Source organism: Alexandromys fortis, unplaced genomic scaffold (assembly GCF_014885135.2).
Source record: "Alexandromys fortis isolate MF-2015 unplaced genomic scaffold, M_Fortis_MF-2015_v1.1 scaffold_8_1_9099942, whole genome shotgun sequence".
NCBI classification, from domain to species: domain Eukaryota; kingdom Metazoa; phylum Chordata; class Mammalia; order Rodentia; family Cricetidae; genus Alexandromys; species Alexandromys fortis.
The window spans coordinates 1,229,332-1,301,420 of record NW_026067898.1 but is presented as its reverse complement, the minus strand read 5'-3'; the positions used below and the strand labels follow the sequence as shown (position 1 = coordinate 1,301,420).

The 72,089-nt window shown below is 40.9% G+C and overlaps 2 protein-coding genes and 1 long non-coding RNA gene across 6 annotated transcripts in view; 2 read left to right on the top strand and 1 right to left on the bottom strand.

Moving 5' to 3' along the window:
* Fam171b (family with sequence similarity 171 member B) overlaps positions 1-12,806 on the top strand; it is a 47,953-nt gene extending 35,147 nt beyond the window's left edge. For all 4 annotated transcript variants that reach the window (XM_050120715.1, XM_050120737.1, XM_050120721.1 and 1 more), the window contains 5 exons: positions 109-267; positions 1,486-1,656; positions 4,920-5,036; positions 7,558-7,681; positions 8,481-12,806. In XM_050120715.1, coding sequence (XP_049976672.1) covers positions 109-267; positions 1,486-1,656; positions 4,920-5,036; positions 7,558-7,681; positions 8,481-9,828 — 1,919 coding nt within the window. In that variant the 3' untranslated portion in view covers positions 9,829-12,806. The remainder of the gene's footprint in view (positions 1-108; positions 268-1,485; positions 1,657-4,919; positions 5,037-7,557; positions 7,682-8,480) is intronic.
* A 5,254-nt stretch (positions 12,807-18,060) lies between these two features.
* Zswim2 (zinc finger SWIM-type containing 2) lies at positions 18,061-33,198 on the bottom strand. The gene is made up of 9 exons (XM_050120780.1): positions 33,034-33,198; positions 31,835-31,911; positions 30,195-30,235; positions 26,642-26,852; positions 24,940-25,191; positions 23,256-23,340; positions 21,392-21,498; positions 20,159-20,312; positions 18,061-19,288 (listed from the first exon to the last, which is right to left on the bottom strand). Exons 1-9 carry the CDS (start codon positions 33,196-33,198, stop codon positions 18,491-18,493), a joined length of 1,890 nt encoding a protein of 629 aa, XP_049976737.1. The 3' UTR covers positions 18,061-18,490.
* A 124-nt stretch (positions 33,199-33,322) lies between these two features.
* Positions 33,323-42,097, top strand: LOC126487782 (uncharacterized). The gene is made up of 3 exons (XR_007588494.1): positions 33,323-33,613; positions 39,605-39,868; positions 40,442-42,097. It is a non-coding gene; the product is annotated as an uncharacterized lncRNA (long non-coding RNA).
* Positions 42,098-72,089: the final 29,992 nt, after the last annotated feature.

Sequence of the window (72,089 nt, the reverse complement as noted above, 5' to 3'; positions counted from 1 at the left end):
CAGAAATCATTACAACCACACCCTGTAGGAGAAAGTATCTGACCGGTGACGCTGTTTTTAACATGCATGTGTTTCTGTCCATTTGCTAATGGGATTTCCTTTGTCCAGATGCCAAATCTCAACCAAGTGTTCAGTTCTCAAAAGCCTTCATCAAACTTCCTGACAACCATCACATCAGCAACGTGACTGGCTATCTGACAGCTCTGCAACAGTTCTTAATGGTGGACAATTTTCTTTACATGACGGGAATCACTATTAACAAACCAGGTATTTTCTAGTTTTTAAATATGTGATCATATTTCTAAAACACATCAGCACAAAAATTTTCCATCAGATACCAGTTATGTACACAATATTACCCATTTGATTTTCATCAAAGCTTTTCAGGATATGTGTTGCTTTCAAAATATGTATTATTAAATTTTCTATAAGCAATTTCTTTTTATCCAAAATGGAATCATTAAGTGGGGTGTGGTGGCCCACATGTTTAATCCCAGCCCGTGGGAGGCACATGTTTAACCCCACATGTTTAATCCCAGCCCGTGGGAGGCACATGTTTAATCCCAGCCCGTGGGAGGCACATGTTTAACCCCACATGTTTAATCCCAGCCCATGGGAGGTGGAGGCAGGTGTATCTCTGTGAGTCTGAATCCAGTCTGGTCTACAAAGAGAGTTCTGGGGCAGTCAGGGCTGTTACACAGAGAAACTCTGTATCTAAAAAGAAACAAAACAAAAAAGAATAATTATACCGAGACTTGGGCAGCATCCTCTCAAAATCTTGCTTTCAAACTGTTGAGTCTGGTAAGGGGACTTCTCTGCTCTGTCCAGCCTGGTGCCGCTATGTGTTTACTGACTCAGACATGTCATCAGTGCACCAAAAGCCTAGGTTTTATATAAAAGTACCATGCCTCTGGCAGCCCCTCTGTTGGGTTACACAGTTCTAGAGCCCTGGAGTATACAGGTGTTTTGTTTTGTAAAGATGAAAGTTAAGGCTAGCGCTTAGGGCATGGAGTGTTTGCTGAAGGAAGCGTGCCTGTGGAGGCCAGAAGACACCATTTGGGAGCCAGTGCTCTCCTTCCAACTTCCCCTGAGTTGCAGAACTCAAACTCCGATTATCAGGTTTGTACAGCAAGTACCTTTACCCACTGAGCCATCTCACTGGCCTGGGATTACGTCTTCAGAAATATTTGGTTGGATCCCGGTGTCCTTAAATCAGACGATGCTGAGAGAATTAGATTAACAGAAACTTACACTAATTTGTCAATGTTACATTATTAGTCCGTACTATTAAATATTTTGAAATTATGTTTAAAAAAATTACATTTTAAAAAATCTTTAATGTACAGCCAATAGATTATATATTCAAATGAGTAGCAAATGATGAAATAATAGAGTAAAATGAATTTTAGTTAGAGTCATAACAATCTATTATGTATATGCAACCTCTGTTTGAATATAATCTTAATAAATTATACTCTCTTTTAGGTCTGGAAAACATTGAGCTGACTCCTCTTGCTGCGATATGTGTGAAGATATATTCTGGAGGGAAAGAGTTGAAGGTGGATGGTGCTATTCATGTGTCTCTTCCTCTTGTACATACAAACACTGTAAGCATGGGAGATCGCATACCCGCGTGGACATTTGATATGAACACAGGTATGGTAGCTAAGGGAAAACAGACCATTTTTCTTTTGGATATTTGGGTATTTCTTCATAGAGTTGTATACACAGCTGGTCTGTCCCTAATATTACCATTTTGTACACTTTGTTAAGGATCACGTGGGCCTCACTGGTACGGGTGTTTGTGAGGGGAAGAGAGCCTAATTCCTTGTCTTGGACCCAGACAAAAGCAACTTAAGAGCGGTTTAACTTCTAACCATGATGGTTATAGTCCATCGCGGTGGGGAAGCTGCAGGCGGGGCGGTGGGAAGACAGCTGGTCACCAGTAATGCAGCATCCACAGTCAAGAAGCAGACTTTGTCTGGATCATAGCCAGGTGACCGGTGTCACTCACAGTGGGTGTGTCTTCCTTCTTCAGCTGACCCTCTCCAGATGATTCTCCACAGGCGGCCAGAGGAGGCCCATTTCCCCAGGTGACTGCAGAGCTCATCAAGCTGACAATCGAGGCTAAGCATCATACACATTATGTAAAAGCAAACAAACAGACAAACATTTGAACACTATTCACCCGCCATTGTCTTGTTGTCCTCTAACATTCTGAGGAAGAAATATTTTAAGGTTAGAAAATATTTCCTCAGGAAATTTTAATCGGCAGTATGAGATTATCTAAAATCTTGGTGAAGACCGTCTAAAATGTATGCTACTATCTTGACAATGAATTGCACACGAGATTGAGGGAGTGGCGATCCCTCGTTAGGTATCAATTTTACTAATTGCATTTTGCTTCCTTGAAGGCACCTGGGAAGCACTTTCTCCTCTGCAGATTCTTAATTTTGTCTGTGTTCCCATGTACATGAAGTAGTAGTCTAGGTTTCTAAAAGTGAATGAAGAGGGTGAGGAGTCCAGTCTCAAGTCCTTGCAGGACCTGCTCTGTCTCCCTTCGCACCCATTTCCTGTGTTCGCACCTTCCCAGCAGGAGGTTGCTGGTGGTGGAGCTTCTAACTGCACACTTCGCCAGGTTGCAGATCAGTGGGAAGACAGCTATGCTTGGTGTGTTAGCTGCAGCACAATCCCTGCTATGCACCGTGTTGTAGAATAGAGTCGGTGCCGGAAGAATGCATGCATGCATAGGATGAGCTGACACGCTGGTGCAGCATGGAATCCCAAACTCATCATCTCATCTGAGAACCGAGGATGGAAAGAAGCCCAGGGGAGATGTGTGATGGGCTGGGATGCTGCTGAGAAGGAAGGGGGATTGCAGAGCCAACCCCACACAAATGCCCGCGGTGGGAGATAAACTGCATATATTGTGTTCTTCTGATTAGTGGAAGCACTGCAGTCAATAGCGGTGATCCACGGCTTAGTGTTTGGGGTTTTTTTCCAATGAGATTTGGAATCTAGTTCCCCAATCAGCAACGCCATGTGGGACAATTCATTTGTGTGATTTAAAGTAATAAGTGACTTCTTATTACTCTAAAGAATGTGCTATTTGAGTTTTTGATCATTATTCTTGGCAAAGGACTTTTTTGGAATATTCCTTTAAGCGAAAGCTTTTAAACTGAGGGTTGCAGAGATTTCTAATTGGGTAAAGGGGTTTACATAAGCCTACCAACCTGAGTTTGCCTCCCAGAACACATTCAGGAATGAAAGTAAAGAATCTATTCTACAAAATTGTTCTTTGACCTCCATGTGGGCATCATGGCACATGTACCCACATGCCACAGTCCCCACACATTCACACACAAATAATATTAGTGTTTTAAAACTTTAATTGATTTATCATATATGCTTGGTTAAATTTAACTTAACTAAAAGTGATAGATTGGGCCGTTCTCTCATATCAAGTTTCTCTACTTTATTATCAACTTTTTTCATCAATATTGCTGAAAATTGTTGGATTTATTTTCTTTTGTATGACTGACCAAACTAATATTGCACAGATACATTCTATTTACCCATTTATCTGCTGGCAGGCATCTTCCTTGATTCCATATCTTGGCTATTGTAAACATTGCTCTAGCAAACATGGGGCTGAAGGGTCCGAAAATGGTCAAAAGGGATTAGTTTAGTGTCCCATAACATATATTGGAGTATCTTATCTGAAATAAGTTCTGATACGTTCCAAAACAGCTAGACGAATTCAGCGGCTTGCATCATATAAATGTAATTGGTGTGTGTAAAAGGCGATGGACATGCTGTTTTATGTGAAGATCTGTGAATTTCTATTCTATGTCATAAATATATTATGTGTGAATTAGGGGTAAAAATAATATAGCCCATTTTACATTTTGTAGATTATAAGCCAAAATCCCAATATATACCAAACTCTTAAGTAGCCATGTTAGCTACTTGTGCATAACATTTCATCAAAGGTTTAGATTTTACTGAATTCATTTGTTATAGATGACAAAAATTCATTGGAGTTAGGAGACAGTTTGAGCTTTTCAAAACTGAGTGTGAGGCTGTGTATTCCTTGTGTTGGCTGGATGAGGTGCATTTTGTGGGAAGACACTGGTCTCCAAATGGGACTTAAGGGGGCTCAACCCCAGGCTCACTTAGTTACAGGTGCTGCAGTGGTCTGGATTCTACTTTGACCATTTAACCATTTCCTCCTGGATCTCCTGATTCCGTTCTCCACCGTAAAGAAGACCAGATCTGGGCTTGCTTCCCAGTTACGGCACCATGCCTGCAGTGAACGGCTTTAATTTCTGACACCTCAGATGAAAACTGCATGGGAAATCTGACTCATTCACGGATGCAGCTTGGGAGATAGAAGAAACAGTTCTGGGAAAACTCTCAGTAGCGTTAGAACGATGGCTCTTAAAGTGATAAGGCCCCCAAACCTGTGTGGTGTGGTGTGTGTTTAACCACAGTCTCAGGACAAGTGACGAAGAACTGCCTGTTGACAAATTGGGATTTGTTCCTGTCTCGTTACAGTCTCACATAACAAGTGTCCGGTGCTGGAGACTGAACTCTGGGATTCACGCACTTCACATCTTAGCCTGTAAATTAGAGTTCTGCTCCTCACAGCCTCAGGGTACATAAGTTGAGCGTTGTTATAATGGATTTCTCATTTAGTCATGTCAAATCATATTTGCCTTATGTTATTATGTGTGTATTATATTAAGTATGATATAATATTTAATATTGATCATCCTAGATATTTAGCATCATGGTGTTTATAATTTCTGAAATGTTCTGAATTCTTTCATGACAACCAGCAAACTCTGTTTTTATACCTTAGCTTAAGGTTGAGAACTATCCATGACTGTTGTTTTTTCACTTACCACATGTTTTAGGTGCTTGGGTGCATCATGGCTGGGGAATAGTCAAGGAGCATAACAGCCACCTGATTTGGACCTACGATGCCCCACATTTGGGCTACTGGATAGCAGCCCCATTCCCAGGAGCTAGAGGTACTGCAAAAACCAAACAAAGTAATCTTAAAGGATAACACACATAGCATGCCGGAGTTAATGTCAGCTGGGTTCCAGCTTGGGCTAAGCATTGCCAGGAAGCAGGTGAAGGAAATGGAACAACCTTCCTCCCCTTTTCTTGAGCACAACCAAAGGATTAAGCCAGCTCCATGTACTCTAAGTCTCTTATTGCCACGTCTAACAAATCTCTGAAGACTAAAGTTTGTTCCAGTATTATCCAAGTTTATGTCTTCATGAATAAATTCTACCCAGCACAGTTAGAGCCTCTGGCTACAAGAAATAGGGACATCTTGAGTAATTTGTTGAAAGGTGAAGAATATGTGCATAGTTTACAGGATCCTGGGGAAGGCGGATGTCTCTGCAGCTCCAGAGGGCTGACCAGAGCCTGCCTGTATATAGTTTACAGGATCCTGGGGAAGGCAGACGTCTCTGCTGTTCCAGAGGGCTGACCATAGCCTGCTTGTGTGTGGTTTACAGGATCCCAGGGAAGGCGGACATCTTTGCAGCTCCAGAGGGCTGACCAGAGCCTGCTTAGCTCTTCAAGCGGTAGCTGCCACCGACTCTAGTCCTTTCCAGTCTTTCCTCACACCGTGCCTGATCTTCCTGGGGAGGAAGACTCTGGGGGACATGAGAGGAAAGGCTGTTGGATAGCGGTTTCTCCACATTGCTTCGGGAGAATAGATAGATGATGTACAAAATGGTTACTGACTTGACAGTTTGAACAGATGGTGACTGGAAGCTGGTGGCCACACATCAAGAATTCTTCACTAGGGATGATCCACGCTGTTCTCACACACAGTATTTAACATGGTATCAAATTATGTAGGGAATTTGAATCTAAGGAAACCCTGTATTTATCACATTCAGTAGATTTATAGAAAACTTTTTAAAAGTTATATATTCAATCTATTAAGCCTTCCTGAGTAGAATTGGGTGTAGTGATGCACACTTTAAATCCCAGCACTCAGGAGGCAGAGGTAGGCAGATCCCTGTGAGTTTGAGGCCAGTGTGGTTTACAGAGCAAGTTCCAGGACAACCAGGGCTACATAGTGAAACTTTGTCTGGATAAAGCTGAAAAAAAAACAAAAACAAAAACAAAAACAGATACCAACCAACCAACAACAACAAAAAGCCCCAACAAAACAAAAACCAAAACAGCCCACAAAACCTTCCTGAATACAGAAGCGTCTTTCACACGCTGGAGGCTGGATGGGTCCTGTCAACCTGGCAGTCACTCTAATTCAAACTAATTAAGAACCCCACAGTTCTGTGTTTTGCTACCACATGATTGGAGTTCCCATTATTACAATTTTCTTCAAAGTTCACGTTAAGGCTTGGAAGCTAGGGCTACATATTTTAGGGTTTGTTTTCTCAGTGTCTTGGCAGGCATTACTGGTTCTATGAGACCAAGCTGTTGTGCAGTAATCGGCCATTTCAGTCGCTGTGTGATTTCTTTGCCTTTTATGTTTGTGAGTGTTTGGGGTTGGCTGCCCTGCTCTTGGACTTGGCGTGGTTCAACTCATCACGTTTTCCTTCAAAATTCAGGTTGAAGGCATAGGGACATTCTGGGATATGCCTCAGGCAGATGGCTAAGCCACATCACAGGTATTGGTGCCACATTAAAGAAAGGCCCTTCCTCTTTGAGCAGTTTAAACTGAGAGTGATCCCAAGTCTGGGTTCTGCACCTCTCCCTGAATCTTCTGTCTGCTTCTAATAAAGAGCTTTGTTCTATATTTATTGAATAACACAGAAGTGGATGAGGACTCTCATATCCCCCCGCACTTTTTAACCAGTATTTACAAGGGAAAAAAATTTACTGACCCCCAAGTAGCACTCAAAACTGCAGACAGGTGCTACCAACCAAATCCACCTGTTGCTTCCAACAGTCATGGTGAATGTTTGTTTTCTTTAGGGTTGCTTTCAACATACTGACCAACTTTCTGAAAAAGGGGGTCACAATGCATATAGGTTATTCTAGGTGGGAGACATGGAAAAGTCACAAAGGAGAAACAGGGGAAATGATCTGAGATCAAAGCTATGCACTCAGTTTATTTTGTACAAGTGAATCACGTGAGAATGCCAAGGCATAGTGAGGTTGGTTACATTGTTTCCTTAAAGGCAGGTTAAACCTAATAGGCCGAATACACAGTTACCCTTGAGTACATAATTTCAAAGGATCTAAATGCATGTTATTGACTAGGATGCTTTATTAAGCAAAGGGTTCAGTTTCTAAAGCCAAGTGGTCTTTTGAAAAAAAAAAAAAAAAACTGTTCCCATAGTTATGCAACCTCATTTCAAGTGTTCAAAATTCATTGGTCAAAGCAAGTCAACTGATGAATCCCACAGGGCATGGAAGGTGTACCCCATCCGTAGAAGTCTACCATAGTATGAAAGCAAACCAATAGAAGGCCTCATCCTCAGCCTACCTCATCCAGGATAAAACAAAACTAAAAGTCTAACCCACAATAACATGTTTTTGTCTTTATATTGAATCATGCAGGCTCAGGGATAAATGAAGACTACAAAGACATAACTGCCTACCACACAGTGTTCCTCACAGCCATATTAGGGGGGACAATCGTTATCATCATTGGCTTTTTTGCTGTCCTACTCTGTTATTGCAGGTAAGAGCAGCACAAAACTATGTGTATAGATAGAGTGGCTGTATTATAGTATAATTTCAGTATATTGTGTGCATTATAAAGTTCATTTGTAGAAATTGTTATTAGGCTTAACGATTAAAAAGACTTGCTCTGACTGAAGCAGCAAGCACAGGCCTGTAAGGGTCCATACCAGGTCCTCTGTGTATGTGTTGTGGCTGTTAGCTTGGTGTCTTTGTGGAACTCCTCACAGTGGGAACAGGTATGTCTCTGTTTCTTTTGCCTGCTCTTGGGATTCTTTTCCTCCAATTGGGTTGTCTTGCCCAGCCTCTCTATGAGGGCTTTTGCCTTGTCTTACTCTTTCTTGTTTAGTTGTGTTTGGTTGTTGTCTCTTGGAGGCCTGCTGTTTTATGAAGGGAAACAGAGAGAGAGAGAATAGATTTGGGGGAGGGGAGGTGGGAGAAGCTGGGAGAAGTCGACAGAAGAGAAACTATTGTTGGGGTGTACTCTATGCAAGAAGAATCTATTTTCAAGAAATAAAACAAAACAATCAAGCAAACAAGCAAACAAAACCTCGCTCTTCCAAAGAACCTGAGTTCTGTGTTATAGCTCTAGGGGCTCAGACATGCGCATGCCAACATATAGATAATTTTAAAATTGCAAAGACCCGTTTAGCCTTTAATATATATAGATTGGAAATCAAAGCAAATGTATTCTGAAAGCATCATTAGATATGTATTTGTATGTTTCGGTATATTTTCCTTTGGTGAGTCATATAGACTGTAACTTAGGTATCTTTTACTTTTTGCTTTTTCTGCTCTAGGGGTAAGTGTGGAACACCGCAGAAGAGAGAGAGAAATATCACTAAGCTTGAGACCCTCAAGAGAGACCAGACCACGTCAACAACACACATCAACCATATCAGTTCAGTCAAGGTTGCATTGAAAGCCGAGGACAAGGCGCAGTTATTCAATGCCCAGACCTCATCCTACAGCCCCCAGAAGAAGGAAACCACAAAGATGGAAACAGAAGAAAGAATTCCCATGGTGAAAACTCGGGACAATTTTAAGATCTACAATGAAGATGTTTCCTTTCTGTCAGTCAATCACAGTAATTACTCAAGAAACCCAACACAGTCTTCGGAGCCAAGTATAGGAAGCAAACAACCGAAGCATGTCAACAACAACCTCTCTCCACCGCTAGGGGACGCTCACGAGGAAAAGAGGTATCTCACCGGAAGTGAGGAGGTATATGGGCGGTCCCGCATTCCCGAGCAGCTTATGCACATCTACAGCCAGCCCATTGCCATCCTTCAGACGTCAGACCTTTTCTCCACACCAGAACAGTTGCATGCTGCTAAGTCTGCCACTTTGCCACGAAAGGGCCAGTTAGTCTATGGCCAGTTGATAGAACCAGTAAACAGAGAGAACTTTACACAAACGTTGCCCAAGATGCCAATGCATTCTCACGTCCAGGCCCCAGATGCCGGAGAAGAGGACATTGTACTTGAAGGTCAGCAGAGCTTGCCATCCCAGACTTCAGATTGGAGCCGATACTCCAACAGCTTGCTGGAGTCCGTGTCTGTTCCTGGAACTCTAAACGAAGCTGTTGTAATGACTCCTTTCTCATCGGAACTTCAAGGGATTTCAGAGCAGACCCTCCTGGAGCTGTCTAAAGGCAAACCCTCTCCCCATCCCAGGGCGTGGTTTGTGTCTCTCGACGGGAAGCCTGTGGCGCAAGTGAGACACTCCTTCATAGACCTGAAAAAAGGCAAGAGAACCCAGAGCAATGATACAAGTCTAGACTCTGGGGTGGATATGAATGAGCATCATTCAAGCAGAAAGCTGGAGAGGGAGAAGACATTCATCAAAAGCATGCATCAGCCCAAGATGCTTTACCTGGAAGACTTAGACCTGAGCAGCAGTGAGAGTGGAACCACGGTCTGCTCCCCCGAGGATCCCGCGTTGAGGCACATCTTGGATGGAGGGAGCGGAGTTATTCTAGAGCACCCTAGGGAAGAGTCTCCAGGAAGGAAAAGCAATGTGGAGGATTTTGAAGCCAACACATCTCCCACTAAAAAGAGAGGCCGACTACCACCCCTTGTCAAAAGAGATAGCAAGACTAACATCTGGAAGAAACGAGAGGAGCGTCCACTGATTCCCATAAACTAGTCGTGAGCTCTGTCTATCTCTGTCGTTTCATGGTGTGCACTCTTGCTTCTTGTAAATTCTAGTATGGGCCTAGGAAACTGAGACTGAGCCATCTTGTGGGCCTTAGACACATCTCAAGCAAAGCAGATGGTAAAATAACAGTTCAAAAATCAGAAATGCTTTCTCTAGCCTGTTCTTTTCATTCTCTTTGGAGTGATGAAGACATCCAAGCCGTCAAAAATGTGAAACAATGTAAAGATGTTATGTGGAAGTTGTGCAGTTTGCTCACTGGTACCGACTCTTAAGAATACAAAGTGAGCTGTGTGCAGAAGCTGCTCTCCACATTCTTATTTCTGCCTTGGTCATCATGGACCAGAAAGGCAGGTGTCTTCTTCAGGCCTCTTCCTCCTGCAGTGAGACTGTGATGTCTTTTCCTGCCTATGCTTAGAAGCAACTTGATAAATGTTTGGACGAATGTTAAAGATCAAACAACACTTTTTTTTTTCTTTTTCTTTTTTAAGATCGATGGCTTGTGGATTGTCAGCACCAAAGTAATGTGCTCTTGTAACATGGGCAGGAAGCCCCCAGTTCATCACAGGAGACCCAGCTCTGGTTGTTTGGGGACGCAGGTCTATAGAGCAAATAAGGCCTTGACTTATTGTGTAGAAATTTGAGAAACGGAAACTCCGATATTGTCTTTTTATTTTCAAATGAAGTGACCTTAGTTGCCAGGTGAGAGGAAAAAAGCTATGGCTTGCTTTAAGGCTCACTAATCCATGTAGGCTAAAATCTGTTTTTAATAGTCTTTGGCCATAACCCCAATTCAAAGTCAGTCATTTGGAGACTATTACACTTGATTAAAAATGCAAACATTTCTTGTGACTGCTGAAAAATGACCAGACTGTGGAGACACAGGAAATGAATGCTCCATGTAACTGGGCAGGGAAGGACTGGCCATTGTCCTGATATTCAAAGCCTCTCCAGGGTGTGAGTTCTATTTGTTCGTGTTGATGCTTTTAGGAGAGGTTTGAGAAAAACATCCTGGGTCTCAAGCGGGAGCCCAGACAGGCTCCCTTGTCAGCTACAGGCGTTTATCACCGTCCTTCCCTCAGTGGGAACTTGGGAGCTGTTTTCAGTTGTGTGTCCTCAACTCTGCTACAAGCAGAAGTTCTTTGGTCCAATCAGCCCATCCTGTTCTACCTAGAAATTGTCGCCAGGACACATTGTGCAGCAGCTCTCTCTTTCCCTTTGGTGGAATGAAACAGTTCTTCTTCTCAACCCCTACCAATTCAATGTATGAGCCGCAGAGGAAATTCAAGCCACCTAAACAAGTTTAAGGAAACTGAAATAGACACCCCAACTTTGTAAAACTGTAGATAGTTATACAATGAAAGTCAACAGCTCCCAACCCCCGGAGACAGTAGACTTACTTCGGGCGGTTTTTCCTGTAACCTCTTCTGAAATATCTTAACTGGTGGAACTCACTCGGCTTTCTGAATTTAGCCCAAACAATGCAAAGACCTTTCCCTATGTTTCTTGTATATTGCTCCTTTCCGTGTGTCTGGCTAACACGAGGCTTGCTATTGGGGGTAGAGTGGCAAGGCTCACATTTAGAAGGGGCTTTTTCCTGTTCTCACACAGAACTAGATCATGAACAGCATGGAATGACTTGGAGAAGGTTAAGGAGTTAGTGCTCTGTGGAAGTGCCTTTGACTTGGACTCGCGTTAGGAGGATTAATGACATCTTTCTCGGTGTACATTTTGTTAGCCAAATCAAAGAGATGTGCGGTTATTAAAAACTATATAGCCCTAGTGTTTCGCGTCGGAACAATGAGTTCTGCATGTAACGTTTTCTTTTGCGTGCTGTTTTTTGAATCCACAATATATTGGTAAATTATTTGTATTGGAATGAGGTTAGGAACTATAGGTTAGGAGGTACTGTACCTCCTTAACACTTTGAGTGTATCTCCTCATCTTTAGAAAGTTTTGTGTCTCCACTGGGTGAGGAAAGTCATATATAAACTTATGAGTATGTCATCCAAGTATGCCAGTGACTTCACTCATTCTTGTCTAAGGGAAATGAGATGATGTTTCCTAAGGGCTTTTGTAGAACTTTAATTTCACAAAGTAACTTAAAAAGATACTGCATGTGCTGTTTTTGATTGGGAATTTTAGGCAATTTATCTTTTCTAATGAGAAGAATGTGACTTCTCATTTGTGAGCAGTTCCTGTTAAAAAGTTAAAGCCATCTACTCTTTCTTAACCCAAGTGATAAGCCAACACTATTCACTACTTTCTTAAATTTTTAAATTGAAAGCCAATGCAGACTTTTGCATACATAAACAAGAGAATTTTGATTACAAATTGCTGACATTTGTGGACCCTTTGTACATAGTTTGGATATATCTTGAAGGCAAAGCTCTCAATTAACCGATGGATTCATTTACTAAAGCACTGCTGTATGCGATTTTGAATACGTATGACCTTGACACTTTATAAGATCCATTTTTATGACTTTCTGCAGTTGAATAGAAATCATGCCCTTTTATAGTTCACAGTATGCCACGAAGATCACAATGCTGAGAAATAAGAGTTCTTCTTTACTTTGGCAATTACTGTCAGGCCAGTTTCTACTTGTTTGGATCCTCTGCTATCGATACATATTATAGGGTTTTAGAGATTTGGGGCTCAAATATTGTCCTTCTAAACTCCCCCAGAAAGTTGAAGCTCAAAACTTCATGTTAATTTCTATTGCTTGAGTTGTCTTTGGTGTTTGCTGACATCACAGAGACCTGACTCACTTTCCACTTCAGATCTAGAGTTGACGTCCTGCCCTCTTGTTCTCAGGTGTTTCTATTTTTTTCTTCTTTGTATTCTTTTATCAGCAAAATCTCATGTTTTGGTGTATTTATTGATGTTGCTGTATTTCTTGAACAGTCTGAAGATTTGTAAAATGTTACAAACAGTTCTTTAAGGATAATAAAATCAACCTAAATATATACTTGTTGCAGTCTTTAATGTTGCAGGAGCTCCTTCAGCCAATAGCCGCTGAGATACCAGCCACTGGGGCGTGGTCTCTCTCCCTTTAAAAAAGTGGCCACTTCCCTCTGCTCTCTCTCTCTGGCTTCTGGCTCCTCTTCCGGCGACTAGGCTTCCTTCCTGATTGAGCAGAGGGCTGTTGTCTGGGACAGTGATCTGTAAGTTTTTCCCCTTTAAATAAATAGCTTCTCTATTGGTCATAATTCCAAACTGGTGTGGGATTGTTCGTGACTTATTCATTACGTCCCACGTTAAATTAATCCCATGTATATAAAGAACTTGATAACTATTTTTATGTCTCTGGAGTTCCCAGTTTTACTGTTGAATTTGAGTATAGGCAACTAGTTTTGCATTGACTGGAATTTGTTAATCTTATAGGTATTTTTAAAATTATAATTTATTTTAAATTCTAAGTGGAAAAATAATATAAAGCCCCCATACCTCTTATCAAAATACTCTTTAGGTTTTTGATCTAAAACTAAGTGACAACTCAAAGGATTTTCCCACTCAGCTGTCCAAAGTCCTTGCTTACTTAGCCAGTTGAACAATATCTCCATTCAGGCAGGTAGTAGTTGGGGGCTTTAGAATAGTTTGGGGAATTATCCTGGCTGTGTTTTTAGACTTCCTCAGTATCATCATGTGATCAGACTTACTTTTAGACAGATCTCCTGGGTGTTGGACTCTGAACTCACTTGGCATACAAAACTGCAGACACACTGACTCCACTGGCACTGTCTGGAACATTCCACCAGGAGTCCTGCAAGCTCCAGCAGGGTTGTGGTTGCCTCTGTACCAGGGTATGGTGCCTGAAGGCTATTGGCTTCTAGGAAATGATGCGGCAATGGCATGACAGGAAGTATAGCTGCCAAAGCAATGAGATTCTTGAGCTGATCAAGAACTCTGATCACAGAAATAAAAATAATATGGGGAAAATGATGGGAAAGTTAAAGGTCTGCAGAAAAAGAAGTTGGGTAGGACAGGGACAGTTTAACGTTATGGCAAGTGATTTTCCTCGTATACTTAACAGTGAGAACAGATAACCAGGGCTCTGCTCCTTCGACCACATGTTGGAAAACATGAAACTAGGCCTCAGTGCTGCCTTATCTTGGCTCCATAATTAACATCTTTCCCCTGTATCTTTAATAAGAGATTCCTTTGTCAGGATGAAGGACAACGTAGCTTGCTTCCAAGAGTATGCTCTCACACCAAGGGAAGGGTAGACGAAACTGCTTTACTATATGAGATTTGGATTTGCCTCTCCAGCAAACATGAAGATTCTTTCTTTCCTTGATATTTTTATCTTTACTGAATTCAGAGTCTTTTTTTTATGTTCCCACTTTTATTTGATGATTCCAAATATAAAAAGTCTTACACCAGTTAGAACGAGACCACTTCTAACGGAATTCAGTTTTTAAAGACATCTTTATAACTTAATGGGGAAAAAAAGCAGTCAAGAACTCAGTAACAATTTACAGTGTTGAATGTAAACTATTTTGGTAAAATTACGTACTATTAATATACCTGCACAGTAAATTTCTGGGATGGGGGAGGAATAACTTTCCTTTCTGAAATGGCTATGGCCAAAGATCATATTTTTCACTCCCTGTGACACTTGTTGAAATATCACAACAACACATCTCTTCACTTTGCTGACTATAGCTAATGAACACCTTGGCATGTCTGTCCCCAGGATGAAGTATATGCTGTCGGGTCTTTCTTAGTTAAAGCCTGCATTCTCCAGTCTTTATGGTTAAACTAGATGTATTGCTAAATAACATTCTGTAATTTTGTAGAGATAGCCTAATTTTCTGACGAGTTGGCTCACTTTTCTTCTTTTCTTCTGGTTGGCAGTGGGTTTCATAATTCATGTGCTCACTGTTTCTAATCCTTGTAGACCTTATTAAAATACTAGACTAGCTATAGACAGTGATTCACAACAAACCAGGTAATTACAGCCCCACAGGTCCCTAAGCTTGTTATACTTCATTCTATAGAAAAAAAAAAAACCTTTCAAAACCACAACACTGAAGAGGACATAGTGGCTACCAGGAAAGGTGAAACAGTGCCCCGGTGCTTTTTATTCATAGCTCTGTCTTTTAGCTCACAAAATATATCTCTGTCATATACAAAAAGTACTTGTTAAAAAGTTATACGCAAGTTTATCTCCACTAATTAGCAGTTTGTATTAAGTATATTTTGAAACCTTAATTTCCAACTCAGATAATCTCTGAAATACTTCTATCCATTAAATAGAAAAGAATTGATTGTTAACATGTACTTCTACAGTTTTCTTAGTGCTCATATTTTCCATTTAGTTTTTATTTATAATTTTAAAATGTTTTAATTCCACGAATAATTTATTAAATATTTTATTTTTAAAACGTTTTATATACTTACACAGTGTATTTTGAACTTTTTAATAAATAATATTTATTTGAATAATGACTGTTAAGGTCAATGGTAAGCACATGAGGTTTGCAACTCAAGACTTTCTGTTTTCCAGGGAGCTCTTACAGTTAGAATAACAAAGGAAGAGGAGGAAAAACAATTACTTGCCTGGTCAGATATTTTTGCTTTGCATGTTGATAAAAGTGGCAAATTAACTTTTAATAGGATTCTAAAAATCAGTTTTACACTAATGCTTACTAATACACACACTCATTTTCTAAACCCTCGTTTCTCAAAAAGTATTCCTGCCTGTGGCCATTGTTTTCCTTCACAATCAAAGAACAAGTTCTAAATTATTTACAACAAAACTGTACTTGTCCCTCTTCTTACTGAGACATACCTATCTCATCCTGCTTTCTTCTAGAAATCAAGATGAAATTTCATTCTATTAAAATTAATTAGAGTAAAATAATTTCAGTGTAAAAAGATAATTTATGAAATCCATCTGTCCAGGACATACTTCTCAGTACCGTTCTAAAGGAAGGAAAGCCAGCATGATAGTTATGTACGTCCCACTGTATGGGATGGTCTAGGTTCTTAAACTGTACTGATAAATTAGAATTTGCTTATGTACATCTGATCGCAGATCCCTATGGAAGAGAACTGTGCTTTTATCCCCTTAATTTCCCATAATACCTTTGTGACATACTTAATAAATATTGATTAATGGATACATGATAATGGATTTGCTCAACGGAAGCATCTAAAGTGTTTGAAAAAGTAGGGAGAGTTGTGTCAGAAAGATAGTAGAAAAAGAGTCCCTGTAGCCTGGAGAGACGGCCTAGGTGGTAGCAGAGCTTGCTGCACAGCCGCGGATCTGAGTTTGAATCTCAACACTAATGAAAAAAGCTAGAGGCATGTTCCTGCAATCCCTGTGCTGTAGTGGGGCACAGAAATGGGAGGCACTCACTGGCTGCCACCTACGCCCAGGTTTAGTTAAGAAATCCTATTTCAAACGATTAAGACAGAAAATCATAAAAACAGGACACCCAATGTACCCCTTTGGCTTCTGTGGGTGTGTCCCTCCTCTTCTCCCAGCTCCCCGTCCACAGCTCCCCTCTCCCTCAGATCCACTCCCCCTTCCTTTCCTCTTCAGAAAAAGTCAGGACACAAAGAGAAGACAACCAAACAGGACAAAATAAGACAAAGCAAAAGTCCTCATTTCGAGGCTGGACAAGGCAACCCAGTAGGAGGAGAGGAGTTCTAACAGCAGGCAGACGAGTCAAAGATGCTCCTGCCTGCAAGATGTGCTGGGGTAACAGTAGTGCAAAACTTGTGGGATGGCCAAATAACAGCTGCTTTAACTTGAGGTCCACGACAAAAGAGGGAGCCCATGCCCTACACTGCCTGGATGGCAAGGAAGCAAATGCTGGATACCCCAGAGACCTAGAATAGAACCAAACACAACTGGAAAAGAAAATGAATGATTCCTAATGATATTCTGCTATGCTCATATGTCCGTGCCTTGTCCAGTCATCAGAGGCTTCCTCGAGCAGCAGACGGAACGGGCTGGGAGAAGTGGAGGGGGAGGAAACTGTGGTTAGGATGGATTGTATGAGAGAAGAATCTGTTTTCAATGTAAAAAAATTAAATGCCATTTTCTTTTTCTGAGTGTAAAATAAATTAACTCATAATGGAAGCATAGTTGTTCGTTTCTAATATTAAATAATTGCCATTTTCAAAGAACACCCACTCTTTTAGATAGAACTGCTTCACAAAACTGTGTGTTCTGTTATCATCATGACAAAAATGTGCGAGGTAACCTCCTATAGTACAGGTAATAAAAATCAATGATATCATGATGTTTAAAAGTACTATTTGAGGGTTTTTAAGATTGATCAGTGAGTTAAAGTTAGATCCCTGGGATCCCCCATGCTGGGAGGGAGGAACTAATCCCACCCCACACGTTCTCCTCTGACCTCCACACGCGTAGCATTGCATGTGTGTGTTCACACACTCACACACGTATGCACATAAAAAAGAATGTTGTTTGAGAGGCTGGGAAGATGGCTCATTCACCAGAGCGCTGGCCACATAAGTATTAGAATCCATGCCTGAGCTCAGCACCTAAGCAAAAAAAAATTAAAAAAAAAAAAAAAAAGGACTTCCCACAGGGAACCCTGATTGCTCTTTGGGCTAATGAGGGAGGGGGACTTGATTGGGGGAGGGGAAGGGAAATGGGAGGCGGTGGCGGGGAAGAGTCAGAAATCTTTAATAAATAAATAAAAATTTTAAAAAAAAGCCTAAAGACTTTGGCAAATAAAAAAAAAAGAAAGGGAAAAGAAAAAAAAAGCTGGCTGCAGTGTTTGTAATCCTTGCCCCATGAATACAGAACTGGAATCCCCGGGGGCTCAGTGGGCAGCCAAGTGTAGCTGAATCCGTGAGCTCCAGTCCCAGTGAGAGACCCTGACTAAAAAGATAATATAATAAAAGAGTAGTAAAAGATAAGATGATAAAAGAGTCAATGTCTACTGAGTTGGCCTCTGATGACCAGATGTTACCCTCCCTCGAACTGTAGAGTTTCTATCAAATATTTGAAAACCCACCAAGCCATGCAATATAAAAATAAACTAAGCATCCAAAAGCTTTATTTTCAGAAGCTATGATTATTTTAAAATATCTCATGTTTAGAAAAGATAAAATTATAAAATATATATCTCCTAAAAGTAAAATGGCAAAAACCACTATGAATGTGTCATAGTTTATTTCATTATGTTTCATTCATGTGTAATAAAACTCCTTTAAGGAAACAATAAAAATCACTACTAGGATTTTTGTATAGGCTTGAGGTGATTGCTTGTGAAAGAAAAATGAGAAATCTATGTAGTTCCCCAGAAGTAACCATGCATGCAATTTTATCCTCTGGCCTTTTTTGAGCAGTGACTCAAAGCAGGGAAAAATCTTTTTCTTTAGTGAAAAAATTGACCAGTATAAAATAAGGCATGAATACTCTGTTACTCATTCACAATTCATAACATCAAGAGTATTTTCATTGAAACACATATTGCTTAGTCTTCCGTGTAGCAGGGTGACCTCCGTAAGCACAGTAAGGGGTTCAGAGACAAGCAGGCAAAAATGACAACAGAGTACTTTATATACATCTGCCAATAGTGTACATGCATCCTTATGTTCTACAAGTCAGCTATTTTATGTATTAAATATTCAAAAGCCTCTGATGTAATGAAAATGCTTTTTTTCATAATTGAATTCCTTCCATTATTAAAGACAGAGCAGCACTTTGTGTTTGCAAAGGGGGGTGAGCAGGACGTCTGGGTGGGCGACTACATTTTTGTCTGAGTTTCCCCGTGGAATTGTTATGTCTTTTAGACGAGCTCAGTTTTGCTGTGCCCCAGCTGACAGGAAGATTTAAGTCCTCTGTAGGTAAGGCACTTGATCTTATTTTAGGAGTGAGAGATTTCTTTGAATTATAGCTCACATGTTCACAGCTTTTCGTTGTCTTTGGACTCTGACCAGGGTGGTATTTTTCATCCGTTTCTTGGCTTTTCCTTCCAGTGAGACAAATACTGTCCGTAGGAGCAAGGGAGGGAAGAAATGTTTGAGATGGTGTTTGCCCGAATGACCCAGTGGCTGGATCTTGTGGGCATATGGGGAAATGTTGACTGACTTTATATCCATAGACTAATTTTCTTGACTCTGAGTTATCTAGTTTGACCGAGCAGAGGTCGTCTATTGTTATATTCTGATAGTTGTCTGATGGATTTTGAAGTGTAGTCAGTGTTTTAGAATTACACGGAGGAACACTAGGTAAAATTCCAGTTCTATTTCGTTGTAAAACTAACCCAGTACCAGGAATAAAAAGTTTTGCTTCTTGCTGTTTTGGCAAGCTGGCAATGTCTTTGTTTGATGCCCGCGGATGTGTTTGTCCATCCAAGGTGGTGCCCTTCCAGATCAGAGGGTTGTATATGACTTGTCTGTCAATAGGGCATGCGTTGCACTTCTGAAATAGCCAACTGTCAATACATTTCCTGTGAAACTTGAGACAAAAAGGTTGCAGGTTAATCAGAGCTACAACAACACTACTTACATGAAAATTTCCCATCTAGTTGTATATTGAGACTATTGAGCAGAGAGGAAGGGAATTCTAACGTATCAAGTTCTATGAAAATATTTCGAAGAAGTTCATTTGTAAATACAATGTCTACACTGACCGATTTCCATTTCCCGCAGTAAAATGCTAAGCCCTTTGAATATATCACCTTTATAACTTAGTTAGAAACTCACTGTTCAAGGTATTGTTTTCATGCTAATTACTTGTAATGATAGAAAACATTTAAAAATTAAAAGGTTATAACCAACTACAATTGAAAACAAGTCTAACAATCATGAGATGCAAAATAACACATTTTTGGTCATTAAAAACACTACCAGTTTAAATGTGACTTTAAAGCTCAACATGTTTATTTAAGCAATGTTATTTTAGAAAAATATGATTATTAAGTGTGACTGACAAGTGAAATTGGACTTTGATTCTAGTGGGTCTTTATGAATAATTTTCAATTAAGGAATTTTTATTTCATCTAGAGAGCTGTAAAAACACATGGCACAAATCTAGGATTCTGTAGATTTTTTTTATGTCACATGTAACAAAAGTACACAAAAGGATGCAGTTAAAACGCCATGCATCCTAACTAGACAGTGTGTAAGGAAGCAAGTCCTCCCCGGTGTGAACTTGCCGCGAGGGCCAAGCTACATCCTCTGTGACATCTTGTCCGCATGTGCTATTCAAGTGAGCGAGTGTCTGCACAGAGCACAACCGAAAAACAAAAGGGGAAACGTCTACTGCCACCTCATTCATGGGGAATGGCCCTTGAGGAAAAGTCGAAGAGAAGGACGTGGCTTTTACCTTGTGAGAACACGGCAGCAGTCTTGTATATTGGCCAAGACAAAATGACTTCAAGCAGAGTCGACACTGGTACCCTGGAGCAAGCAGCTTGCTGTTCTTTGTAATCATCAGGAGAGGCAGTGTCTTTACGACATGCTTTGGTGTGCAAAACTGACTAAATGAAGATAAACAGAGAGACCTGAGCACCATGTGTGATTATTGATGAGGATGTGATTGAAAGCAGAATTTTTCCGCATACGTAATACAATGGAACCCTGGGTTCTCTGCAAATCTTGAGTGAGCTGACTTCATATGGAAGACATTTTAATTTAGCCACATCAAATAGAAATACCAATGAGATTTTGGTTTATACTTTTTTTTTTTTAGAGATTGTGAATAGCAATTTATTTATTTTTCTTTTTTCTTTTTATTTATTTATTTATTAAAGATTTCTGTCTCTTCCCCACCGCTGCCTCCCCTTTCCCTCCCCCTCCCCCAGTCAAGTCCCCCTCCCTCGTCAGCCCAAAGAGCAATCAGGGTTCCCTGCCCTGTGGGAAGTCCAAGGACCACCCACCTCCATCCAGGTCTAGTAAGGTGAGCATCCAAACTGCCTAGGCTCCCATGAAACCAATAGGTACAGTAGGATCAAAAACCCATTGTAAAGTCAATAAAAGGACAAAAATCTGAGGGTCATAAGCTGAAATTACTTCACTTTGAGCAAGTGTTTAGACATATCCTTAGAAACACAAACTGATTTATGTGTCAACTGGTGAAGTATGCGAACAGTCAGCCCAAATTCTCAAGGGTAGATGGCAATTTGTGAGAAAATTCATTTGGGGGGGTACCTGCTAACCCCAATATTTTTAGGGTAACAGTACAACTTTAAAAGCACATAAAGGTATTCAGTGTCAGTAGCAAGTGGTAAAACGGATAAAATGGTGTTTAAAAACAAAAGCTCAGGTCAAGGAGCTATTTTGGATGACATTCACATAGCTGACAGAAAAGTTAACGCTTTCCATTCTACAGATATATGACCATAATGGTAGAAAATCATTCCTGTTTTAAAGATGAGAGAATGATGTTTGTATCCCCAAAGCTGGCTGACAGCATGTGCTCGGCCAGGACTAGACTCGAACAGGCTGACTCGAGACCCTTGTTCTTATATATGGACCAAGGACCATATATAACCAATTCAAATGAAAAATTACTCAAAGGTCCTGAAACACAGGAAGTGTGAATTTTGCTGACTCTCACCCTTGCGTCTCTTGAAGATATTCTGTATTCACTTCTTCATTTTTAATATCTAAATATTTTACAACATCTGACCTTTTATCTGCTGATCTCCATCTTTGGTTTCTCTTCTGAAATAGGTGTGAAAATAGGTCATAAAAATGTGTTATGATTAAGTAATAAAGGTTGCATATAGATAATAAAATATTGTAAAATGCTCATTATAAGAACATCTACTTTATCACAAAATTATAGATTACTAGTAGCTCTCATATCCTACCACGAGGTTGCTAGAATGACTTTCTTCTTTTCAACACTAAGGGGTTAACCAACAGAACACTAAGCTACACACGGTACTTTGAATTCAGTAATTTAATTTTCATTTAAAAGAGTTCCTTATTGTATGTGTATGAGTGCTTTGCCTACGTGTCTATCTGTTCAGCACACATGTACCTGGTGCCTACCGAGGACAGAGGAGGACACTGGGCGCCTGAGAACTGGGGTTCGGGAGTGTTCGGAGTCACCAGACGGCTCCTCCAGAAGAGGCAGGATTCCCTAAACTGTCCAGACTGGCTTCGGATTTGCAGTCCTCAGCCTTCTGAGTAGCTGGGATGACAGACACGTACCACCATGCTCAAGGTCACTCCCTCTCTTCCTCCCATCTTCGTCATTTTGTTTAGTGTTCTCTCTGTCTCCACCATCCCTCTTTCTCCCCCTAACTCTCTCTCTCTCTCTCTCTCTCTCTCTCTCTCTCTCTCTCTCTCTGTGTGGGGGGTGTACATGTGATGCCTCTTGCACTGAAGACAAACATGAAATTACAGGAAGAGATCCTCTCTGTCCATCATATAGGTCCTAGGGATTGAACTTGGATCCCTAGGCTTGACAGCAAATACCTTTACCACTGAGCTATCTTGCTAGCTTGTCCAGTTCTTAATGTAAAATATAGTATTTATAATCATAGGTGTTTTATTTTCACGAAAAGAAAAAAGTAGCATTATTCAGCATCATTGTATATGTATACATTTACTGCTAGGTTTCACTAAGTAGCTCAGACTAGCCTCAAACATGTGACTGTCCTGCCTGAGCCTCCCGGGGGCTGAGGTGACAGGTCTGTGTTACCAAATCTGGCTTCACTTTTAAAATGTGTGGTTCAAAGGATGCCTAAAAGTTCTATGGATTATTACTATGGCCATAATTTTTTGTTTGTTTGTTTGCTTTTTGTTTTTCAAGACAGGGTGTCTCTGTAGCTTTGGAGCCTGTCCTGGAATTAGTTCTTGTAGACCAGGCTGGCCTTGACCTCACAGAGATCTGCCTGCCTCTGCCTCCCAAGTGCCGGGATTAAGGGCATGCACCACCACTGACCAGCAAGAAATTTTTAATAGAAAACCATAACAGTTGTCAGAAATGTTATGATAAGCCTTCCTACCAGCTAGGGGCTCTATCATCCATCTTCAGGCTGAGGGTTACAGTGCCTGTTCTCAAGATCTCTTTGTGATACACGGTGCTTGTTACTGTGACAGATTCTATAAAGCATCAGTATGAAAAATGGTTGTTTTGTGCACACTCATAGGAGAATTCTAAAAGTATTTTTTTTGTTGTTGTTTTTGCTTTTTTGAGGCAAGGTTTCTCTGTGTTGCTTTGGAGCCTGTCCTGGAACTAGCTCTTGTAGACCAGGCTGGCCTCGAACTCATAGAGATCCTCCTGCCTCTGCTTCCCGAGTGCTGGGATTAAAGGCGTGCACAATCAATCGCTGCCTGGCTCTAAAACTAATTTTTAAGTTAAAAGTCAATTAGTTCATTCCAGAGTGTTATCTGCTTTTCATGCTCTTGGGTTTACTGTTCTATACAGCATGATGGATGCCACTTTCGGGTAAAGGCGGGCCCCTTACCTCACGGAATGCAAAGGTGTGGGCGAGATGACAGCAGCTGTCGAAGCACTCCTGGCACAAGTGGTACTCCACACACTCGGTGCACCTGAGACACAACACCCAAAAACACAGGGGAGAAAAGTCCAGTCACCGCCACGGTGTTGACTCATCTTCCCATGCATGCCCCACAGGGCAAAGCCCATCTGGGCCACGCTGTGGATTAGTTTCCTATTATTTCTGTAGAATTTCCTATAAGTTTGTTAGCTTAAATCACGACAGTAATTGTCAGACACTTCTGTAGAATGGAAGCTTGATGAGTCTCAAAAGGAGAGAAACCAGGTGTTGGCCTGGCTGTGCCACTTTTCGAGGCTTCAGAGGGGCATCTGCTTCCTTGGCTGTACCACGTTCTAAAGGCGGCTTCCACATCCTAGCTTGTGGTCCTTCCTCCATTGTTCCTATAATTAGCAGCACTCTCTGCCTTTCCTCCAAAACCTTCTTTCCATGTCACTTCCTCTGCTCTCCTCAACTTTCAAGAGCCCTTGTGATTCTACTGGGTTTATGGAGGTTGGAGTCATCTTAGTTAAAGGTCCATGAATAAGAAACCTTAACCCTTTTGCCACCTCACTCCCTTCAACATGTAACCAGACATAGAGGTTCTGCGGTAAATCTGTGGGTACACTTGGAGACGGCTACTATTTTGTCTCCTCCATGTCCTTTTCACGGTGCTTTCCTAGACCAGAGTTTAGGCCCCAGCGATTTCTCTCTCTAGTGGCCCATGGGACTGCAGCCCATGGACATGGGGTTTGCCACATGTCTATGCAAGCCTTCTTTCCAGCTGTCTCCTGAAGGGTAGGGTTACACTTGGCAGGGCTCTTGGATCCTAGAATCATACTTTTTCCTCCCCACAGAACGATAAATGTATGAGGTCTCGACAAAAGCTACTAATATAATTTGGGAAAATGTAACTTTTTACAGAAGCCTGATTTCAAGCTTATGTTATTAATAATTTTTATTAGAAATTTTACCACTTAAAATTTTCATTTACTTGCTACAAAATTCACAAAATAAAGATTGTGAGCATGAGACAAACAGGCTTACTTTTAAATTTAAATTTTCTAACGTTTAGGATATTTCCTTGCAAAATAAGAAAAATATGTGCTCAGACATTGCAGAAGATGCAAGTGTTAATTTATTTATTACTATTCATATGCGTAGATCCTTAGTAATGAACATCACAAACCAGCTATGCTGAACTCTCTTGATTCATCAGAGTAGGCTAGGATAAAAACCTAAGTAACTGCAGTTTAACATACACGTGATGTTTCGTGAACTAACCTGAAAGGGGAACCAGCTGAACCAGCCGCATCCCGACGCCCTAACGAAGAAAAAGCTGCTGCCTGTATAGAGCTGAACTAGCTTTGGAGGCTGAGTGCAATGTTTGCTGCTTGAAGGAGAGTGGAAGACGGAGCCACAAACGTCCCATATGCTGCTTTTATTTGTGATGGAAGAATGAGAAACTGGGAGTTGTTAGCCAAATCCATAGGCAAGCCATGAGAAGAAGCTGCTTCATGGCCAGCCCATAGGAGAATGAAAAGCCGAGGCTCTGGTGGAAGTGAGGGAAGTAAAATGAAATCCCAAACAAGCTGTCATTGCTGTTGTGGGAGAGGGCAGCTTAGCGCAAGCCCACCCTAAGGCTCAGACTTACTTGTAGCACCTCCCCTCGATCGGCAGCTGTTTACAGTTGTTGCAGGGAATTCCGAGGTGTTTGTCTAGTCGTTCTTTCTCAGAGGTCGTCATAAGTTTGTTAGAGTTTTTGAATTCCTCCAAGATGACTTTTAATGGTGCAAACCCTTCCCTGCACAGCGGGCATTTTATCATGGAGCTGTTTGACCCCGTATCTTGATAACTGGCTAAGATCTTCATGCATTTTATGTGAGCATTATTGCCGCAGCCAAATCTATCAGAAATAAAATTCAAATTTATCACTCATTGTATGTATTTGTTAGAGATGTTTATTTCAATAAAAAAATCTCTCTGAGACCATCTTTATTCCTTATAAAAATGCACTTTGAACTGATTTCTAGATATAGCTGGATTACAAATAAACAAAAATATAATTTCCCATCTTTATCAAAATTCCAAATATAACTTTTCCCCACTTAAAGGAAATGGTAAGAAGATTTACATCATAAAATTATGTTTCATTCATAAGGTCAGAATGAGTATAGTTTTAACACAAAGGAAAGTTAACAGGACAACTCTTTAACTAGAGGGTGGAGTCCTACCCTCCTTTTCTCTCTTTTGCTTTTTTGAGAACTCATGTAGCATCTTAAACACATTAGCAATCTCTGCTGGGAGAAGTTATATTGCGGAAGTAGTTAGTAGGTTTTCAGTACTCAGTGGAAGCAACCACAGGGAAACACGCAAAATAGGAGTCAACTATTTGTCAAGTGTAGAAAAGAAAAATGAATGAAATGAATTTCAGCAGCAAATGGTTGTTTCGATTTTTAAAGTCCAACTTATGAGTGCCTTTGTAAATAGCATGAAGGAGATTCTCTCGGCGAGGACTTTTGCTAAGTAAAAATTAAACAATTTAAGTTACAAGATAGAATATCTTAAAAATTGAAAAGAGCGTTTATAACTTCAAAGTAAATCTTTATATCCAGAGAATATTGTTGCAGCTGTAACATTTCCTCCCTCTGTAAAGAAAACACAAGAGCTGGTGAGAGGCCAAGTAAAGGCACTTGGTGGCCAGTGATCTGAGTTTACACTGATCGATCACTGGCACACGCAGGGTGGTAGAGAAAATAAACCTCCACAGGTTGGGCTCTGACCTATATACATGCTAAGGCATGTACGCGCCCACCTTCTCAAATCAGTCAGTTAATCAATCAACAATAAATAAATAAATCTTGAAGGGCTTAAAAAGCAAACAGAAAACCTTCCTCTTCATTATTTACAGCAGAGGGCTGAATAACTGTGGAGTGATACTTCTAATTTTCACCCTTACAATGTGCCCTAGACATATTTAAACAGGACATCTCATAAGACACATATGAAGTTACAAAAGAACACAGAAAACAGGAATTAGACGAGAGGAAGCTTTTACTTTGTCTCTCAAGGAATCTCGTAAAGTAACTTCATAAGAATATTAGACTACGGGACTGAAGAGATGGCTCAGAGGTTAAGGGCACTGGTTGTTCTTCCAGAGAGGTCCTGAGTCAATTTCCAGAACCCACATGGTGGCTCACAACCATCTGTAGTGAGATCTGGTGCCCTCTTCTGGCCTGTAAGCATGCATGCAAATAGAACACTGTATACATAATAAATGAATAAAAAATGTTTTAGAAAAAGAATATTAGGCTAGAATTCCCCTAAGACTTTCGGATCCAGGGTTAAACCATCACCTGCAGAAGGTGACAGGGAGTCTTTTCTCCAGCAGCACCTCTTGACAAATGGGGCAGATGTCCTCGGCACTGATGTCCTTCTGTTTGAGGCAGCCGTCCGCTTCCACACACGTGTTCTCGTCCCTTGCTCCACGCTTGGGAGTTTGAACCTGGTGGATCCCCCGTAGCAGGTCATTTATTTCTCCTTCCGTAAGACCCAGCTGGAAAGCAGCTAACAAGAAACACCAAAGCCTTAGAGTCGGTGGCAAGAAAGGAAACGTGAAGGCTTTAGTAATAGTAGGGTGCGTTACGTTCTTTCAAATACCAGGGTAGTACGAGTTGGATTATACAGTGACCACTTCTTCATCTTCTATTTAGAAAAAGAATCATTAGAAAAGAGTAATTTACAAAGACAATTCGATTGCCCCCTCCTACACTTGCTACTAAAAATACTGCAGGACGTGTTATTGCAGGCTTGAGACGTGATAATGCTAACCCTGCTTTTGGCATCATGGTGACATTTCGGTCTTTTCATGTGCCTGTAAATGAATCCCTTATCAGCATGCAACAGTATTAAAATAAGAGCAGGAGATATGACTCATTGATTAAGAGGAAGTAGTGCACTTGCAGAGGGCACAGGTTCAGACCCCAGAACCCTTACCATTGCAGCTCCAGGGATTCCAACACCCTCCTCTGGTGTAGTAAACACCCCACATGGCACAGACACACAGAGACACAACACATTTAAATAAATTAAAACAAACAGTAATAAGAATGCATAAAGGGAGAAAAGGAGCTGCGAATAGGTATGCATGGCTGTGTTTGTTAAGGGAGTGGATATCAGAGGGGTAGGTTAGTTGTGCCTATTTTCCTGTCTTTGTTCTGTGGCCATGGAGGAGTGCTTTGCTCATCAGGTTCATGTCAGACTTGGACAGTGTCCTGTAGAACAGTCTACTAGACACTTACTAGATACCTACTAGACGCCTACTAGACACCGCATTGCCTGCACCCTGGGGAGCCCTGAATTTTCCTCAGCCTGCTATTCTTACAATCAACTGTTTGTTTATTGTTTTAATCTTAGAACCCAAGGTTCCTTCTCTCCATCCGTGGCTCCTTCTCCTGTCTGCCCTCTCTCTCTAACTAAGCACAATTTAATTTCTAGCTGTTAGTCCCCCAAGTTCCATTTATTTTGTATATTTTGAATACACATAAGTTAAATATTATATGCAGGAGTGTGAAAGCTCTGTTTTCCTAGAAAGACCCCTTTCTAATTAAACACCAGAAAAGGAACAGCAAAAAGGGTACTTTTGTTTCAGCAAAGAAACCTTTGTTTCTTATCTGAAGTGATGGGGCAGGTGCAGGAGGACTGTGGGAGGAAATCAAACTTTAATTACCCAGTACTTGGAGGAGGATTATTTGACATAGAGAAACAGCAACATCTGCTCTCTTTAAAAAAGGAATTTCATGAAGGAAGCTGCCCGGGAACTGTTGTGTGTGGGAGACATAAAGGAGAAAACAGCAGAAGCACTTGAGACGGTATGGAGGAGGTAATGTATGAGACCAACGAGAGTATGCTCCAGGAAGCAGGCAGCCAGCCTGTCAAACAGCCTCACCCACCACACAAACAAGATACTACCAATTCATTGTTTCTATGGCCTCGTGAACATGAGGCCAACAGAAGAACGTCTGCATATTTATTACGTCTTATTTAGTGTGTGCGCCTCCCTTATTTTTAACTCACTTCTTTTCCGATTCTAATGAAATTTGCAAAGCTACCACCCATAGGCATTTGCTAATATATTCTTTACATATAAATCACCTTTGACTGTTTATTGGACTGAAACTGAAAATTCTTTCAAAACATTTCAGAGATTACACTTCGCAAATGTGTTCCTTATGTTGTCTCCGTGACTTATTTTTTTTTTCCTAAAACACATGGCCTCTTTGTACTATTACACCTCTTTTGTCTTTTCATGTGAGCTGTTTCAATCCTTTCCGAATCATATTTTCTTTGTACTTGTAATAGTCTTTCAGGTTTCTTTTGCTGCCCCTTCTATTTTTTTTGTTATTACAGCATCCACGTGTGGCTGTGTTGGTGCAGGTTGGAGGACGTGTTTGGTTGGAATTAATTGTCTCTGCATCACCACACAGCGGCTTCAGGAAATTATTGAGAAAAAAAACTTTCATCTTTCTTTCAAGTGAATTAAACCAAAAATAAGGCAGAAACATTAAACTAAATCTATTAAACAAATAATAATGAATAGAAGCATAAGTTTTGTATATTTAAAAAGTTATTTGGAGCTATTTTAAATTCCTGCATAAGAATGTCTGACATGTGGGAGGGGAAGACACAATCAAATGTCTCCCAGCAGTTAGCTCATTAACAGTCAAAAACTCCAAACAAAACACAATAATATACATAATCCAGACTCTGCATACTTTTCATCTTTATGTGCCTTATTATATTTTATAAATAATATTATATTATTTTTATTACTCTATTTTTAAGGACCTCACTTTATATTTTTTTAAATCATTATTTTAATCTATGACTGTCTTTATCTTTTTTCTTCTCTCTTTCAAGCATACACACATTTTTTTTTTAAACACACTGTGGCCTGTGTAGAGGTCTATTTGTCTGAATCTGTCCTTACTGTGCATCTGTGTTGTTGTTGATCACATGACAGCGATCTTAAAACTGCTGTGTCAGTTGTCTGTACTGCTCAGCTTAGTGAGTGGGGCTCCTCCAGCTCAGTTCTCTGAGCGTCTAGTCTCCCGGCGGAGCTGCCAGTGAGAGACATGCTCACCTCCCCAACTCTGGGGAGCGGTGTGTCCGTGCAGCCCCCAAATACCCACAGCACACAGCACATAAACTCCAATGGCATGCATAGCCATAGGTTCTCCATGGCAGAACCTCCAAAAGAGCCCTCTGTGCCACAGTACCCAGGCAGGAAGCCTTCTCTTAAAGGAGCTGTGCATCTGGTCGCAGCCAGCAAGCAGAGCCTCCCTGAAAAAAATGTGCGACTACCAATAAGCCACGTCTGTCTCTGTTTTTCGTGTGTCTAGAATCCTTTTTCAGGCTTTCTTGGGTCTTATGCGGACCCATGCCAAACACTGGGCACCATATGTAATTGGAGGTTTCTCTGTCCAACCCCGCCCCACAGCCACTTCTACGTAGTCACCCAGAGACTCAATATTAATTATAGAATGTTTGTACACGCGGAGTTCAGAGGACATTCAGGAGACGTATTTTTCCTTCCACCGTGTGGGGCAGGGACTGCACTCAGGACCGTGGCTTGCACTGCGAGTGATTCTACCCACTGAGTCATCTCTGCGGTTCTCATCCTTGTCTTTTATTTACGAATCTGAGTTTGAATGTGATATATAAACTTTCATTTTTGTTTAGGAAGAAACTGTTTCAACTTCTTGAAGTGTAAAAACTTTGGGGAGAGATACTTACCAGATTCTTTAGGAAAATAAGCCTTTGAGTTTAGAATCTGTTTAAATAAAATGTTCTTATTTTTGCTAATTTTAAATTAGTAAAGGATTAGAAAATAAAAAGCCAGAAACTTACATTCATGATTCCTTGGAAGCTTGAATTTTTTCAGCAAGACCCTAATATTCATGAATAGAAAAAATTAAAACGTTTATTTTTATATAATATCAAGACAAATTGTTTAACGTGTAGACTGTAAAAAGGATTATTTGAGTTGCAATGCAAAAATGTTGTGAATAAACTTAAACTTAATTTTATGTCAGTCACTGTTGTGTTTTAAAGTGAGTCAATGTTCAAACTGACAAAGGAATTACGTCTGCGCTAAAGAGTTTGGTCAGAGGGAGAAGGTGCTTATTTCTCAAGACACAGTCCTTCAAAGGGTAGTGACGAAGTCCAGGTAGTCACAATGCTTTCTCTGACTTCCTTGAGAGCACCAAGGGATTGGTTTTCGTGGGATTGGTTTTCGTATGTCTACCATTTTAGTTCATAGTAGAAAACCTTCAACTCTCACTAACTAAAACTGTGACCTTTCAAGAGGGGGAAAACATACATTTTTTAAAAAAATACAGCAAATGTGCTTCATTAATTACATTAATGTTATATACACTATATACTTGGATAATATTTGCATTTAGTTTATGGTTGAAATATTATATGAAATGAGTTATGGTATATTAAAATCAGAAAAGAATGACCATACCCTGCCTTGTCATAAAATAATATTGGAGACACCTATTTAAAGGGCTATGGTGACTTTGTACATTTGAAAGTACAACATCTCTATCTTTCAGATACAGCCAATAACCTATGTTAGTAGAAGTTCAATTGATCAGTCCCAAACATGGTAAGGAAAGGCATTAGAAAGCAAGACACACAGTTGCTGACGGGTAATAAATGCTAAGAATGTATTTACTGGGACTGTGGAGATGGCTCCGCGATTAGGGCACTCGTTCTCACAGAAGACCTGGGTTCAATTCTCCCCATCCACATAAAGGTTCACAACCATGTTTAACTTCAGTTCCAAGGGATCCAACACCTTCTTCTGACCTCTGTGGGCAACAGGCACACACATGGTGCATATACATACATCCAGCCAGGCCAGCCACACACTCACACACTAAAATTTAAAACTAAAAAAAAAATTTTAAAAGGGTGTCATTATTGATTTGTTGGTGTGACTATAGGAAGGCAAAGCAAACTTAATCAGGCTCTCCTAACTGATAAGGTTGTCTTCCACGTGTGAAAGATAATTACCCAACACACAGGTTTCCCTAACACTGTAGAAGCTTCAGGTTTGAGAGGTAAGCTTCAATTATAGTCCGCATTTTTATCTTAAAATGTTTATATTAAAGGTGAAAGTTGTCTGAAACCTGACATCCTGAAAACAACAATTATTTTCATGATAATGTATTTCAGAAGACAGGAAGTTGTTGAAGAAAGTAATGTCTCAAGAGTAACCATGGATTTGATTATTCCATGTGATGATTTCACATTTGTGCACATAATATGTATCAATATTTTTCTACATGATATTATTAAGTGTTTCTCTATTGAGTTACTCACTTTTCAGACTAAAATAGTATTATTGGAATACTAAGAAACACATTGGTAAATTATCGCTATTTTAGCTGTTAATCTTCCCAATATTCTTGCCGATTCAAACCATGGACAATGGTGAGGTGTGTTTCCTCGTGGAAGACTGTTGCTAACTCACTCACCAGCAAATGTGCTTGCACAGCCCCCCCCTCTTCAGGAACGTGGGGCAGTTACATTCATGAGGGTTTCCTAGCAAAACCTTTAAAAGAAGAGTAAGACAGAAAAATTTTAAAAGCAAGTTAATTTTTAGAGTTACAGCAAAACTAAGCTGATAAAAGTAATTAAATTAAAAACATTTAAAGAACTAGTTTAGTTTAATGATTCTGAACTGAGTCTGTGTTTGGCTAGCACCTTTTGAGAAATGGTCTTTCTTCACAATCTAGGCTGGCTTTTCCACTTCTGTATTCTTTACCTTTGCAAACAACTGGCGCCATGGATTAACACATTTTTAAAGAAAGATCTTCTGTACTTAGATGAAATTAAATATAAAATTAAAGCATTCACCCCAAACTATTTTTTTTTAAGGGACAGAGCTAAAGGCGTTTGCCTTTTGTAAGACGGTGTGTTCATCTTAAGTTTTTTTTTTGGGGGGGGTTACCTGAACTTTCCTTTCATGAGAGAGGATTAGCTTTATTCAAGACTATACAGTCTATGGCTGTTCGTTAAACACAATAAATTGTGTAATCGGCCAAGTAAAAGCGCATGCTTTGAACAAAGTACAGAGTGACGAACTGAATCCAGTACTCAGCTACGAGGCAATAAGTTTACATTTCTAAAACACCTGGCAAGTGTTCAGTGGACCATCCTGACAGACAAGAGGCCAGGGAAGTAGGAAGCTTCTCTTTCAGCAAAATGAAATGGGATTCTTATTCACTCACACAGTTTTCAAAGTATCTTTTAAACTATCCTCTAATGAGTTGCTACAGCTTTAAAAACAAGTAAAAAGAAAACGATCTCAGCTAGAGACTGTTCTAGAGAACCTGATTTTAGTGGGTTTTAATTTACTTACAGGGCTGGTGACCACTAACAAGGCGTCCAGGAATACACAGCCCACAAACCAAACATTCATATCACCTTCTCCTTTATTTGTTTTTAATACTAAAGTTCAAGGTCCATCTTACAGGAGTTGGACTCAGTTCGAGTTTCTAACTACCAAGAATCTTTTCTGATAGATACTATTTCCTTTTGTAACTTGCATAAAGTCTGGGGAGCTCTTGTGGGGGTGAGTCCTCGGCTGAGGCCCATGTCTGTGCAGGGTTATGAAGTGGGCTTCCCTCCTTCCCACCCCCAAGACCCAGGGAAGGTGGGGTACGGTCGTTACTCGGAAATTCCCCTTTTCTGGCTCCTCCTCCCTCAGTAGAAAGCCGGTAGGGCCGATCTGTCGCAGGAGATAGATACTGCTGCTCAGCGCCTGCTCTTGCTGCCAGCTGAGGCTATCATCCAAGTGTCTTCGTCTTTCGGAGGCTTTACAGCCTCCGCGAAGCATCCTGGGCGGCCCAGGCGCCACTGAGCTAGGCTTTCTGGGGCGCCTCGGGTCTCTATGGCAACAGCGTGCAGCGCAGTTGCCGTGGTGACGGTAGCTCTGTTCTAGTTGCCCCAGTGTGCCTTGCTATATAGTTAGGCCTGGAGAAATTCCAGAAGTCCACTCGCAGACTTTCAAAGCCGGGGCCACAGGCACATGGACAAACCCCTTAGTCTGTTTGCTGATCGGCTTACAGGCAGAACTGGTGAGAGCCGTTTGTTAGGGCAGTCGCAGCCCAGTTAGTGTTCGCTCTGCGTATTTCTCATCCATAATACAATAAACAAAAATGAACAACAGCAACAACAAAACACTCAGCATGATGGCTGTTGTTCGGAATTCCACCAGCGTTTTCCAGGGGCTCACAACAGGATTACACTGAGTAAGTGACTGAGGGAAGATGGAGGAAGTAGGGGTAGCTTTGGGCAGTTCAGCTGGGCGTGGTGTGGTGGTGTGTGTGTGTGTGTGTGTGTGTGTGTGTGTATGGTGTGCTGTGCTGTGTCTGTTTAAAGCTAGGAGAAAGTTAAGCTGCACATTGGGGTTGAGTATTTGATACGCTGTCACAACGTCCAAGCCTCTGAGCTTACAAGGCTCTATTTTTAAGGAGTTAGATATTTTTTTTTAGGTATGAAAAGTTTACCCGACAATCCACAAATTATTTCTAAATGTTATTTCTATCTTTTGAATTGAGAATTATCCTAAAGTATTAGTCAACAGTTTGAATCATGGTTACTGACCGGGAAACCATATTGCTGGATTCTCTGGAGGACATTGAAAGCATGAGAGATCTCTATGTGGTTGTTGGTTACAGGAATAAGAAGGGCATCGATCCTATCTCTTCAGGGGAGGAAATCACCCCTAGATCAGGTCAAGAATCTGAAAAGAAAATGGCAAAATTCCCACCCCAGAGTAAAGATGGTGGTTAAGGGTAGCTTGACAGGAGGCGAACCATCCACATAAACGCCACGGAACCTCACGTCCAAGGTCTGAACTGACTGAATTTTGTTTTGCTTTTTTATTAAGTAGTAAAGAACTGACAGCTACACAACCATTCTTCCAACATGAGCATCAGTGAAATGTAAGCAAAGAAAAACACCATATCGTAAGAAAACTCCTTCAGGGCTTTTTAAGAGACCACGATAAATTATAAATTCATTTTATATAATAGTATTTATAATTTAAAAACTTGGAATTAATGGATGTCAATTCCTATTTTCTATGTAACAGGATGAGTCGGGCTTCATCTTGAAGACACTTTATGGAGTCATTCTTCACCCACCACCCTCCGTGTGCCTGGTGTGTGTGTATGCACACAGTTATTTAAGGAGTTAGAAATCAAACATCAATAAATATTTAAGCTATTGCATTTTATTTAGAATGATATTTTCTTCCTAAGTGATAAATAGCATATTCAAAAGGTCACATACTTAAACTATAAATTATATAAATTGATTATAGTTCCTTAATTCCATAGGAAAAGTAACACTATTCATGTTACCACGGAAGTTAAAAAGGGAAAGTACATATTGCTAAGCAGAACTGTAGTCTAGATGGATGACATTTGTTTTTATAGCTGACAGTTAAAACTTTAAAAACAGATTAGAGTCCCCTCATGTCCCATATGCTGTCTTCATCTTTTGAAATTTTGATGACAGGAGTAATGGTTTTTGCAAATGCTTCAACTTGGAGAATTAAAATTTATTCTTGAATTTACATTATTCTCCATGTTATATGCCAAGGCATATTCCTCCCAGGAAAATGGATAGAGCTTCATGAACTAACAAATTTGTTTAATAAGCGAGTTATTAATGCAGCTGTCAGTAGAAGGCAGGTGTTAGTTAATATTGTATCTGCAACCTGAGATGTGGAAAAGCCAGACTTGCAGTGTTTAGCAGAGAAGGAAGAAGAAGAGGGGGAGTCGGTTTCCAATCTTAATATGGATGGATTTAATTAGGCTATGAGTGATGAACATTGGGATAGACTGGTGATGACTGAGCATTCCTGGGACTGGGGTGTGTGGGAAAATACTTCAGGAACAGAGCTAGGAAGGCATACTGTACAAGAAATCTTCAGGAATATCCTGAGGTATTGAGAGAAGAACAAAAAAAATGAATACGGTGCTTGGCTTCTGCCCTGTCTGGTTTTGTGTAAACTTGACGCAAGCTAGAGTCTTCTGAAAGGAGTGAACCTCAAACATGGAAAAAATGCCTCCATAAGATTCAGCTGAAGGGCATTTTCTTAATTAGTGATTGATGGAGGATGGCCCAGCCATGGTGGGTGGTGCCAGCCCTGGGCTGGTGGTCCTGTATTCCTGAAGAAAGCAAACTGAACTAACCATGGAGAACAAGCCAGTAAGCAGCATCCTTCCATGGCCTCTGCATCAGCTCCTGCCTCCAGGTTCCTGCCCTGTTTGAGTTCCTGTCCTGACTTTCTTCCATGCTTAAGAGTGCTGTGGAAGTGTAAACCAAATAACCCTCCCCAGGCTTTGGTCATGGCATTTCACTACAGTAACACTAATCCTGACTAGGCCATCTTAGAATGATTAAAGGCATACGGAGAATATAAGAGTTTATGTTTTCCTCTAGTAAATGTGTACAAAAGAAAAAAAGAAGATACAGAATTCATTAAGCTCAAGACGGAAGAAACAGCACCAAGGGCTCCAGTAGAAGGTGCCAACATGGTATCTCAAGTAAAATATAATTGTTTCAGTTACAGTGTGACTGTGTAAATGTAGTGGACACCAGCAGAGAACACTCACTGCAGAAGTGACTAGTAAGAATCTAGAAGACATTTATGATTTTAAGACCCTCAACTTTGGTTATTAGACTCAAATTTATGCACACTTCAGCTTCTTTATGCCCTTTCTACCTTCTTGGGGGAAAACAGAGAGAAGAGCGTGTGATAGTCTGTTTTAACTTTCAGCTCGACACAATCGAGAATCACCAGAACGAGAGCGCCAGTAAGGAATTTTCTGGATAAAGTTGGCCTGTAGATAAAGCCAGTGAGGGTTCTTTTCTTACTTGTGTTAACTGATGTGGGAAGATCCATTCTCAATATTGGCAGCAATGTTTCATGGGCCGGACCCTGAATGATATGAGTGGAAAAAGCCACGCTGAGTGAGCAGGCAAGTGTTTATTTCCCTTTCCTCGATTGCCGCCGTGGTGGGACTTTAAGTCCCTGCTATGATGGGTTCTAGCCTGGAATTCCGGGCGAGGATAGTCTTTCTCTTTGTTGCTTTTGTCTGGCTAATTTAGTCACACAACTGAATGAAATCAGAATGGAGTCAAAATAAATTCTAAACCTTTCTCTTTATTGTCTAAGATAGTCTTAGCGCTCCATTCAAATCAACTAAACCCGAGACCATTTCCCCTGCTCACTTCGAATCCCTGACTCGCCTTGCCGTAGAACAATACTTCAGAAAATTTCCAAAGGAAAACTCTCATTTCTCCGAGATGTCAGCATTCTTCTAGCCTTTTGATGGTATCAGAACCCAGTGAAATTCTCCTGAAGAATATGGGCACCACCCCTTTGACAAAGGGTTATACAGAAAGAGAGGACTCGTAGACCCCACCCTCTGTGGCAATGCAATCCCAGTTTAGAAAGATGTCAAGTAATGAATACAATGGCAGAGTCACAGCGACTAACTGCCCTATTCTCACAGCGATCCTTTCCACTAGCTCACCCGAATGCTCAAAAATTCCTCTTCTTATCTCAGTGAAGTTGAGTTTGATCTCTTTCCTTATTGCAACAGCATTCATGAAGTCTTATGTGCCTATTTAACTCCACCCAGCACAGTTTTCTTTGACAATAGATACTATTTAGCTAAGATTGTTGAACTGTTATTCACACTAAATTACATTTAGCAAAGACTTTTCTTCTTGTTGCAGTGAAGGGAAATGGAGGCTAGCAAAGGTGACAGGGTCATTTACAGAGAAAATCTATTCCCATGCTTCACAATCGAGATATAAGAGACATGAATTTGAAACCCACTGTATTATTAGGACTTTTAATTCAAGATGCCAGACTGAGGGGCTGGAGAGATGGCTCAGCACTTAAGAGCACTGTCTCTTCTAGAGGACCAGGTTCCATCCCCAGCATCCATGGGAATAGAACCTGGGTCCTGCTACCTATGTGGCAGTTCTTACCTGTTTATAGCTCAAGGTACAGGGGATAGGAAGGACATCCTCTTCTGGTCTCCAGAACACCAGGCATGCATGTGGTGTAAAAATGTACATATAAGCAAAATACCCATACACATTAAATAATAATTAAATGTATAAAATGATAAAAAGATGCCTGATGAGTAATACCAGTTTCTTTCCAATTGAAGAGTATAAGATAATAAAAAAATAGACTTCAATATTAAATTATGAACGCAGCAAGAGATGACTGAAATACATAGAAATCTAAGAGTGACCATAAGGACTGTTGCCCTCATATAATTTTTTCTCTTGTGATTATGTACTAACAGATGGCAAAGAAGGTATTGCAGACACAGTTAGATGCACTAATCGGGTGACTGGGTTGTTTGAAAGGGAGATTCTGCTAGAATGTTCTAAACACTTTAAAGTCAGAATCATCTCAGGCCTGTAAGATTAGCAGAGATCAAGGAAATGAGAGACATTAAACCTACAACATCAAGAAAACTGGATTTGCCCCATCAAACTAAATGGGGTGTAAAGCAGAGTCTAACTCAGAACTTCCAAATGAAAGCATAGCATGGTTGGCAAATTGAATCAATTTCATGTGACACAAGGACCTGGCTGAGTCTGCCTGGACGTCTTGACCTAGAGGTCTATGAGCAGGGAATATTGTTTTAGACCACTAGCCTTCTCCTAATTTATTTCACAGAAGTAGAAACTAGAGGTAATGAAAACAACAACAACAACAAAATGAAGGGGGCCATGCCAATTAGCCACACTGGGCTGGGTCCAGGCTACTGCCACAGGACTAGGAGAGCAGGCTCTGCCTCTTCACCTGAGACAGTAACCTCAATGGCTCAGACCTACCTGTTCAGCTACCACCCAGACCCGCATTCTGGGCCTGGGGTTGGCTCACCCTACCAGCTGCCCCATCTCTGACCTGCTGGAGTGTGGAAAAAGACCAGTCCTGCAGAAAGATAACCGCAGGATCTCCGTGACAGGGGTAACAACAGGATATCCGAGAGGAGCTTCCATGAGGGTCCAGTGGTGATCAAGTACCAGAAACCAGAGGCCTTGAACCACACCAATGACTCACTGCAATGAACATTTTGTGGGTGGGGTCGGTTGGACAGAGGGGGTACCTTCATGGCACACCGCAGCTCCTGAGGCCACTAGGATGAATGAAGAGGTGTTGGAAAGATGGATGAGCGATGTAGGGTTTTTTGTTGTTGTTGTTCATTTTGTTTGTTTTTAATTAATTTTGGGGGTGGCATACTGCAGGGTGAGGGGAAGAAATAGACGGACTGGGAGGTAGGCGGGATTGGCAAACATGATGTGAAATTTTCAAAGAATCAATAAAGAATTATGTGTTTAAAATACTGACAAATAATAGTTGGAAGAGCTGATTGGTAAAGGGAACAACGCTTACATGAGCAGGGAACGGTTCTCACTTGCTTACTAGTATTGGGTTGGGCAGCAGAATCACTTCCAAAAGTTTTGGGTATAAAGGAATTTATAATTGATGAGTTAATTTTCAAGCTGTCTAGGAGAACAACAGGATCAGACTTTGGTCTGTGAGGCACTCAGGGAGTTGATCCCCTGCACTATGGAAAAAAATCTCCACCACATCCAAAGAACCTGAGGACTGGACATCATACCTTCGTGGTGTGTGTCGCTGAAGCAGTAACAAGGAACTTCATTATTTTTTTTTAAATTTATTTATTTATTGAAGATTTCTGTCTCTTCCCCGCCACTGCCTCCCATTTCCCTCCCCCTCCCTTGTCAGCCCAAAGAGCAATCAGGGTTCCCTGCCCTGTGGGAAGTCAAGGACCACCCACCTCCATCCAGGTCTAGTAAGGTGAGCATCCAAACTGCCTAGGCTCCCACAAAGCCAGTACGTGCAGTAGGATCAAAAACCCATTGCCATTGTTTTTGAGTTCTCAGTAGTCCTCATTGTTCGCTATGTTCATATCACTGTCCTTAGACCAGAAGCCCAGAGCCTCAGTTTTGCCTTTGGGAGAGTTATCAGGACTAGGCTGGGTGTTTCAATACCAATGGCAACACCATCTGGGAGAGGTAGTACTAACAAATTACCCAGAGACCAACATGGGTAAGGAGACGGAGAGGCTAAAGGAATCTGACAGCCTCAGATCCAAGACATTAGAAGAAAAGTCTAATCAGAATGATAACCTTTGGTTGATACTGATTCTTTTTTCCTCCTTGTCTTCTAGAAAAATTAATCACGCATTTTGGTGACTGTTGGGACCGTTTGGAGTCTTGGCCTCCACTTGCTCTCCCCTGCTAGTGACCTTTATTGGCCTTCTGATTTGAGCTTCTGAAAGCTGTGTCCAGCTCTGCTTCCTGAGCATGTGTTGCCTTGTCCTTGATTGAGGAACAGGAGATGAGGTTGTCACCTGCTGGCCCACCTGACTATGTTGGGTATATAAGCCTCCATGGTACTGTTCAATAAGGGACGTCTTTACCAGTGATTAGAGGTGTGTGTCTTTGTGTGTCTCCCAGAGCCCATCCACTATCAATCAGGTTTTTAATATATGACCTGTTAGGGGCAGGTTGTTTTCGAGCTAAACCATAGGGTTTAGGAATAGACATAACTTTCCATGAAAGTATAGATTATTCTTTGTTTTATAGTTTCATAGGTATTTATGACAAAAAAAAACCCAAACACATTTTTACTTCAGACCATGTAATCTCCTTCATCCTTTCTCTATTTATGCAACCATATCTCTCAATTTCCTCCTCCTCTTCCTCCTCTTTCCCGTAACACATACACACACACACACACACACACACACACACACACATCAGCTGTCGGTCCATCCCTAGAATTATGAAGCTTCTCATTCAGTCTTGATACTGGCCCCTCAGGACCCTTGTGGAGAGTACACAGAGACTTCAAGAGACTTCTCTGGGTTTGGTTGATGCCCAGCCTAAACACACTCAACAGTGGAACTATACACACTTTCCTGTTACATTTGGAAGTAATTTTAATTGCTCAATTCTTCCCTTTTCCAGTCTAACGAGGCTTTTGTTTTGCTTTCTGTTTACAGCTGCGGGAGCTATAGCACAGCAGGGCAAAGGAATTCATTTCCCGATTCCGCCCCAGCCTCCTGAGGTATACTGGTATTTCCGGTACAATTGCAGCAAAATCAGAATGTTTACTTAATTATTCACCGACCAATATACTTAAAACTCCAGCAGGAAAGACAACTTGGAAAGTCCGTGAATATTATCTCTGGGGGCAGAAAGAGCTACAACTCTCAGTGTTAGGATTATGCTGGCCTTTCCTGTCACACTGCAGGATGAAACCAGACAGTACCCTATCTCTTTAAGAGACAAACTCTGCCCACTCCCAATCTCTCTCTTCCAGCTGAGGCAAGCTTGTCTTGGCTCTCTCTCTCCCTCTCTTCCCACTGTTCTTCTGAAGAGACAGTTCTCTGTCTCTCCTCCCTCCTTTCTCTCTCTCTCTGTTTCTTTCTCCCTCTTTCTCTCTCTTGCCCAATCACTGTCCCAACATTCTTTAAATAGACTCTATGCCCAAGCTCTCTTTGCTTTTGGCTGTGTTTCTCATCTGACATGGGACCTAATTAGGATTCAGACTAAAAGAGGTAGTATCTGTTTTGTGTAGATCCTTCACTGCCTTTCAGCTTGTTTCACCCAATAAATTGTCTCCTATAGGTGTAGCCCAAGAGGAAAATCCTTTGGAATGGATTTATCTACACCATAAGAGCATAAAATACAAGCTTCTCACCTCACTTTATTAGCAAATCGTGGAACACCTGATGTCAACAATTATATGGATTTGATCATGGCTGCATTGTATTACCTCTAACTAGCAGTGAGTTTTTAAGAATGTTACAAAACTTTCATGGATTTTCAAATTTGGTTTGCAGTTACTATAGAAAGATAGGGAATCATTATCCAGCTAGTTAACTATGTAATTTCCTTATATGAACTGAATTTGCGATTAGAAAAACTGTCCAACCTTCTTCCATTTCACAGACAGACACTTATTTTATTAATGGTTCATCTAAACCCTTAGGAGGGAATTTATGGTCCAGATGTAGGGTAAAAGGACCAGCCTGGTCCTGAAATCAGAGCCAGCGAAAGACGCACATCCTGGTTATGAAACCTGAACCAGTGAAAGAAACACTTTAGCCTTGAACCCGGAACCAAAGAAATGCACACTGATCCTGAAACCAGAGCCAAAGAAACACACCTTGACTCTGGAACCAGAGCCAGTGAAAGAAATACACCTTGGCCCTCAGAATAGAGTCAAAAGGCTAAAAAATCAGTGAAAGAAACACAGTTTGGTCCTGAAACCAGAGTCAAATATGCCCCTGACCAACTAAACATGAAACCAACCAATCACTGAGCATGAAATCTAGTACCCTAATCCTGAACCCAGAACCAGTGAAAGAAACACTTTATCCCTGATCCCAGAACCTATGAAATATACTGTGATCCTTAAACCAGAGCCAAACCCAAAACAAACCAAAACAAAAACCTCCACATTTTGGCTCTAGAACCAGAGATAGTAAAAGAAATAAATATGCCTTAGCCTCCAAGATAAAGCCAAAATGCTAAAAATGAACAGAAAAAATTTAGCCCTGAAACCAGAGCCAACTCTGCCCCCACCTAAACCAACCAGTCCCGGAGCAGGAAAACTAACCAATCCCTGGGCAGAAAATTTGCTCCCTGGGAAAACTCTGGCCCTAAGAAGTCCTATATAAGCCCCTGTGCCTGTTCAGTTGTTGGCTGTCCTTTCCTATCCTGGTAGAGACAGCCACTCTCCTGGACTCCTTCTTCCCAAATAAATCTCTTTCTTAAAAGAATTTTGGGTGGAGATCTTCTTTTGCTGGCAAGGAACAGAAGCTTTGCTGAGACATTCCCTTGTATGGTATGTTGAGCAGAAAAAGTAATAATTGTTGCTGGAGCTGGAGGAGATTGCTACATTTCTGCAGGTGTTTCCCCTTTAGCAGAGTGAAGCAGAAGAAATAACATCTTGGGTTGGAGCTGAGAAGTGTGTGGGGGGGTGTGGAGCGCAGCTCAGCTGTAACTGCTCTCTCAGGGAGCAGCAGGATTGCTATAACCTGTGGGGAGCCCATCCTCCACTGCACCCCAGCTTCATGTACAGCTTGACTTCCCGACAAGTCAAGACCTCTTTCCCTCTAGAGCTGTAACAACACTTGTACCAGATATCCATCAATCTATTAATTTTTCTTCAGCTCAACAGGTATAACTGGCTATTTTAATTAGTCTATTATGATTGATTCATACACCCTTATCTATAGTTTCAAATTCTCCCAATGCTGTAGGATTGTTTCCAGCAGTAGATGCTACTTGTGCACACTCTAGTCTCCTTGTTTTTGTTGCAGAAAGAAACAAACAAGCCGATGCATTAACTTGTCCTATTTTTACATCTCCAGGAGAAAACTGGGAAAGAGAATTCATTTGTTCTTATTTTTAGATGGATCCATTGAAACATTATGGATCCATATTTGGTTCCTCCAGCCCCAGGCCATCAAGGACAACTACAGAGGGTGCTCAGAAGAAGAGCAAACCTCCAGTTCAAGAGCAGAGGAGATACCAAAAGTATGATGCGATTCTTTCATGAGAACACAAGGCTGAAAAGAAAACGCTAAATCCTCAGCTTACTTGTGGGAAGGAAAGGAGACAATTTAAGGAATGATTATAGGGCACAGGCATGAAAACGGAGCACAGCTAAATAAATTGTCATGGGTGGCAGTATATGGGAAAGAAGGGGTCATTTTGTCTTAACAAACGAGTTTTTAATTTAGAATTTTGGTGAAAATAAGATCTACTCATTGGGGTTTTTTAGTAGGCTAATTTTCATTTTCATGGAATTTGGTGAGGTAGTGTTTGAAATCCAATGGGCTTTGTTTTCAATTTCTTTCAAATACTTCAAGTTAAATTGACAGTAATGCTGTCTTGCAGGTACTTATGTGCCGATGGGAGTATGCTTTTGTGATTCTGTAGGGCGAAGGGTGGCAGCTTTGAGGTTCCACTAGGTGTCAGTAGAGCACCACACTGGGTTGGCCAGGCAAGTCCTTGCTTGTCTCTGAGCAGCTTTTACTCATCTCCTGATTGATGAGGCACGGAACGGAAACTCCACCGCGTAGTAATTATCTTGTGCAGGGCAGTAATCATTCTTTGCCTACCTTTTAAAGCCATTCTAATTAGCGTCAGCTGTTTAAATTAATTCACGTTTGGTGCTGATTCCCAACAAGGGAACTGGAAGAGAAAGCGACTTCACACAGCACAGGAAAGACGGTCATGTGTGCACTTCCTGTCTCGGTGCTCAGGGTTCTCAGTTGGTGGCTTTCCTCTTCAGGAGGCTATGAAAGACATTTGAACTAAGGGGAGATCAAATATATAGCGTTTCCTCTTTCTGTTGCCCCATTTATAAATGTGCTCTAAAGGATATGGGTCGTAATTGAGCAGCTTAGTGCCTAGTGCCATGGAGACTGGTATTCTTGCTCCTTAGAAGACACATTGTATAAGCGAGGTATTTTTAACTCCCCCCCCCCCTGGCTACTAAAGCGGCTTCATTTGTGTTAGCTTTGTGTTGTCTTGATCCTGACTTATCCGAATGTAAACTTTGTCGTATTTGAAGCACAGAAAAGATTCCTAAAGTTGGCGTCGGGTATGTGTGAAAATCCTTTACTTCACATTTTCACCTTCTTCATGTGTAAGAGCTTTGATGTTTTGCTCAGCATAGCTCTTACTACAATTGTTTTTGAGATAGGGTCTCACTATGCAGCTCTGGCTGGCTTTGAACTCACTAAATACACCAGACTAGCCTTAAGCTCACAGAGATCCACCTGTCTCTGCCTCTCAACTTCTGAGATTAGAAATGTGCACTACCATATCCAGCTCACAGTATATTTTAAATGAAAAAATTCATGCCTAAATATTGTTTTAAATAACAGGACATTAAAATGACATAAAACTTGCTTTTAATGTCGTCAATATTTTGTTAAGTTTTGAAATAAAAGTGTCAGGCCAAGATATTCTTATTTTCATCAGGTATTTTAAATAATCAATGATTTTTAGGTATGGAATTAGGATTTTATAATTTTTCCTTTAAATTGTTTTGAAATTGTGGGAAAAATCAACTCTGTTACCCTGTGTTTTTATAATAAAAGAATTTTTATTCAATGTGCCCACAATAATAATAATAATAATAATAATAATAATAATAATAATAATAATAATATAAAAGCAAATATTTAATATAAAGCCACCAACACAAATTATAACAATTTGAGGTTATTAAATTATTTCATAGATTAGGGAAAATAAATATTTGCTAAAAGGATGAAACAAAGGCGCCTGAAAAGAAAAGTTTATTCAAATGCTAGTAAAACTTGATTCCTTATGAAAATAGAATTTTGAGGAATTGAGAAAAAGTTTTGGTGCTTTCTAATTTAGAAGCCTTGGTGGTAACATTCATAATCAGTTGAGACTTCAGGAGGGTACAAAGTTGGCAGGGAAGACAGTGAATCCAGGTTTGGGGATTTTGAGGTGGTATAGAGACTGTGTCAGGAGCTGACTGTCAACACGTCCTGTTAGTAGGAAAGTTTGAGGTGAACATGGTGATTGTGGTGGTTTATATGAAAATGGCTCATACAGAGTGCCATTATTTGAAAGGATTTGGACACGCAACTTTGTTGGAAGAAGTGTGTCGCTATAGGGGCGGGCTTTAAAGTTTCAAGTTTAAGCCAGGCTCAGTGGCTCACTCTCTCTCCCAGCTGTCTGCAGATCCAGATGTAGAACTCTTAGCGCCTTCTCCAGCACCGTGTCTGCCAGCATGCCACCATGCTCCCTCTCATGATGACAGTGTACTAACCCTCTGAACTGTAAGCCAGCCCCAGTGACATGCTTTCCTTTGTAAGAGCTGCCGCGGCACGGTGTCTCTCCACAAAGCTGCAAACCTTCTAGAAACCCCCACAGATACACCCAGAGTTGTAATCGGCGATTCTAAATACAGCCAAGGTGGCAATGAAAATTAAACATCACAATCCCAGAGTTCATTCCAGTAGGAGAGAATGGGGATAAAAGCAGACATCTTGCAAAAAGAACATTTTAGAAGTGAAACAAAAAAGGTCTTAGCAATCAGATTCAAAAGGAGCGAAGCATTAGCCATTGATTAGATGATTTCAAGGAAAGTGGAATGGCCACCAGCATCTTATACCACAAAGAAGCCTTGCTTTATGGGATAAATGTATGAATGGGTTTTGAACTAGGAAGCTGTCAGAGATACATACATGAACAGGTTCTGTGGAGTCAAGGGAACACAAGGAGCAGAGGAAGTGAAATTGGTGAGTATCCCCTGTGTATTAGGTCTTGTTGGATTCTGGGTAGTGAAAGAGAGGGAGCAGAGGGAAAAGGTGGGTCTAACTGGGATTTAATGGGATAAGGGATCAGCAGTTTTCATATACACCTATGTGCATTGCTGAGGTCCAGAGAGATTTTACCAAATGCACAGGTTTCAGGAACATAAAGAGTCTGAGGATCCAGTTTCTCAACTTCCATACACACTCCTTCCTAAAACGAATCAGTCTGAGAACTCAAGTTAAAACTTTTTTTTTTTCCCACCCTTGGATTTGCAGTTACAGTTCTATCGTTTGATGATGCAAAGTTGGATTTCATATTTCTTACAGTTTGGATCTTCTGTTCTTGAAGGCACAGGAGCGAGAGGCTTGGTTGCCAGAGGTGGGTGACACTATTTACAGAGGGTGGAGGAAATTGGAACCTCAATGTCTCCTCCATCCTTTGAGGCTTTACGAGCACCATGAATGTGAGGAGCTTTTTCCCACCACGTGCTTTCCACAGTGATACTGATCCTTATCACAGGACCGAACACAGGAGAGCAGACAACTGATTGGTCTGAGCCTCTGAAACTATGAGCCAAGTAAATCTGTTCTTGTACTATGCAAACTGTGGTATTTTTGTCATCGTGATTTAGAACAATATACTGATACAATCTACTCCACAGACACCAATCGAAAGAAACGTCATCGTGATCAGAATGAAGCGAATGCCTCCAAGTTTCCCAACTTGGAGTCTTTCTGAAGGTGAAATCAGGTGTTGTGATGGGGAATCTACTGTCAACCTGATGGGTTTAGAAACGCGCAGGAGACAGCTCTGGGCCTGTCTGCGTGGGTCTTCCTAGAGAGTTTTAACTGAATAGGGAAGACCTACGCTGAGGATGGGCAGCACCATTCTATAGGCTGCAGCTCCAGACTAAATATGAAAGACAAAGTCAGAAGACTAGCATTTACTCTCGTATTATCTTCCCGACTGGAGCTGCAGTGTGGCCACCACTCCAGGCTCTTGACACCACACCCTCCATGCCACAAATGGTCACAGAAACAACAACAAAAAAGTAACCAAGAAAGGGGTTTTCTAATTGTTTGCTTTCAAAACAGTTGAAGGAACTGATAGGTCATTATGATTTACTTTCCATAATGTGATTGTGATTCTTGGCTTACAGCCTGAACAGAGGTCAACAGTTAAATTATATTGGTAGTGCCCAAACTTTGCTTCCCATCCGTCCTTCCCTAGACTGTTACTCACTTTCCTCAGTACCATAAAAACAAGAAAATAATAATTCATTCACCTGTTTTGAAAAAAGTCTTACTGTGTAGACCTGGCTGGCTTGGAGCTGTCAGTTTAGACTAGGCTGGGTTTAACTGGCTGACGAGGGAGGGGGACTTGATTGGGGGAGGAGGAGGGAAAGGGGAGGCGGAGGTGGGGAAGAGACAGAAATCTTTAATAAAAAATAAATAAAAATAAATAAAAAATGGACAAAAATTAAAAAAAAAAGAATTAGCACATGTAGCCCAGCCATTAAATTCAGGTTGCACACTCTCATCCACTATACAGCTTATTAATTGTTACACAAAAGAAATTACAAAACAAAATAGAAGAAGAACCTCACAGAGTACCAGGAGAGATGCTAAGAAAGAACTAAGCCGTTAGGAAAACCATAACAAAGATGACATTTATTTGGGCAATCGTGTATTGATGCAAATTTAGGAACTTTCTTATCCAAATGAAGAAGTTTCATAAACATTTAATAAGTAAATGCTAAAAATTACTTTTACTTTGGAAATTGTTAAATTGTTAAGAAGTATTTACCAGTTTTTTTGTTTGTCATGCTATTAAGTGATTATAAATAGTTTGTCTCACTTAAGAAAAGTTGCTATTTCTATCTTGTTTTTATAAAGAATAAAATTATAATGATATCTGTAACAAAGATATGATTTGATTCCAATAGGATTGCAAGGTTGCATCTCCCTTTTTGACTTAAAATGACTTATTATATTTTTTAGATCAAAAGTATGAACATAAATATTAACGGCTTTTGTAACATTAGTAAGCTAAATGCTTTTCTGACATTGTTTTGTCTGCAAAAGTGTCTCTTTAACCTCTTTGTAACTCTTTTTTTTTTTTTTGGTAAAAAGTAAGTTCTGGAAAAAGTATTATTTAACATGTTACACACTTGCCAAAAAAAAAAAAAATCCTGGCTTGGATTTTATCCAGGAAGACATCTGTTTGCTCAAACTAATAATAGCACAACACTAATGATGTGCCAAACAAGTTATTTTAATAGAAATGCTTGGTTTTGAGAGTTTACGTTCGGTTACTCAGCAGAACCCCTGTGTTTCTCAAGGTTTCATGTGGAGTTTTCACGAGGGAAGCAGGTCGGTCATGGAGCTACTGCACATTATTGAAGTCGGGGCACCCACTGAGTGCTCTCTCTGACCCTCTGAGATTAATTGCACTTAAAGAACGGGTGGATGCCTGTAGCAAATCACAACTTAAGCGGTGGAAGTCGACGTGGAAATTGTCCATTGTTTTAACAAAGACAAATATTCATTCAAATGTCTTAAAATCGCCTTAAAATAAAAATTCCACTCAGATTATTTTGGTCTCATTATTTCTCATCCCCAATTTTCTTCTAACATTTCAAAGTCTCTGGATAAAGCAACAAAGAAAAAAAATCTACAAATCGAACTTTTAAGAGTTTGGAGATTGGAAAGGGGAGACGAGTTTGGTTGTGTTTAGATTCATTATTGTGGCAACCTAGCCACAATAGTTTTAAAATAAAAACTGAAAACAAGCGAAACAAGAAAACAAATACCTCCACGTGGCAGAGACAGTCCTGTGTCAGCCCATACGGCGATGATCTGATTTCAGTGACTACTTTGTCCATTTCTCAGCGAGCCAACACGGCTTTCATATAAACACTAGAACAGTGACTGTTCTCCTCTAGAAATGCACCTAGAGTTCACCCCGGAGTGTCTCGGATGTCAATGAGGAGGCATTCTTTACACCCACAGGGAGATATCCGTGTCAGCGAGAGGAAGCAGTGGGACAGTATCACTTAGTATTCTAGTTTACTTTCTTGATCTATAATATTAATATAACTGAAGCGGCATAAAAAGGCTCAGAACCTAGAATTAAAATACAGTGTCTTATGCAAGAAGTTTCCATGCAGTAAAATTATGTAAGACCAATATTTGTGAAGGGTTTCTTACTGAAATACGGCGGCTATTATGCGCATTAGATCACCGTTTTGTAGTAATTAGCCATCCTCCACAGGCACATGGGACTCTGGATGCTCTGTACAGAGAGCACAGCCAGGGGACCGTTCTCTTTCCAGCTCTGGCTCCGCACTTCACTGCTGGCCATGGGAAACAGATTTTGGCCGACACAAACACAAGACTATTCCAGGAGCTCTCTGGAGCACCTGGATGTCTTCTAAACTAGCTGGTCTCTGCTGACATGATTTTCCAGAAAGAGGCTACTTTTCTGGGAGGGTCTTTAAGCAAAGGAGTTTATTCTAGATTCTAAGATAGGGTTTCAGAATCAATACAGGGAGGGTGTCACGGAGAAAGAGAGAGCTGTAACACGCTGCTGCTGCTGCTGCTGAACTCAGCAAGAGAAAGCTCGATAGCTGCTTTAGATAATTCTAGTGAGACACCCAATAGGGTGCGCAGGTTTCAGGGGTGCAGTTTTATGACTGTTGGGAAGGTTGTAGTGGGTAACTATGATTAATCAAGACGGAAAGCACTTGCAGCATTGGAATCATTCTCCTCCACATCTCTTTGAGACCAGGCTCCTCCCCCAAACCCACTGTGTTGTCAGATAACAGGACCTCTAGATTTGCCTTCTCTGGATGCCCTAACTTGCATTATATAGCCAGTAGTCTTCACGTCTGGTTTGTTTCACACAGCATGGTGTCTTTGAGTGTTATACATGCTATTGCATGTACTATTAAGTTTATTTTTGTTTCCTTTTGGCAGAGAATCACCCTTTTAATACTTATAGGATCCTGTAAAGTGGTGTGGCTTCTAACTGGTATTTAATATTCAAATTTATGACATATATACAGAAATGTCTATCAGAGATGTGAGTAGAAATGCCCCAGATGGCACATGAGCTGGCATAAAGCACATCCTTGGCAAATTTGCTTCTAAACCATGCATTCTTTGTTGAAAGGAGAACTTCTCTACCCTGCACTATTCACAGTAACTGTGATGTCGAACCATTCTAGACGCACACTCAGAGATGAAAGGTCTAAAACAGACGTCTGCTGCACAATGGGATGCTTATCGGCTGTAAAAGCAAGATCATGTCACCTGCAGCAAAAGTGGGTGCAAATGGAGTCAGTCATGATATGTGATATGTTTCTCTCATATGTGGAGAAGAAGAGAAAGAGGAGGAAGAGGGTCAGAGAGAGAGAGAGAGAGAGAAAGAGAAAAGGGCAAAAAGAGGAGAGAGACACCTTAAAATAGAGGACAGGAACTTAGGGAAAGGGAAAGGAGCTCAAAGGAGGAGAGAAAAAGAAGATGGCAGATGAATAATATCAAGATATATACACATACACAACACATACATACACACAACACAATACACACAAAACATACATATAGATACAACACACATACACACAACACATACATACACACACAACACATATACACACAACACATACATACACACAACACATACATACACACACAACACACATACACACAACACATACATACACAACACAATATACACAACACAATACACACAACACATACAACACACACACACTTAAAGTCACAGTGAAATCCATTAATTTGTACAACAAATTACGATAAAGAAAAAAGATTATCCAAAAGAAACTCAAATCTCTTCACGCTTGGTAATGATTTACTTAGCATTTTAATCTGTACTAAAAGGGACTGTACACTATTTTATGTAAGAATAATTTCATTCTTTATTGCTTGCAAAAAATCACCCTGCTGAGAACTTAATTTCTCCATAGCAACTAAAGCTGGGTAACTTGCACATTTACCCCTTGCTATCAATGCTTGGTAGCTTCTGTGGGCATTCATCTGGGATCAATCTAGTGATCAGCGTGTATTAAACCACCTGTCCTGATGGAAATGTTCTTGCTCCTGGTCCCTGGGTCAGTCATCTCTTCGTCAGGAAACACATGGAAGACTCTCTCATCGTCTAAATCTCAGTTTTCTTCAGCCTCACCATCCCTTGCCACTCAGCTCACACCAAAGGTCACACAGCGCTCGCTGGATTGTCTCATTACAGAGTTGTGAAATAAAGACGTGTCCTGCCAACAGTTCCTCGTGGACAGCAAGGCCAGCAGTTTGATAGTGACCACGTGTGCTCAGCAGCTCTCTTTTAAGACATCAGTAGAGAGAGCCACTCAGAGAAACTCGACTCATAAGACATTTTAACTAGCTGCTGTTCTTCATGGTTGCGATCTGTCTCCTGTTCACATGAACAGACAGACAGACGGTAAAAGAAAAATCAGCTTGCTAAGAAAAATTTCAAAAGAATTATTATTAGAAAATGTGAGACACATTCTGATTTAATACAGAGCCAAAATTATCTGAGGGTCTGTACCTCGAGGCCTGTAGGACAGAAAAATGCCCTGGCTCAAGTTTGAGTGAGGATGAGACAGCAAAAATTAGGTAGACGCCCCTTCCAGCCTCTCATTGGATGGAGGTACCCCCACATCACACCATGTCACTTAAGTTATATAAGCTGATGCTCACAGTAATAAACTGAATTCCTGCTTGCCTCGACTCCCTATGGAGTCGTGGGGCTGCGGATGGAGCCTCCTGCATTGTGGGGCTGTGGGAATGGGCAGATAGTGCACTCACTTTTCCCTGGGGAGTAAGGAGGCCTAGCAATGACTAGGAGAATATGGAGGCTTATTTAGAATACATTCTAAACTGTGACTTGTAAATGACTCCACCAATGTTGTCTCTGTAGATTCTACATGCATTCTCGTGCTGTGGACAAACACAAAGTAGGATGCTGTGTCTAGAGGAGTTTGGCCTCTCTTAACAAATCGACAAACGCTACTTGCACTACCTACCTAACCTGCTTGGTAGATGCTGTTAGATTAGAAAGAGCCTGTCCAAGGGAAACGCTACATTAAAAGCTCAGCTTTGTTCCTGGGCCAGTGACTGCATTCACTTGATTCTCCAACATCAGACTTACTTATGGAGAGCTTCAAGAAGGATCACAGTGGTTTTCTGAAACCACTATTTGTGTGTGCGTGTTCTATAATATGTGCTTGTGTGGACGTGTCCACGTCTGTGTGTGGACGTGTCCACGTCTGTGTGTGGATGGATGTGCGTGTGTGCACTTGCCCAGGGAGACCAGAAGACATCAGGTGTATTCCTTGATTGCTCTCCCCCTTGTGTTTTAAGATCTCTCCTTGAACCTGTGGTTCATGGATAGAGCTACTCAGGCTAGCCAATGAGCTACAGAGACCCTACCATCTCCCTCTACCCCGAACCGTAGCCCTGAGGTTGCAAACACAGACCCTCACGTCTGATTTTGTGTGGACGCACGAGATCCAAACTTAGGACCAGCACTTGCTCACACAGCAGGCATTTACCAACTGAGCAGTCTCCGCAGGCCCCACCCCCAATCCTCATTTTCCTGAAGCACTTCCATGCCTGGAATTTAAACTGAGCAATGAATTTTCATGTAAATATTGCTCACTAAAGATTTAATTAGTATATGAAGAATGCATGTGCTTAGTAAATTGAGTTTTACTCACACTGCACAGATAGTCTTAAAATCTAACTAAATCTCTTTGGTTGAATACATCACTTCTTATTTTTTCTTTTGGTTTGAACAGATTTCCAAACTGAAGCCTCTGGTTTCAAATCAGGAGATATCACTCATGGAATGAAGTTTTATGCACCAGTCTGAAAACATAGTAGTGGCTATTAATTTTTCAGTAACAAGAATAAGCTAATGGACTAACTGATAAAGTATCTAACATTTGGTTTGAAGTTTTCAAAACAGTTGTCTATGGAAACTTATGTCCTCAACAACTTCGTAAATGGCCTCACAATTCCTGTTGTTTTAGGGCTCTTGGTGCCGTTGCCCTGCTGGTAGAAGGCTTTAGAGTGCAATGCATCAGAGTGCGTGAGACTTCTGATCTCCTGTGAGATCTCTTCCTCAGGGGAGGCTGAGGAAAAAGAAGGAGAGGAAGAGGAGGAGGCGAAGGTGACCCACAGTGGACTGAGCAATAATGAAATGTAATGTCTTTGGAGCCACAAGAACACAGACTAATGTTTCCACTGACTCTAACAAATATTGCCTAACAAATTGTCCTCTGAGCTTGCGAGAGGATCAGGTCCTTCGGGTGCTGAAGCCTCTGCTCTACGGTCCACTGAAAACTAGCCAGGTGCAATGGGGGCTTCAGATGTGCTCTTATGGAATACGGGAGGACTACTGTGCGTTCATGACACCCAGCGCTCTGATTAATAAAACATCTGTGGAGCACTAAACTGACAGGCACTTTGAGGTGCATTTTCGAAACGAAAGATAGGTGTTTCTGGTTTTGTTGGTTGTGAGGATCCCGCAAGCTCCTGGAAGATTTTTCCCGCTGTCTGGCTGCAGCTAGCTGTACACATGGGGTGCCTGCGAAAAGCGAAACCTTCTGTAACGTCCGGGTAAGCACAGCAAGTCACCAGCTCATCTCAAGAGATTGCTCCTTGAGTTTCCCAGGGTTGGGGCGGGAAGAAGAAAGTTTGTGCCCTTGACCGGCACCCACAAACCAAGAGCTCCAGTGTAAGCGCTCCACCCACACACAGCTGCATGGTCCAATTTGCAGCTTGTGATCTTGAGAGGAAAAAGCTGGGGAAAAGAAACAGCGTGATTGCACAATTCCCAACATTTTTGCCAAAGTACTCTACGGCTAGCCGTAGACACCCTCAATCTGGCTCTAGACAGGCCAAAGGGCTTCCCTTGATCTCTACAAGGCCAGGAGGAGGGCAGTGCTCGCAACCAAATGACTCTCTTGGGTCAGTCAGCAGCTTTGTAACATCTGGATGCAGCAAAGACTCTTTGTTGATTGTGCGGTATCAGCCCAAAGTAAAGCTCAATGAATTAAGGAACAGCCGGCCTTTTGATTGTTCCGCATGTACTTTGCCCATGTAAAAATGGTTTATTGTCAATCAAACTGGAACAACAGGCTTCTCTCTTCTATTAGGTTTTTTCAAAAAATAATTAGCTTGGAAAAAGCATTAAACTATACTTAGTCCATGGAAAACTCTTGTAAATATGGCCTTAAATAAGAAAATATTGATTTTACCTGCACTGGGGAATGATAAAACCCCGAGGTCACCATAAATTTAGTCATAATAAAATTAATGAGGATGTCTTTATGTCTATGTTTTGTTTCATATTTTTCCTGTGACATATATATTCATATATGTACATATATATGAATAGCTTCAAATACATTTTTAAAAAAGCAATTAGGAAGTCTTCACCTTTAAACGAATAAGGATGGAAAGAAACAAGCAGCAGGTAGAGAAGAGAGAAGGCTGCGTGTGAGCCAGGGCAGGGCACTTGCTCAGCATATATGAGACTCTGAGCCCAAGACCACAAACAGAATGGGGGCCAAAATAGAGAAAAGGAGGAGGAGGAGGGAGAGGAGGAAGAGGAGGAGGAGAAAGAGAAGGAGGAGGGGATGAAAAAAGAGGAGGAGGAAGAGGAGGAGGAGGAGATGGAGAAGGGGGAGGAGGAAGAGGAGGAGATGAAGAAGGGGGAGGAGATGGAGGAGGAGGAAGAGGAGGAGGAAGGGGAGGAAGAGAAGGAGAAGGAAGAAGAGGAGGAGGAGGAGAAAAAGAAGAAGGAGGAGAAGGAGAAAAGGAAGAAGATAAAGACCACACTTCCTTTCTTTGTACCACAGGGTACATAATAATGTTCCTGAGATGACGGCAACCACTCACTAATGGAGATAAAACGGGCTCTAAGATATTTGGTGCATCATGTCAGAGACCATAATCAATGTGTGACTATGGCCGTTCTATTTGGCCCTAAGGGGAAATGATGTCTTGGGTTTTTATTGCCTTGATAAAACACTGACCAAACCAAATTGGGAAGGAAAAAGTTTCTTTCCTCTTAACGTTTTTAGTCAGTCATCAAAGGACGTCAGGGAGGGCACTCAAAGCCAGAACCTGGAGGCAGGAACCAAAGAAGAAACCGTGAACAAATGTGGCTTACTGGCTTGCTTCCATGCTTGTTCAACTATGTTTTCTACACAGCCAAGGACCACATCCTCAGGGTGACTCCACCCACAGTGGCTGGATTGCTCACATCAATCATTAACCCCACAGACTTCCCCATGTGCCAATCAGGAGGAGGTATTTTCTCTCGATTGAAGTTCTCTTTTCCCAGATGTCCTTGGCTTTTGTGAGGTTGAGGGAAAACAAAACAAAACAACAACAGTCCGGCACATTACACAAGAGGCAGTCTCCCCATACAATTAGACATGGGGGAGATTATATTTAGCCCAGGTGAGAACCGTAATGCAGCCAAACAGGAAGGTGTTCTTCAAGATTCTGAGAGATTAGCACCTTATTAAAGTGCTTGATTTGCAAACATGAAGGCCTGAGTTCAGTCCTGGGACTCACATAAGCAGGCAGGTTGTGGTGGTATTTATTTATCAGCTCAGCTCTGAGGACTCAGCCCCTGGAAGATCCCTGGGACTTCCATCCTAGCCAGTCTAGCCTAACAGGTGAGCTCCAACTAGAAACTCCAATTAGAATAAAGAAGGTAAGTGACGTTCTTTTTTTTTTTTTTAAGATTTATTTATTATGTATACAGTGTTCTATTTGCATGCACGCCTACAGGCCAGAAGAAGGCGCTAACTCTCATTACAGATGGTTGGGAGGCATCATGTGGTGGCTGGGAATTGAACTCAGGACTTCTGAAAGAGCAGTCAGTGCTCTTGACCACTGAGCCATCTCTCCAGCCCCGGTGACATTCTTAATAAATGACAGCCAAGACATTTTTAATGTTTTCCATAGAAAGGATTTGAAAAACTTCATTCAGACTTCAACAAGTTTTAAAGCTCTATTGATAGTGGACTGTGGAACATACCCACCACAGCCCAAACAACTGCTTTGAACAAGATGACTGACCTTAAGCAAACATGTGTAGCCCCGAAAAAAGCAAGCTGTTCAGTTTTAAAAAGGCATGCTTTTTAAGCCAATGACAAAAGCAAAACCACAGCATGGAAATCCCCTTATTATAGTTGAGAGAAGCGGTTTTTATCATACACAACTAAAGGGCACAATTTATTAAGAACATTCTAACCGCATTTTTGGAGGCATCTTAGCATGTTCTAACGTCACTGTTTTTAATTTCTTTGTTATTTTTGTGTTTTTTATTTTTTATTGAGAGCTCTACGTTTTTCTCTGCTTCCTTCCCTGCCTCTCCCCTCCATTTCAACCCTCTCCCAGGGTCCCCATGCTCCCAATATACTCAGGAGATCTTGTCTTTTTATCATCGTTCTGAAGAAAGAAGGACGCGGCACTCACATTCCCTCCATGGCTACAGATTTCCAGGTTCTCGATGCTGAACTTCGATCGTCCATCTCCATTCTGTGTGTAATATTATTAGCAGAATATTCTCCAAGCACAGCTCTGCCGGCTCTGAACCTGTGGACACTTTTCCTGTATTTGTGCTCAGCTTAACACAGCCAGCTGCAGCTTCCTGCGCGATGATGATAAGGCATGCCAGGCTTTGTTGTTGGCTGCCGGAGTGGAGGGGAAGACAGTGCCCTTTGACCCGAGAGAAGTACAATAAAGCTTATCAGATGCTCACCAGATATCATTAGAGGAAGTGAGTTGAGGAGGCTACCTCAGTAGGAAGCGTATAATTTAGAAAACTGTCAGTGCTAATCTTCTGTGTGCAGCGGTAGACAATTGTTCCTGCAAATACCAGTCCTTCCAGACAATGCGACCCTCCTAAGGTAAACTGCAGAAAGCAGCAAGGAAAGCATCCCAGGCCGTAAATTACTCTCTCCAAAACAATATTCTCATGGTTATTGGAAACTAAGTCTGCACTCCGTTAAGTAAGGTCAATGACTAGGGAAAATTTAATACACTTTAAAAAGTAGGGTTCGGTGTGTGTGTGTGTGTATGTTTATCCTGTATGTATGTCTGTGCACTATATGTGTGCATGGTGCTAGTGCAAGTCAAAAGAGGGTCTTGGGTCCTTCGGAGCTACCGACAATTGTGAGCAGCCATACTGGTGCTGGGAATCTTTCTCTGGAAGAACAACAAGCTCCCTTAACTTAATCCGGTTTCTGCGGATTTTCAAAGGGCTGCTACTTACCTCAGACAGTTTCAATCCACTCCTACAGATTCTCATCTTATCAGCACAAGGTCAGAATCCAGGTTTCTGTACAAAACAATACAATTCTTGAAATATTAATGATGAATTTAAAGTCCTTTTTTTTTGTCAAACATCGAACTAGACAAAGGAAACAAGACAGCTGATTTTGTCACCAGGGCCACTATTACGCACCGTATAATCTAGAATAATCCCAATAACAATACACGACCCTCCAGCATCACATGTAGCTCATCTGGGGAGGTATTGCGAGAAAATGGGATGAATAATTGCAGAAGTTCTTTGTGTCTGAGTTGAAACCAGGCAACGGCAGAACTCTTGATGTAGTCCCGCAGCTCAGGACGGAGACTGACTGCTCCTGCGAGAGTTCTGAGTTCTCTCTCTACTCATTAAATGAGTCAAATTTAAGAGGATTTGGACAGAGAATCGCGGCCATAGAAGGGGTTGGTGTTTGTTAAGTGGGCATATAAGCATGCGTCTCTCGATTCCAATCTCATAGAAACAGGGGTAACTGAACAGGGGTCTGTGTTTCAAGTTTAAACTTGGATAGAACTCTTTAAGGATTCTCTGTTAAGATCTAAGAAGTTAGAGAATTAGAAACCAAACAGACTCTAGGGAGACGTGCTGGTTACTTCAGAGGATGCTTAATATAGCAAACAGAGGCCAAGTGAACGCAAAGACTTTCCCTCATGAGAGGAAGAAGAGAGTAGGAAATTTGTTCCAACTTGGTGGTATGTATACTTTCCGAGGAGCTGGTATGTCGCTCCCTCTGAGAACACAGGCAGAAGGCCCTAGCATAGCCTGGATACTTAGAGCCCACTGAAAGCAAAGGGCAGGAGCTGATGAGCTACTGTTCTCAAGGACCCAGGCAGACAGAGGCCTACAGGCCTTTATGGCGGGACAAATGTATTCTAGCTTGGGGAAAGAGCCATGCAAGACAGGTGTCTGTCAAGCCTGATTCAAGATGCTAGAAAGACCCTGCATGTTCTAGAGGCCTGAAAGCCACTGAGAACAACAGAGTTGGGTAGCAAGCTACTTCCTGAGGGGACCTGTGGTAAAGCCAATTGAGGCAAGAGAGGAGGTCATTGAGGACCTCTAAGACAAACAGGCAGATAACTGTAGTGAGCAACACTCATGAACAAATTCTGAGTGGAGCACAGAGAGTTTCAAAATCTCCAGCCAATCTACAGGCCATCCATAAAAACCTGTAAAGGTGTTGTGTTTTCAAATGAACATAAGCCAATGCAAAATCACAAGGAATATGAATAGAAAGGGTAAATGGCTGATCAAAAATATAGATATTATAAATATCCAGAAACTCAATATAAAAGAATTTAAGAATTTCAATCACCAGCAAACAATTCAAACTAAGCTTTATAAGGCTGCTCGGTGAAGGCTGGAGACAATGTTTGGCAGGTGAACGTACTTGTCATATCACACAGCCTGACCAGCTGAGTTTGCTGGCCTGAATCTATGGTGGAAGAAGAAAACCTATTTCTAAAAATTGTTCTTGATGCTTCACACATGTACTGTGGCCCTTGAGTAAAACACACAGACATGCATACACACACATGGGCGCGTGTGCGCGTGCGCGCGCGCGCACACACACACACACACACACACACACACAAAGATTCTTAATTAAATGAAAAAAATTATTCATTGACAAATGGGAATTTTAACAGAGAGAATGGTTCAGTTTTTTAATTGGAGCTGCAGAATGTAGTAAGTGAATATGATTTTTTTCTAAAGAATTTCAGCAGCAAATAAAGCACTTTAAAAATAAACAAACAAATAACAACAACCAAAAAAAAATACAAGCAAATTCAGGGTGAACCATTTTAAATTATCCAGTCAGTGGAGTAAAGAAACATCTAAGAAGTGAAAAAGACCTACAGCCTACAGAGGTTATGAAAGTCCGTCATGTGAACAATATATGCACCATTAAGGTTGTAGAGAAGGAAGGAGACAAAAAAAAAACTAGCATGAAGTTCTGTTTGTTTATTTTTAATGGCTGAAACCTTTCCATATCTAGGGGAGGGAATGAATCTTCAACTTCAGTAAGCTCCGTGCACCGACACTAAGGTGACGCCAACAGGTTCGCACCAAGTCACACAGCCGAAGTGGAGAATCCAGAGATAAAGGGAAAAGCAGCTTATCACATGAAGTGTGAGCTCAGACTGTCCGGGCATTTCTCTACAAACTCTCGCAGAGCAATGGGGAGTGTGAAGATATAAACAAGTGGTGGTGGCAGACCAGCAGCCAATGCTGTGTCTACAGAACGATCTCTCAAAACTGAAGAAGACAAACAAAACCTGGGCACGTGCACTGCCTCAGATCTGCTTGGTAAGATGTGGTCCTTCCGGTGGAGATAGAAAGATGAAGATGATAAGAAAGCACGTAACTACAGCATCCCGTAATGTGGTGTCGAGAATATATGAAGGATTTTTAAATTCGGGGATAAAGCTAAAAGATAAAGGGATGCTCATACCACAAGGATACTTGCTCAACCATGTTCATAGCAGCATTATTTATAATAGCCAGGACCTGGAAACAACCTCGACGCTCTTCAACTGAAGAATGGATTTAGAGGAAATGGTAGTACATTTATACAATGGAGTATTACGCAGTGGTAAAAAAAACAATGACATCATGAAATCTGCAGACAAATGGATGGAACTAGAAAAGACGATCCTGAGTGAGGTAATCCAGACCCAGAAAGACAAACACGGTGTGCACTCACTCATAAATGGGTACTAGATATAAAGCAAAGGATAGCCAGATAGTCCGTGACCCCAGAGAAGCTAGGGAACAAGGAGCACCCTAAGAGGGACTCATGGATTGCCCTGGGAAGGGGAATTAGATGAGATCTACTGGGTAAACTGGGGGCAACTGGGGGGGGGATAGGGATGAGAACATGAGGGAACAGCAAGGTCAAGTTGGGGGAGGGACAGAGTGGGAGAGCAATGAAACAGAGATCTCCATAGAGAGAGCCATTATGATGTTATGATGGGAAAACTCCCGGGAATCCACAAGGATGACTCCTAGCAATAGTGGAGAGATGCCTGAACTGGCCTTCCTTTGTAATCAGATTGGTGATTACTCTAACAGCCATTACAGAGTCTTCATCCAGTAATATATGGAACCAGGTGCAGAGATCCACAACCAAGCACCCGGCCAAGCTCTGGGAACCTAGTCAAAGAGAGGAAGGAGAGAATACATGAGCAAGGGAGGTCAAGATCATGAAGGGGAAATCTACAGAGACAGCTGAACCAAGTTTGTGGGAACACATGAACTCTAGACTGCGGGCTGCGGAGCCTCCAAGGGACTGAACTAGGCCCTCTGCATGTGGGAGACAGTTGTGTAGTTTGGTCTATTTGACAGGCCCCTGTCAGTGGGAGTAGGATCTAGCCCTGGTGAATGAACTAGCTTGTTTGAGCCCATTCCCTATGGTGGAAAGCCACACACAGCCTTAATGCAGCGGAGAGAAGTTTGGTCCTGATTCAACTTGATGTGTCAGGCTTTGTTGACTCCCCATGGGAGACTTTAGCCTTTGGGAGGAGTGGATGAGAGTGGGCTGAGGGTGGAGGAGGCGAGGGGAGGCAGGAAGAGGGTGAGAGGGAGAACTGTGGTTGGAATGTAAAATGAAATTTAAAAATAAATAAATAAAAATAAAACAAATCTTAAAGAAAAAACAATTTTAAGAATTTAACGAATAGAAATATATCCTTCTCTGTCTATCTATAGTTCTGTCTATCTATATATCAAATCTATGATTTGATAGATTAAAGAGGCTGTTTTGCAGTTAAAAGCACATACTGCTCTTATAGGGAACCTAAGTTGGTTCCTAGCACCCTGGTGGGACAGCTCACGACCTCCTCTGACTCCAGCTTCAGGGGGTCAGAAGCTCTGTTCCCTGCACCAGCAAACACACCACATAGACACACACATTCCCAGAGCCAGAGCAGCTGGATGCTCGTAAGGAAGCGGTGTCTTCCAGGCATAGCAGAACAGAAGCACATATGAGCTCACAGACACTATCGCAGTTCACACAGGACCAGCACAGACTCAAGACAGATGAACGAGGTCCCAGCTAAGAAGAGGAAGCAGACACGGCTTCCACCCATAACCAAGACATTATTTGCAATTGACATCCACTTGCAGAGGAAATAGTTTTCTCCCTGGAGTCTCATGGGTATATTACTAATATTTAGGAGGCCATGCTCGGCAGTAGATGGCCTACACACAAGGAATTCCATGGTGTCTGGGGAATTTTGTCTCATATTGCTTTCTTTGGGTATTTTTTGTCTTACTAGTATTTTGCATGTATACTATGTTTTTTATAGTTTCTGATTTAGTGTTTTCATGGTGTATGTGTGTTTATTGTGTTTTTTCTTTTCTTTTTTTTTTTTTAAATTCAGTTTGTTTGTTTACCAGTTAATTTGATAAAGAGAAAGAAGGGGCATGGAATCAGGTAGGTAGGAAGGTAGGAGGACCTGGAAAGAGCTAGGGGAAAGGGGAATCAGAATAAATCTTCTGAAAAAGCAATTCTAATTTTACAAAGAAACTAAAACAATTGTAGTTATACAAGAGAAAAATAGAAAAATTAAAAATAAAGGAAAAATTAAATCTTTACAATCTAAACATAGCACTCTAAATATTTAAATGTATATTAACTAAGCTCAATAGTGTTTATAAAAGTGAAACAAATTCCACTTCAAGCTATCTACAAAAGCAACATTTTGGAGCTAAGGATATATGCTGAAAACAAAAGAAAATTATCCTAGGCATACAGAAACCAAAGGAGAATAAAAATAGTCAAACTTACATCAAACAAAACGGACAAGTCAAAATCTGTCAAAAAAAGACAAACAAAGGCATTTGCAATGACAACAGGGTCAACCCCTTAGGAAGATATAGTCATTGCAAGAATGTGTGCCAGCATCAAGAGCACATGAGCATGTGAACCACACTGACGGAACTGTAGGGAGAGACAACAGCACAGTCATGCAAGACTTGATGCCTCTCCTTCAGTACTGGCAGAAGAAGACAAAGAGAAAAATGAAACCCAGCACAAACCAAATGCTGCCTTTGTGTGTGTGTGTGTGTGTGTGTGTGTGTGTGTACATCCATATATATGAATATGCTACACAATTCTACTAGAACATCCAATATTTGCAACTTGGACTATTCTCCAAGATAGGACACACATGAGGACCCAAGACAACTTCAAAACAAAGTAAAAAAAATATTTAAATTATGCCAAAATCACTTCCAGCTACATTGGAATGAAACTAGATGTCAATAGCAGAAAAAAATAGAAAATTCACAGATATATGAAATTACACATATGATAGAATGAGTACTTCAAATAAGACATCAAAAGTTAGAAAATACTTCTAAAAAGAAAACAAAAATAGAGATTATGAAAATTTATAGTACACACACACAAAAGAAACAGTACTAAAGTGGAAGTTTACAGCAATACATGCTACATCAAAAGAGAGCAGTCTATCAATGTGATCCCATTCAACGATGAGTTCGTAAAATAAAAATAATCATAAAATAAACAAATTAGATCCCAAACTAGGAAATAATGTGATAGGTAGGTAGGTAGGTAGGTAGATAGATAGATAGATAGATAGATAGATAGATAGATAGATAGATAGATAATAAGATTAGAGGTAGAATTAATAGAATAAAAACAATAATAAAAATTGACATTTTGAAAAAATTAAATCAACAAATCTTTAGATCAACTAGAAGAAAAGATATGTGTCAAATAATGAGAAATGTGGAAAGCAGGCTAACTGGTACCACCAACATTTCTAGGGCATAATGAACTACTGTAAAGAACAACATGCTAAAACTTTGAATAGCTTGCGAGGAATGCTTTCATTCTAGACAAAGCATCCTTAAAGACAGATCACCAACAAAGAGAATGAATCTGTTATAAAACATCTCCTGTCCTCCTGTAATATTTGAAGTCAATCCTACTGAATGAAGTCTTCAAACAACTGGCCATCTCTTATCACCAAATGGTATCTTCCAGTACCGGGACTGGGCTAACTGTTGTTAACCAAAAAGGAACCCATGAAATCTCCAAAACCCAGGCTGTTGCCAAGATAATGGGGTTGCTCTCCACAAACTGACGGCAAGGCCCCACTGCTGAGGACAGCACCCACACAGCTCACGGAGCATGGAAAGGTTGAGCTGGTGCCTGCACAGAACTTTCATCCCCAAGTTACAGTGTCTACAACATGGAAACAGACTCTGCAGTCTACCAAAAGTTAAAGGTGAACACCAACCCAATCACCAAACTTTTTATCTCCAGTCTGTCTGCCTGCAAAATATGCTAAGAGTATGGTGGCACAAACTGTGTGTGAATAACCAACCAACCAATGTCTGATTTGATATAAGGCCTACTCCATGAGATTGAACCCATGTCTGATACTGATTGGGTGACCAATAACCAGAGACATAGAATAAAGTCAAATACTACTGATCTAAAGAACAAGTAACAATAAGAAGACTTCTAATGGTATTCTTTTATTCTCATAGATTATGGGTACCTTATTCAGCCAGCATCAGAGAAACTCCCTCCTGCAGCAGATGGGAACAAATACAGAGACCCACATCCATACATTACACAGAAGACCTGGGAACACACAGCTCTAAATAAGATGTCTCCATCAAGCCCCATTCCTTAGAGTTCAGGGAATCCCGTGGAAGATGAGGCACCAGGAGCAGGGGAGACAAAGGACATGGAGGACACCAGGAGATCAAAGCTCTCTTAATCAACTGAGCATTTGGCATGGACAAATTCACAAAGACCAGAGCAGCAATCATAGGGCCTACCATGGTCTACTCTAGGTCCCCTGCATTTGTACGAAGCTTTCAGTTTAGTACTTTAATGAGACCCCTGAATGTGCAGAGTGGGTCTCTGATTCCTGTGCCTTCTTTTGGGGCTCTTTTGCTTTTCTTTGACTTGGCTTGTCCAATTTCAATATGATGGTTTTATTTTATATTATTATATTTTTATTTTGTTATGGTTCATTATTATCTCCTAGAATCCTATTCTTTTCTAATGAGAAGCAGAAAGGGAGTAGATCCAGATGAGAGAGGAAATGGGGAGAAGGTAGGAGGAGTAAAAGGGGGGCTGTATGTAGATTATGTTGTACGAGTAATAGTTTGTGTTTAATAAAAGGGGGGACTGTATGTAGATTATGTTGTACGAGTAATAGTTTGTGTTTAATAAAAGGGGGGACTGTATGTAGATTATGTTGTACGAGTAATAGTTTGTGTTTAATAAAAGGGGAAAAGAAAGAATAGTAGTCATAGAAAAACACTACATCACAACATCTTTAAAATAATTTTTACAAACCTGTCAAAGAAAAGCTCAAAATCTGATGACTTCAGAGCTGACCATATGCAAACCCCTAAAACACTAAGCAGTTCTGAAAAGAAGGAAGTCTCGCTGACTCACGCTGTGGGGCCAGCATAAAAGAATAGTATATTCAGTTCTACAAAGAAGGGAAATCTGCTATATGCAATCTCACAGGAGATTGTGCCAAGTAAAATATATTTATCTCAGGACCCACACTGCATGACTCCATTTACTGCTGGTCTTCTGTCCTTACAAAGGCCAGCACGCCTTCCACATTGATAGATTTCACTTCTCTGAGAATCTCATGTAAATGGAGACAGCAACCTCCACTGGAGCAGGCCTGACCTAGTAACCTCTGCGGGAACATGCACAAGCCAGCAACTTCAGTGGGAGCAGGCCTGAAAACATCTGGGATTACAGAGCAAGTCTGGGGAGCACCAAATGACCCCTGGGAACACCAAGTGACCACTGGGGTGACTATAACCATGGCCACAATTGTACCATAAGGAACAACTATCCAAGCCTTGGAGCCTGGAGCACTGATCAACAAAGCCAACAAAGACACAATCCCAACTACATGAAACAGAGAAAAAGATGGGTAGGCAAGGTAAGAACACATTCAATGTCATAAAGAGAAACACAACACCAACAAAAACTAGTGGCTCTACAACAGCAAGACTTGAACACCACAATATAGATGAAGCAAAAAAAAAAAAAGACCTAAAAATAACTTTATGAGAATGTTTGAGGCCTTTAAAGAGGAAATGGAAAATTCCCACAAAGATATGAAGGAAAGGACAAACAAAAAATTGGAAGAAATCAACAAATCCCTTAAAGAAAACCAAGAATAAGCAATCAAACAGATGAAAGAAATAATTCAAGATTTGAAAACCAAAATAGAGACAATAAAGAAAACACAAACAAGGGAATTCTAGAAATGGAAAATATTGGAAAGCATTCAGGAACCACAAATGCAAACATAAACAGCAGAATACAAGAGATGAAAAAGATAATCTCAATAAATAATAAAGAAAGATTATTAAGAGTTGCAAAGGAAAGGCAAAATAACATATAAAGGCAGACCCATCAGAATTGCACCTGACTTCTTGATGGAAAGAAGGAAAGCCAGAAGGTCATGGTCAAACATTATACAAACATTAAAAGACCATGGACACCAGCCCAGACTATTATACCCACTAAAACTTTCAATCACCATAGATGGACAAAACAAGATATTCCATGACAAAACCAGATTTTACCAATACCTTGCCTGTTGAAATAAGAGCGGCGGCGGGGCTGTGTCCCCAACACCCCGGCCGCTTGGCTAGCTCATGCCCGAAATAACAACACACAAACTGTATTCATTTAAGAACTGCTTGGCCCATGAACTCTAGCCCTTACAGGCTAATTCTCGCACCTGGACTAGCCCATTTCTAATGATGTGTGTAAGCACCCCAAGATGCGCTTACCAGGAAGATTCTAGCCCAAGTCCATCGTGGGTTGCAGCTGCCTGGGAGAGCAGAGCATGGCGGCTGTCCGGTCCCTCTGGAAGCAGTGCAGAGTCTGACCTCACTTCCTCTTCCTCCCAGAATTCTATTCTGTTTATTCCGCCCACCTATCTTTTAACCTATCAGGGCCAGCAGTTTCTTTATTGCTCAGCCAATGAAATCAACAGATTGATATATGACACTCCCATATCACCTAGCCACAAACCCAGTCCTGCACAAAGTACTAGAAGGAAATTTTCAACCCAAGGAAGTTAGCTACATCCACAAAAACACAGACAAGAGATGCACAGCAGCAAATCCCAAAGAAGGAAAACACACAGACAACAATATCACCAACAATGAAACTAAAATAACAAGAACTAGCAATCACTAGTCATTAATATCCCTTAATATAAATAGACCCAACTCATCTACAAAAAGATAGAGGCTAGAAGATTGGATACAAAAACAGAATCCATCCTTCTGCTGCATATTAGAAACACACCTCAACCTCCAAGACAGACACTGCCTCAGAGTAAAGGGTTGGGCAAACTTTTTCAATCAAATGAACCTAAGAAACAAGCTGGTATAGCTATCCCAATATCTAAGAAAATAGACTTCATACTAAAATCAGTCAAAAGAGACAAAGGACATTTCATATTTGTTGCAGGAAAAATCCATCAAGAGGAAATCTCAATAACGAACATCTATGACCCCCAAATACAAAGGAACCCTCATATGTAAAACAAACATCTTTAAAGCTTAAATCACACATTAAACCCCACACACTAAGAATGGGAGACTTCAACACCCCACTCTCACCATTAGACCGGTTTGTAGACAGAAAATTAACAAAGAAATAAGGGAACTAATAGATGTTATGACTCAAATGGACTTAATAGACATCTAAAGAACATTCCATCCAAACATAAAAGAATATACCTTCTCAGCACCTCATGGAACATTCTCAAAAACTGACCACATAATAGGTAACATAGTAAACCTCAACAGACACAAAAAAGTTGAAATAACCCCATGTATCTTATTGGATAACCATGGCTTAAAGTTAGAATTCAACAGCAACACTAATTTCAGAAAGCCCACAAACACATGAAAATTAAACAATGTTCTTCTGAATCATCAATGGATCAAGGAATAAATAAAGGAAGAAATTAAAGACTTCCTAAAATTCAATGAAAATGACCTCACAGCTGACTGAGAAGCCAAGGACAATGGCACTGGGTTTTGATCCTACTGCATGTACTGGCTTTGTGGGAGCCTAGTCTGTTTGGATGCTCACCTTCCTAGACCTGGATGGAGGGGGGAGGACCTTGGACTTCCCACAGGGCAGGGAACCCTGACTGCTCTTTGGACCGGAGAGGGAGGGGGAGGAGGATGGGGAGAGGGGGAGGGAAATGGGAGGAGGGGAGGAGGTGGAAAATTTTAAGTAAACATAAAAAAAAAGAAAATGACCTCACAACATATCCAAATTTATTGGATACAATGAATGCAGTGTTAAGAGAAAAGGTCAAGCATTAAATGCATACATAAGGAAGTTGGGAAAAAAATCTCACAATAATGAGTTAACAGAACACCTGAAAACCCTAGAACAAAAAGAAGCACTAGATGGCAGGAAATAATCAAATTGAGAGCTGAAATCAACAAAACAGAAACAAATAAAACAATGCCAAAAATCAATGGGACAGAGTTGGTTCTTTGAGAAAAATCAACAAAATAGATAAACCTATATTCAAACTAACCAAAAGGCAAAGAGGCCTCTGCATGTTTCTTTGGGACCGAATGTCTGCAGGACCAGGCGAGACAGAAATCTCTGTCAGCACTTCTGCTTCCTTCTGTGTGTGCTCCCCATCACACCAGCTGAGCATGCGTCCATCCTGTATTTTGTCATCACCATCACTCAGCCCTCCTCCTTGAGTGGCTCCTATCTGCACCCTGAAAAAACAATAACACTGCATTAGCTCTCCTTAGTGGCTAACGTGATCAGCAAGGATGATTGATGGGTGTAGGGTGTGAACCACTTCCATACACTAGACCTTACAAACATGAAGTTCTAAATCTATACATCACATATTTGTGATCAGTTACTAGATGCAATAACTCATTTTTCTGCTGATAGTCCCACAATTTGATGGTACAGACAGGGCTGGACACAATATGACTCATTTCTGTTTGACAGTCCATTTTTGCTTATGCATTAATGAAGCTAGCTACTCTACATTAGGCGAGCGATTTCCCCTCTCTAGCCATTGGTTTCTCAAATGTGTAATGTAATTTTATGTAAATAGGTGTTTATCAAATCCTTTCTTCATCTATCAGACATGTATACCAGAGATACAGCAGACATTCTCTCATGAACTACAGAAAATAATAAAGACAAAAGAATATCTACGAATTCACTTTTTTCCAACTTCAGAAAAAGAGTATATACATTAGTAGGTGAATCAGAAACAGCCTCTTTGCTTCTGATTGATAGGATCTGGAAGGCTGAAACACAATTAATAAAATCTCAGAGGGGTTCAACCTGAAGGTCAGAAAAGCAATACAGGCAGCCACTGGCTCTTACCTCAACCTCAGTCCAAAAATGGCGACCCTGCCTTCAGCAAACCTCAGAATGAGACTGTGCCTGATAGTTGCCTCCTCCCATTTTATAATCTTCTCTAGTTCTAGGATCAAGGGCATGCACCAGCACCACCTGGTTTCTATGGCAAGCTAGTATGGCTACTGGGATTAAAAGTATGAGTCACTACTGCGTGGTCTGTAAGGCTGACCAGTGGGGCTGTTTTACTTTTCTGATCCTCAGGCAAGCTTTATTTATTAAAATAAAAATGAAATGCCACTAAGAAGGCCTCTTTCATTCAGCTCAAGTTCTGGGGAAGTCCTTCAGGTGTGTTCAATCTTTGACATTGCAACACTTTGTCATCTAAATAATTCACACTAAAGAACCTGCAACTGTGCTACCAAAAGAACGTAAATGTTCATGTTTAAATGAGTTTGTGGTTTGGTGTTGGGTGTGTGCTAGCAACTGACTTTGATGTGAAACTCTAAACTGAAATAAACCCTTTCCTCACCAAGTCACTTTGGGTCACAGTGTTTTATCACAGCAATAGAAACCCCAACTAACGCAACAGTTTTAATGCTAGGTCAAGTTACTGTTGCTAGGTCAAGTCATTATTCTTCTCTGTGCCTTAGAAAGTAGACAGCTGAGTGTTGACAGAAATTACAGGCAAGGTCAGGGGCTGTTTCTCCATTCTTATATTTTAAAAGTAAATTTTATCAAATTTGGTTCTTTGACAGTTTCATAAATTCACTCTGGTATTTTTACTCCATTCTCTTATTTCCTCCCACAAATGTCAACCTTCCTTCCTTTCTCTAAGTCTCTTTCCATGTTTGTGTCATTTTTGACCCACTGACGTTAACCTGGGACAGTAGGTTTGGAACTATCTATCTGGGCCTGGTGGGCTCAGCAGTGAGTACACAACTGAAGATTATGACCGCCCTACTCCCAGCCCCAGATCCATCCGTAGTCAATAATTCCATAGGAAGTGGTAGGGCCCCGTGAACACCTCCTTGATCCATGAACCATGATTAATTGTTGGCAGGCCTGGTCCAGGCCACTGTAGTTACTATGTACTCATTTTTCATGCCCAGAAGATAGCATTTATATATTCTTCCTGTCCACTGGCTCTTACATCCTTCCTTCCCTTCTTCCAGAGTGTTTGCCCGGCACTCATCCATTGTCTACTCATCATTCTTTTTTGCTGTTGTTGGTTCTGTAACTTTATTCGATGTTCAGTAATTAGTTCTTATCCACACTGGCTGTAGATTTTTTTTTTAAATATGGTGAGAGGGACACAGGTTTAGCAAAGTGAAGAGCTTGTTTTGAATCCTCATTCTCATTATATTTTCTGGATACTATGTGGAATATTCCTTGTTCCTCTGGACCAGACACCTTTAGTGAACCTGGTAACAATGTGCACATCTGGAGTTCCGTCTCCTCCATGACAAACTTCTGGATGCCTTCGAGTGCCGAGGGGTGCACTTCTCAAAGCCCACTCTGTAGATGCATTTGCGGGTGGTGATGGTCTATTCCTGGGTCACCACCTCCCAAATGGCAGAAAGGCCCTCCTTATTCTCCCTACCCTTATTTGAGTGAGCCATTCCGCCAATTCCAAGCAGGAAAGCGCCTTTCTCCATTCTTAATTGCACCCCAATGCTCAGGAACGCCACACTGGCTTTGCAATACTCATTCCTGTCCCCCATTCTCCACAAATACATGGATTTTTAGGACTAACACCATTTCTCTAAAAAATATCAAATGTACTTAGGTTTCATTACTTTATTTAGACCCTCTTCTTTTTTATTTTGTATCTTACGGATGACATTTTATCCACTTGACCTTGACTTGCTCTTTCACTTCAGCCTTATATCATCTATGTGTGTTCACATATGATAACTATAAATCACTTATTTGCTTTAACGGTTCTCCTATTTTTCGAGTATCATTGCGTTTGTGTCCTGTAGCCCGCTAACTGCTTCTACACTGGATACTGCAGAGTTGCTGCATGTGTCTTACCTACATTGTCACATCTTTCCGTGCGTTTCTATGGAGCTATTGGTGACATTCACAAGATGTCCCATCTTTCTGTAATCACTGTGCCATATTTCCTCATGACAAAGTTTCAGGTCCTCAACTTAAGGGCCTTTTCCAACCTGTCCGCCTTCCTTCTATTTCTTGTATCAACTATCCTACAAGGTACTGTGGCTAACCTATCTTGAGTTTGTCCAATTCCCTGTACTGTTTTCTTTGCATGGAACGTCTTTCATTGGAATCACACTTCCTGGGACAAGCCTTTAGCTCTGCCTGGGGAGGGGGACCCCTGCTCTGCTTCCCTCTTCCTTGTTTTATGATGCAATGTTTACTTAGCCCATTCTGTCATCCTCACCCTGCTGTTAGGACTCCACAGTTGGGAATGCTGAAGACTGCTTCTCAATAGCTCCAATGTCTAACATAAAATTGGCTCGTAGCTTTCAATAAATACTTGGAGAATAATTAAATGAATATTCAGATGCTTCTAATGGTAGATGATAGGGTCCAGTTAGAACTCTACGGGATTTCATCATGCAATAAAACACCCAATAAAGAGCTATAAATAATAATAGTGATAATTCTGGGACTGAAATGGAAATTGGTCCAGTGAGCTCATATTTGTGTGTTTACTCTGAGAACGTTTCCATATTGGAGGACTGAGAACAACTCAGAACTCACGAGGAAGGTTGTCAAGCATAGACAGAGAGAACAGCTATCTTTATCTGGGACCCAAAGGTCATCCAAAAACCATGGACCAGAATCATCTCCTTATTTGGTAAATGTAAGCAGCATTGGCCTTGAGCACTAAACAAGCCTATTTGTAAAAACTGAAGCCACTCAGAGAGACGTGTAACACTGGGTGAGTCACTGATCAGGCTTCAAGTTTTCATCTATAAACCAAGGGTAATTTAAATATGTATATCAGGGGTATCATGACAGCCATGTGAGGCAGTGTAGGGCATGTTCCGAATATAACACATGCTGACTCTGTTGCTCAATACTTAGGCTTCTTTTGTTGTGTGATGTGATTACTATTGTAGATTAAATTCTTATGTCCAGAAATGTCCCTATGAAGGCAACTACCAGATATGAGAGGCAAACATTTACCCTGTGGCTACCTTTGTTGTTTGTATGCATGGGTGTGTATGTGTATGTATGTGTGTATATGTATAGCATATTCATCTTCTCAATGGTTGTATACTGGAAACTATCATAAATTAACAGAATTATAGAATTTTAGAATTATAGAACATTATAGAATTGTGTGATTTGACAGACATGGAATATAATACATCGAATGGGGGGGGGGATTAAGTATGTATGTTAATCCTTGGCTTCTGTAGAAAACACTGAAATTCCTGGAAAGGCAGATCAAGGCTCTGTGTAATGGTTGAGAGTAGAGAAGAGTATATCTAAATTAAATTTTAACAAAATTTTAAAATAAGGTGGCTTCAACTAGATTGCCTTTGAGAACCCAAAAGGGAACATCTATTGTG

What these genes read in the sequence shown, in the direction of transcription:
- Zswim2 (XM_050120780.1), bottom strand. Translation starts at nt 33,198, where the DNA reads ATGCTTCGCGGAGGCTGTAAAGCCTCCGAAAGACGAAGACACTTGGAT. An exon ending in CTCCCTGTCACCTTCTGCAG is followed by an intron (nt 25,192 to 26,641) that starts GTGATGGTTTAA and finishes TATTTCTGATAG; the next exon opens with ATTTGGCTGCGGCAATAATG. An exon ending in TATCTTCAAGAGACGCAAGG is followed by an intron (nt 20,313 to 21,391) that starts GTGAGAGTCAGC and finishes ATCTTCATTTAG; the next exon opens with TCAGTTTTGCACACCAAAGC.